This window comes from Desmodus rotundus, chromosome 3, assembly GCF_022682495.2.
Source record: "Desmodus rotundus isolate HL8 chromosome 3, HLdesRot8A.1, whole genome shotgun sequence".
Lineage (NCBI taxonomy): Eukaryota > Metazoa > Chordata > Mammalia > Chiroptera > Phyllostomidae > Desmodus > Desmodus rotundus.
In genome coordinates this window covers 179,073,437-179,131,326 of record NC_071389.1, presented here as the reverse complement: position 1 = coordinate 179,131,326, position 57,890 = coordinate 179,073,437, and the positions used below count along the sequence as shown (strand labels likewise).

The following is a 57,890-nucleotide window of genomic DNA, read 5'->3' as shown; positions in this document are numbered from 1 at the left end:
CCCTCCAGCAACCCCTCTCCTCCACCCCCAGTTCATGCCCATGGGTCATACCTATAAGTTCTTTGGCTTTTCTATTTCCTATACTATTCTTAACCTCCCCCTGTCTATTTTGTGCCTACCGATTATGCTTCTTATTCCATGTACATTTCCCCCCCATTCTCCCCTTCCCCACTGATAACCCTCCATGTGATCTCCATTTCTGTGATTCCATTCCTGTTCTAGTTGCTTGCTTAGTTTTAGTTTTTGTTTTTTAGGTTCAGTTGTTGATAGTTGTGAGTTTGTTGTCATTTTACTGTTCATAGTTTTTGATCTTCTATTTCTTAAGTTAATTTTTAATTTTAACTTTATGTGACTTGAATAAAGATAAAACCTGTCTAAATAGGGGTGGCTAAAATACTGTAAAATGTTTACATTCACAATCATTATAAATTCATTCATATTCAATGCTGTACTAAACAATACCCAGTATGACTATGGGGATAATTAATTTGATAAATGGATTTCAGTGTTTTACCTGGAATAGATAATGGGCTTGGTAGTGCAAAGAAAACATGAAAACAGAGAAACAAGGTGTCTGTGAAAGAATAGATTAGCTAATCAGTGTAATAGGATAAATCACTAGAAACAAGCTTTCATGTATATAATTTATAATTCAAACGTATAATTTAATGTGTGATAAAGAAGGCACTTTTTATTAGCTGGGAAATATATAATCGGTCAATAAATGATAATGGGACTATTAGAAAGCTACGTGAGAAAGAAGTCTATTTAGATACTGACCACACAATAGACAACAAACTCAGTTGAGAAGGAATTAAATGTGAAAACTTGAACTGAGACTTCTGTTCCATCCATGCAGGATTTCATCACCACAGAGGCCTCTCTAATGCTATCCCTTTGTAGGCGTGCCCTTCATGCTCACTCTGTCATTCAGAACCCCTGGAAATCACTAATTTGTTTTCCATTTCTGTAGTAGTATTATTTCAAGGATGTTATATAAAAGGAAATACAGTATAACTTTTTGAAATTGGCTTTAACTTCACTTAGCGTATTGTTTTTGAGATCCAACCAAGAGTGTATAGCAAGTTTGCTCCTTTTTATTGATGAGTAGTATTTCGTGGTATAAATGTACCGCAGGTAGTTTAACCATTCACCTATTTATTGATGGGCATTTTAGTTGTTTCAATACTTGGAAACATTGTTTTCTACCTTCCTGTGGGTTACTTGAACATTTCTTGCAACCCCATTTTATCACTAGTGTTTTGGAATACACTACTTTGCATAATATTTTAGTGTTTTTAAAAACATTATGAGGAATAGAAACATATTTCAGAAGGGAAATAAAACATTGATAAAGAACAAAAGAAACATGAGAGTTGTAAATGTTATAAATTTATTCAACGTACAAATACTATCTATTTCCAATTTCTGCTCTCTCTCCATTGTCTTCTCTCCTGATAAGTCTTTGTTCTTCATTTTTGGAGAATTTCATTTGATGAGGTCCATAAGTTTCCATTTTCACGCATTTCCAAGCTCAGATTCTAAACAGTAAAAGGAAAGGTGGAAATACTTCGGAAATTCTGCGATCTGCTAAGGTAATAATTTCTCATATTTTAATTATAAATATTTGAACTTAATATATTTTAATAATTTGTAATGATGGAGCTATTCTAAGTTTTTTTAAAAAAAAACTATTTTAAAGTGGAGAACTGAAGGATCCTAGAAGTGCTATCTTGTCAAAGATAAACCCTGTCAGCCAGTCCAGAGGAGGTCTTGTACATAACATCTTTCATGCTATGCTATATGCATAATTACAGTGAAAAGTTTCCTGATCTTAACTAGTATAGGTTTAGAAATATTCAAGAAATGCCACAGGTGATAAATGTACTACCACTAGGTATGGGATATAACAAAATGTTAGATTATTTGGTTTTTATATGTGGCAAATGACTGAACTCATCTTCAAACAAGTTATCCCAGACAACAGTAATTACATTTGGCTTGCATTTTTTCCTACTGGGAAATTCTATAACACATTTGAAATTGCTTAATTCATAAATAGTAACCCAAGAGTTTTATAATATGATAAGGATATGTTCAAGAAGCTGCCTCATGCAGACAACAGATAGTTATTTATTTGCTCTGTGTCGGCATTAGATTTTCCCTTTATACTGTACCAGCACTGCAGGGAGCCCTGTACTCTTCAATGGCGAGTTCATCTGAAACACAAAAGTGATGGAACAGACAGAGGGAGGATGTTCAGTAACAGGCACATGAGCAGTGAATTGTAAATAAACTGTACAATGGGCTAAGAAAGAAAGTATACAAACAGTCGTGGAGCCAATAAAAGTGACAGCCCTCTGTACGAAGGCATTTGGGATTGGGGCGGAGGGGTGAATTAGGGAAAATTGGGCTTGGATCAGAATGGAGAGGCAGGTTTCACAGATGGAAAACTGTTTCTATTTATAGAACACTGTACCGCCCTTTATCGCAGCTGTGTTTTTGTCATTTAAATTGTAGTACCTTCCTCTCTGAACCTTCCCTTAATCTAAGGAGTAAAGTTTTAACACTACTAGCATGCTGAAATGTTGGTAAGTTGCTAGTTCAAAGGTATGAGTAAATGAAAGAATTTCCAGATATGTTTCAAAATTTACCAGATTTTGTGAGACTATCCAAGGCCCAAGTCAAAAATAAATCCAATTTTAGATCTTATGTCACATAATCAGTACTGAGATGTGGCCTTTCAGTAATTGTTATTCTTCTTTTCTGCCTGGAATAATTCAGTCCAGAGCAAACAACTTTATAAGGGAATTTAGAAAGAGCTCACCCCCTTATTGCTCCAAGATCAATTTATATAGCTCTAAGATTTGTTTAGGGAACAAATGTAAGGTTAATAGATAAGAATATGATTATCTGATGACCATAAACTCACTTTTTCTTCCTGTGACAAATTGTGGAGTTTCGTTTTCATTAAGATAACCCTTTACTAGTTTAGTCTGTTTTTTAAAAAATCAGAGTGCAGCATGTGTGAATCCCACTCACCTGTCTCATAATAATCATAGGCTTTTACTGTGGCTGGTTTTAAATTCTCTACTTGGATGTCTTGTTCCACAGAGAAGGAGAAACTCAGGGCTTGTTTGGTTAGCTGGAGAAATGGAAAAACTTAATTACAGTTGAAGATTAACTTAGTTACCAATTATCATCCTCTTTTCTTTTTTTAAAAAAAGATTTTATTTATTTATTTTTAGAGAGAGGGGAAGGGAGGGAGAGAGAGGGAGAGAAACATCAATGTATCGTTGTATCTTGAACACACTCTACTGGGGACCTGATCTGCAACCCAGGCATGTGCCCTGACTGGGAGTTGAACCAGTGACCCTTTGGTTCACAGCTGGCACTCAATCCACTGAACCACACCAGCCAGAGTATCATCCTCTCTTCTTAAGAGATTGTCAAACCCTATGGTTATGCTATCTATTTGTAACAAAAACTGTGGAAAGAATGGGACATTTGGGGACTTGCAAAACACAGTCAGTGACAGATGAAAGAAGGGCAAAAGAGGCAATTCTATGGACAGTCAAATGTAGTAAATTGAGCCTTGTTGACGAGTCCTGTCTTCATTTCCCTAAGTTGTTATGTTCTTCTTTACCTGTGTATTTGAAAAACACTATTTGGAATCTGTACCAGTTTGTTGGAACCTCTGGTAGTTCTCCCAGATCTAGCAGAGTTACGGAGAGATCTTACCTCTTCAAAGTAGATCAGGACATGGTTGGTGCTCACTTCAGTCCTTTGAATCCGAGGCTTTTCTTGGAGCTGTTGACCAGGAGGATAAGACAGAGATACAGGATGAAGGCGTTTTTGGCTGACAGCAGTTTTCAGGTATTTAAAGTCCAAATGGTTGCTCAGAAACATCCAAACTGCTCATTTTGATTTATTCAGAATATATTATGATATTTCACATATATCACACACACAGGGTGTGGCAAAAGTAGGTTTACCATTATTTGTATGGAAAATAATAATTAATAAATAATAATACAAGAATAAACTCTGTTTCCTGTACTCATAACTGCAAACCTACTTTTGCCCCACTGTGCATGTATATACATATATTATATATGGAAGATAATTTGATACCTCTCCACATACCCCTAGCGTCCCAGGGCCTGCTGGAACACTATTTACCATATTTATGAAATATGTCTTATCTTGAGACCATGATACCCACTATTAAAACGATGGAAACATTTTCTAGAGAAGCAAGTTAAAGGGAGTAAGCCTCTTGAAAACTGAATCAATAAAAGAAACCTGATGAGCATAAATGGCAACATTTATCATGACTCTTCTATCCACAAGGGACTTAGGGCTTACCTTTTTCACTGATGGTTTCACAGGTATGAAGCCGGATACCATCTTCACATCAACAATGACCATGTTGGAGCTGGGTCGTTCCCCAGTGTAACTGTGAAGTCAAGGCACAGGGACAAGGCATTCCAACAAAATTCTTTGGAATTCATTCAAGATAGAAATCTTTCCTTCTCCTTTATTTCTAGTGTTCCCTATACCTACCAGCCACTCAGCTTCTCCATCTACTCTATTTGCCTCTGCTATGGTTGCTTGGAAATCCCATCTTTATGAAATTGCACTTTGCAGCTATGGCAATATTTATTTCTCAATGTTAATCAGTAAGAATGAAGAATATTTTCTCATTAATATGTACTGCAAGAATTCTATCTACATTATGTATGCCATTGGATAATAACATTCTCCCACACAAGAAAATCAATTTATCATATTCTACAAAAGTTCTGGTAGTGATTTAGAATTTACCTAATGTTAATGTGAATCTGGAATTTCCTGTGAGCGTCTACTCCATCACAATCCTTGGGGAGAGTATCAACATTCAGGGTGAAGGGAACTTTCCCTTCTTTCTTGGGTAGGACATTGTATCTCAGGGATGTCTACAACAAGTTGAAAACAATGATTTATTTTTGCACTCAAATAGTCTATCTCCTCTAGGCGATTCATACTTCCCCTTAGAACACATTTCCTTTTCTACTTTGAAATTCAAATCTAATTCTTGAGAATTTTTCCCCCATTTGTAACATCCCCTAAACCCTGGCAATCTCACCTGGAGGTAAACACACCCTGACCCTGACACGGTTGTGCTGTACTCCCCTGGAATCTCTGGCAATGCAACCTCCTGCAGCAATAGGCGATTGGCATTGTCCACTTTAAGTTCTTCTGAGAAGGTCTTTGAAGACCTGACGGTAACTATAGCTGCTTTCTCCCTTTTAGTGAAAGTTGCTGTTCCGTATTTGGAGAGGGCTTGAAGAGCTACCACTGTATCCTGAAAAGGATGGGTGTAGAAATCACTGGAGAGGAAGGTTACAACATTATACTAGATGTAATTCATACCAATATTATTCTCTCTCATAGTTATTCATTTACAAACACAGTTCATTAACTGAATTTCAATTCAGCTCAGTCATGGTGTTAATCATGAGTTATTCTAGGTAATTTGGGGAAAAATGAAGAGTCTTCCTCATTCAATATCTTATAATGTACATGCAGAAACAAGACTGAAATATTTGACACATAACAGAGGTTATTTCAAAAATTTATAAACTTATATAACAATATTTGTTGTAAAAAGAGAAGGCTGAAGAAATTGGGGCTAAAATAGTACTAAGACTATGAAGAAGGTAAGACATATGATTATTTAAGAATAATAATAAGAGAGGCATCAAGTGTGGGAAATGTTCTAAGTGAAGACACAGAAAAGGGAGTGAGCCAATTCCAGAAAAAGTAAAGGGATCAGCCTAAGGAGATGGAAACACTCATGCTTACTGAGGAAAATAAATATTTTGGGTAAGGTATTACATAATTTTAGTCTTTGGATAAAAACATTTATGTTATCAGGAAAGTAACCTTATAAAAACATTGCTTTAGGAAGATTGGTCTACTTTACAGTTGAGGGTCCAACTAGAGAGAAAAGATAGGGAACTATATAGAGGACAGAGCAGTAATCTATATATAAAATAATGAGGCTTGAACCTTTGTGGTGATGGAGAAATGAAGAAAATATGAATCAGAAACACTATACAATTTTTCAACTCTTAGAATATGGTTGTATCTACATAGGTATCTACTTTTCTTCCCAGAGTTTCTCCACAGACCTGAGTGGAGGAGAAGCCTCCATTGGGGTTTTGTTGCTTGGTTATCCATTTCACAATACGTGAGGCTACAGACAGGTCTTCTGAGGATGGGGCAGGCTGGGAGGTAAGATAGGCAAGGAGCAAGTAAGATGTCATCTCCACTTCAGCAGAAGGAGCCCGGGGTTGGTAATAGAATGTCTTAGCTTCTTGAAGTTTCCCAGGACGTTGCAAGTGGATTGAGTCTTCTTTGAAATGGAAAAAGACATAATCTTAAGCTTAGAGAATGGTTTTAAAATCTAATTCGTGACATAATTATAGAACTCACCTAGTGAATTGATGTAAATGAAGTAAAAATTTTAAGTAACCACCAATCCATCAAATCTAGTAAATTAAGTTCCCAGCAAATCCCGTTGTGTCTTTCTGTTTATTACATACTTGTATGATATTAGAAGTTGGGCTGTATGGAGTCAGTAAGGTGTGAATTGGTAAAATGATTCATGTTACCTAGAGAATTTACTTTTGATCAATGATAATTATTTTATTATCATAATGTAATGTAATAATTAATATGATATAACATCAGATATCATATCATATGTCATATCATATCATATTGTATAATTTGGAATAATAAGTATGAGTTCAATGGGTCCTCTCCCTTCTTCTGATCACTGGTGATTTTTGGAAGTAAATTTTTCAAGAGTGGCTCTTACCTTCTTTTATAGCCTCTTTGTGCAGTGATTGAAGCAGCTCACTTCGCTTGGCCTGGTTTCCTGCTAGGGCAAAGGCATAGGCCAATAATGCCTTGGTATAGACAAGACTTCCTTGGGCTTCTGAAGTGGATGCCCATGCACTTTCCAGGCAGAATAGAGCACTGCGGACGATTGGGTGCTATGAACGAGATGAAGGGAGATCTTGAGGTAGCAGAACTAGGCTAGTGAACTGTTTCCAGGCTAATCGCTGATTAAAAGCCCAGATATGCCTGTGCCACCTCACAGTTTGGGCCAGAGAATAATTTCCTCTGCAGCTTCCAAATGGATGTAGTCCTTTATGTTCCAGTATGATATACCAAAATTAAATAACACAAAACCACAACTCATTTTCCTCAGAGATTTATGTTTTTTTCCCCCTTAACATTTGCGAGAGGCAGGTACAGGGTATGTGCTAGTACATACAGTGACAGGCAGTGGCATCTCCAGCAGAGCAATGGTGATGTAGGCAGAGAGTGTCACCTCGTCATCTACTCCACCCTGTAAGGTCAGAGGCAGAGACACTAAAGCACTCCAATATCCATTTGCCAGAGTCAGCTAATTCTATATTTCGTCTTGGGCATCTTCACTAGAAAGCATCTTTTTTGAGTAATATTATTGATTTTCCACCTTCTTCCTCCCTAAAGTTCTCAAATCTGCCCTGAATCCCTTTCCCTAATTTTTAGTAATATATTGGGGTTTTTGCACACTATTCTTATTCAACAAAAAAACTGCTAATTAATTGCTAGATTTCAGGAGCTTTAGAGCTTCCCATCCTTCCACAAAGCTATGTCTCCAAGACTTGAGGAATGAATAGGAGCATCATTGCTCTGACATATCACTGTCGTTAGGACTGAAACACTGTTAAAGGCATCACCTTGATAGCATTATTTAGCAGTGATCCAGAGTGTTGGAAACAGCCATTTTCCCTTTGCTTCCGTGAGAGCCAGATGAGGGGTTCCATGATGTGTGAGTCCTCCACAAAGATGTATGACCGAGCTTGAGAAAAGGACTTAAGCACAAATGCAGTGAGCCTGTCCAGCAAGGAAGATGAGACATCAGGACAGCCTGCTCTGTGCACTGCCTCCAGACACTGATTTTCACAGTTCAGTGAAGGAAATTAATGGGGCAATTTGGGGCAAAATGATACTAGAACACTGAGTAGTCTCCTGTTTGTCCCCCAAACTCCAAGCTTTTTTTGTAAATCTCTCAATTTTATTGGTTTCTCCCGAGTTGATGCTTTTCACTTATTTTTTTCTCGTGAAGTATTTTTTGGAGCCTCCAAGCCTTCTGCCACCAAAACTTCAATTTTCTGAATGATTTTTCTGAATGATTATAATCTTCTTTTGTCTTCTCCAGTCTCTCCTTTCTTACTATATAATGTAAAAGCTTCTTCCTTGATCATTTTCATTATGACACCTTCTACCCTGCATTGCCATCATGGAGGATCCTTATTTCGCTGCCACGTACTGTGCTATCAGATCAGGTAAGCTTTCCCAGATGAATGGTGAGATCACCCAATGCAATGACACACATACGGGTTTTTAAAGGACAACAACTTTCCATAAAAGAACTCCAGGTATCAGAGAATAGCTATTTCCATAATTCTGAAATATGGGTCTACAAAGAGCATATGGGAATAATTCTCTTACCAAGTATTTCCCTGACTTGTACCATCACGATCCCCAAAGGTACTGTATGAACCATCGATGTGTTTATAATTCAACTGTCTTTGATACCCTGAAGAAGAAGTTTTCATAGATTTGTGAAACAGCAGAGACATTGGAGAATTACTGTTTTTTCCTGCATACTTGTTGAGGAGTCATAGAGGGACACTGTTAATTTTATCAAGATATCTCCAAGACTTGATGAAGCTATTGAATTTTCTGATTGTGTGGTGGGACTTTTTAGTAGATATTACAGCAATGATAATGATTAAATCTTAATCAAAGTTCCCTAAAGGAGATATTTTGGGACCCAATTAACATTTCTTCTTTTGGGGTAATCTCTTACCACTAATGAGGTGGCTAAGGGCTTTGGACTTGATCTTCTCTGTCAGCTGTTGTGTCCCAGTCAGATAGTTCAAAACATAGATGTTAGGGACAAAAAGGACCATATTCTGCTCCCCACAACCATAAGGCATTTGGAGAAGATTCTGAAGATTTTGCATTGCAGAGCCTAGTATATCACCTGGGGAATGAAAGGTATAGAAAAATCAGAACTCAGAGTTTGTTTTTGTTGGTATGGGAAGAGAGATACTAGCTAAGTGAGAGGTCAACTCACTTATGGAGGGGGGGGCACAAAAACATAGGAGGTGAAGAAACCCAAGAAATAGAAAGAAAAGAGAAGAGTAGGAAAAGTAAAGTAGATGGTTGAAGGATGGAATAAAATAAGGAAAACCGAATGACAGGGTACATCTTTCCTGACGACAGACATGTCTGGTGTAAACCAACTGTATTCAAATGTATTAAGAAGCACCACCACATACTCAGTCCTTTGAATATAAGGACACAGAGAGGTGACCCTTCATACTTTTAAAGATATATCAAGATATATATATCACAACATCTATTGAACCCCCTTGCTGATGAATACACAATGTAATACTTCGTTTAGAGCTCTTTTTCTCACTCCGGTGGCTAGAGTCAGAGATCTCATTAACCATGGATGGTGAGGCCCTGTGCAGTAGAATTATGGAGATAGACAGCTGCTGCCTTTGGGCTGGGAGACTCACCCAAAACTGAATACGTGGCCCTGGCAGATCCTTCAACCACATTTGAAGGAACTTTTATTGACAACTTTTCAGGAGCTCCAGTTCCTAATAAAAAAAGACACATATAAGGGAGTTAAAAATGAAAGATATGTTCTATTTTTGTTTGAATAGTTTCCCTCTATATGATCAAGATCCAAACTCTCATTTCTCTTGTTTCTTACATAATTTATGTGATGCAACCCAAGTTTCTCCTAAAGCCATGGTTCTTCTCATGTTTTAGTTCATATTAAGCAAATATATTTGTGCTAAATTTCTATAGATTTCTGATGCATATATCATATGGTATACTTATTCCCTTTTCTTCATTGTTTATCTTAGTTTCTAATGTTGTTAGTTTTTAGAAAAATTACATTTATTCCATAAATATGTATGAAATGTGTGCCAAGTATAGGTTTTGTTTTAAGTGCAATGATATAGCAGTTTTCAAAACAAATCTCCTGACTTTCTGGAATTTTTATTTTAGTGGGAGTAATAATATAACAAATCAATATTTAATATGATAGTTGTTAAGTTTTATAGAGAAAATTAAAGCAGAGTGTTTATATGAGTAAGCTAATAAGAAAAGTCAAATCAGGAAGTGCAGGGTATAGGGAGGGGACTGCCTACGAAAATCTCATTGATTAAAAAAATCATAGGTGACTGGAGACTTAAAGTAAGTCTGGAGTAAGATTTATAGGTATCTGGGGAAGAAACTTCTGGGAGAAAGAAACAAAAAGTGAAAAGACTCCAGAGAATAGACTATGCTGGATATGCTCCAAAAGCAGATTAGACCTAAAGTTTTTCTTATAATTATTGTTTAAATTAAAAAAAAAACCTGAGTACATTTAAACAATTAATTGAATAATAGTGTTAATGCCACACGGATATTTTAGTATTTTGAAAATTGTTTAGAGAGAAGTATGGGAGATACAGTTTTGTATTAGCAGAAATCCTGTCCCCCACACGCCAGCTTTTGTCCTTAATATTAGCCAAGATCTTTGGGGCCTTTTAACTTCTCTGTGCCTTCATCAGGAAAAAGTTGTTTTTCATCAAATGTCCTTAGATTTATACATGGGAAAGTATACAGTTTCACTCCCTAAAGGACAACATTCCCCCAAAGGCATTCTATAACCATATACTTTGGCAATGGTGGAACATGAGAATTTTGTCTCTTTTTGACACTTACCTGTTGCACAGATGAGTGAGTTGAAAGTTTCCTCCTTTTCTATTCCCTCAGGCTTTATATGAAAAGGAAAAATAAAAAAGATTAAGTGACACTGGATGTATAAGAGAAAAATCAGTCACTCTTTAGGAGAGGAGAAAATGTTAGTATAAAATTGAGTTGTGGGTACACCCGTATGGGGATTCAATGTCACTGTCACATACGTATTAGATAGTACGCTATTATACAGTAAACTCTGAGAAAGTATACCTGCATACCTCAACTAATAAGGGCTTGACGACAGTGTCCTTGTGTCCCTGTGCTGGCACTCGAGGCAACTCATTGCCGCACAATTCCGCAGACTGCAGGGCTTCCGCAGTTGCTGTGAAATTCACCTTTCCTGAGAAGTTACACAGCGATTCCATATTGAGTGTTGTTTTCTTTTTCAATTTCCTCAATATACATAATGTTTTTGTTTCAATTGATCATTGTTAAGGAAAAAAAGACATATATTTGGGTCAGAGAGGAAAGCGAATCATTACCACTCACCCAGCGATTTGAGGGTCACAGCCCAGGACATAGTTTTCCGCCCGTCACCACAGACACAGTGAGATTCTTCATTCTTCTTTATTGGGACAGCCAAGAAGGCAGGAGAGTCCTCCAGCTCTATGCTGACCTGTCCCCCATACCCGCCCACAGGGTTGAGCACAAGCAGAGGGTCAGTAATAGGGGACTGCCGCTTAAAGGGACAATGCATACTAATTCAGAGGCTTCGAGAAATTATTCAAATGGAAAATCCTGTCAAATACTTTGTTGTTTAGATGTTTACAATAAAGGAATTAAAAACTGACAGGAATTGGGACAAATGTCCAGAATTTAAGCTTGTACCAACACAAGGAAAAGATTTTTTATTAGAGTGAAAAATGAAGTAATCAGGTGGAGATACCATCTGAAATTAGGAATACGCAGATAACATAGAGCCCCAAATGGATATAACCTGCCACCCTGCACATGTGAGGTAGTTTGCTCTTAGTTCCTGTTCCACTCCAAAATTAATTTCCATCACATTCAATTATGATTTACAAAGACATGGCCTAGGAGACCTAGGTAATGAATGGTGATTGTGTTCCTTCCTTGCACTTTTGCTCATCTCTAGAGAAGTGTTCTTACCCGGATGCAGTAGGACAAGTAGTTGAACACAGTGGCTTTAAGTGTAAAGGCTTCTCCTCGCACCACAGAGTAGGGGAGAGTGAGTTCTAGGAAGAAGGGCTGGAAGACTTGAAGAGAGATGATGGGGGAGAGGCCAAGCCCTGTTTTTCCAGACAAGCACAGTGCACTGGCCTTCCACTTTGTGATGGTGTCAGGGACCTTTACTGTCCACTCACCGTTACCTGATGAACTAAGTGAAAATAAAAAGAGGAGGACAGTGAATGAATCACCACCCCCCACCTTTTTTGGGGCATGTATCATAGCTGATCCTAAAGCATGATAACTTAGGAACCTAGTGGGGTAAATATTAAACTTGATATAAATTTTGTCACTATTATTGAAATCTCTGAAAGTTTTTCTTTTCTTTTTAGGGGCGAGACTAGCTTCCTGCTTTCTATTATTTTAGGTACTTCAAGACCAAATTAGAAAAAAAGTTGCATTGTTTCACTATGAGATCAATGAACTATTAACCTAAATATTTACCAGAAAGGAACGGGGTAGAACCAAACGGATCGGGAACAAAAGATAACACTGGAATCACAGAGGAGGATGCAGATCTTCTTTTAAACTAAATTCCAGGCAATGCACAACTTACTCAAGTGGCACCAAGTCCCAGATCCAGGTCTCTGGGAAATACTTCCGGACTGTCTCTTGTACTGCCTCAGCTGGAAGGGCCGCTGTCATCATCATAGGATGAACTGGAGCACCATATCCTAGAGCTATGCCTGGTAAGGATGCTATGAAAAGACAACATTCAGGGCCCAATGTAAACCTCATTTTTTCATTGGTTTCTTTAAAAAAAAATTTTATTGTTATTCAATTACAGTTGTCTGTAATTGAAAAATAAAGTACCTAGGAAAAATCTTAACCAAGAATGTGAAAGACCTGTACTCAGAAAATTACAGAACACTGAAGAAAAAAACTAAAGAAGACACAAGTAAATGGAAGCATACACCATGTTCATGGATTGGAAGAATTAATATCATCAAAATGTCCATACTACCCAAAGCAATCTATAGATTCAACATACTCTCTATTAAAGTACCAATTACATATTTCATGGATATAAAACAAATATTTCAAAAGTTTATATGGAACCATAAATGACCCTGAATAGCCACAGCAATTTTGAGAAAGAAGAACAAAGTTGGAGGGATCACAATACCTGATAACAAACTATATTAAAAGTCCACTGTAATCAAAACAGTGTGGTACTGGCATAAGAACAGACACATAGATCAATGGAACAGAACAGAAAACCCAGAAATAAACCCATGTCAATACAGTCAATTAATATTTGACAAAGAGGGAAGAAACATAAAATGGAGTAAAAATAGCCTCTTCAATAAATGGTGTTGGGAGATTGGGACAGGTACATGCAAAAAAAAAAAAAAAAAAAAAAAAAAAGAAAGAAAGAAACCAGATCACCAACTTACACTATACACCAAAATAAACTCAAGATGGATCAAAGACTTAAATAAGTCATGACACAATAAAAGTCCTAGAGGAGAACATAGGCAGGAAAATCTCAGATATCCCACACAGTAATGTTTTCACCAATATGTCTGCTAGAGCAAGGGATATAAGGAAAGAATAAACAAATGGGACTACACCAAATTAAAAAGCTTCCCTGTGGCTAAAGAAACAGTAAAATGAAAGGTGAACCAACTGTATGGGAAAACAGATTTGCCAATGATACCTCAGACAAGGGTTTGATCTCCAAAAATATACAAAGGATTACAGACTCCGCCCCGAGGACAAACAATCCAATTAAAAAATGGGCAAAGGACCTGAACAGGCACTTCTCCAAGGAGGACATACAGAGGGCCCAGAGACATATGAAAGGATGCTCAGCATCACTAGGCATCATGGAGATGCAAATTAAAACCACAATGAGATACTACTTCACACCAGTCAGAATGGTCATCCTTCACAAATCAACAAGCAACAGTTACTGGTCAGGTTGTGGAGAAAAGCCAACCTTAGTACACCTTTGGTGGGAATGCAGATTGGTGCATCCACTGTGGAAAACAGTATGGAATTTCCTAAAAAAACTAAAAATGCAACTGCCTTTAGATCCAGTGATCTCACTGCTGAAATTCTACCCTAAGACTCTTGAAATACCAATTCAAAAGAACCTACACACCCTGATGTTCATAGCAACGTTATTTACAATAGCCAAGCACTGGAAGCAGCCTAGGTGCCCATCAGTAAATGAGTGAATCAAAAAACAGTGGTACATTTACACATAGAATGAGAGAAGGAATTTCTACTTTTCATGACAGCATGGAGGGATACGGAGAGCATTATGCTAAGTGAAATAAGCCCGGTGGTGAAAGACAAATACCATATGATCTGACCTATAAGTGGAACCTAATTAACAAAACAAACAACAGCAAAACAGAACCAGAGACATGGAAATAAAGAACAAACTGACAGTGACCAGAGGGGAGTGGGAAGGGCATAATGGGGGGAAGATGGGGAAGGTCCAAGTGAAGGAACATGTATAATGGATGCATGGACAGAGATAACACGGTGGGTGTTGACTGTAGGAGGGGGTGCGTGGGCAGGGCAAAGGAGAGCAATGGGGGAAGAATTGGGACAACTGTAACTGAATGATAAAAAATTAATGTGGTTGGGGAGAATGAAATAGAATATTTAAAGTTTATATGCTATATAACTGATCATCTACTTTAAGGATTATTTTTGCATGATTTATGGAATTTTACATGTATAAAGGAAAAATGAATAATAAAATTTTTCTAATGATAAAAAAAGAAAAATAGTTATACTTTTTTATGCCAACTCAACCTAGCAAAGAATCATTTTCTTTTTTGTTATTTTGTTTTCTATTACTTTATAAGAGCAATATAACATAATAAAATGTTCTATTATTCTAGCAGACAAATAAATCTCACCTAGATGATACATGTCGGACCTAAGCAAGCTTGAAAGTCCTTGAGGGTGCTGACACAAATATGGCTTGTGGATTTTTGAGTTGGTAAAAATATTTAATCCTGCAGACTAAAAGAAAATTATTAGAGCATATTGGTAATCCAATCCTAAGACTGGAATATTTTCTTAAATTTGCATTATACTTTCACTAATATTATACATATAGCTCATAGGATCATGAAAATTCTACATAATAGAGAAGAGAGCTATTTTATAAGTGAAAATGAAGACACAGGAAGTCCAGGGTATCCAGTTCATGACTGGAAATTAGGTTTAGAAACCACTTCTTCTAATTCTTATTTCTGAATTTTTGTGTGCTCTATGCTGATGCCTCTTTAATTCTTTTGTATACAGGAAACTGAGTATTTTAGCCTTGGATGTTTTCTTCCCTCCCTCCCCAAACAAATATACTATGTACACACATATAACATACACATATGCACACACACGTATGCATATATATCATGCACATCTATGTACATGTGCACATACACGTGTGCATGTGTTATATATGTGTATGTGTGTGCATATGTACAAACACACATGCCTCATAGCTTTATTGAAGAGAGTAATTTTTAATTTTTAAAATTTGTAGGACTGGAGATTTTTTTCACAGTCTTATAAACTTTGCTTTGTTTGTGTTTTATTGGAAAATATAGCTTCCCCTGAATGGTTCTGCTCACCTCATCCCTTCTGTAATTTATTTTTTCCTGTTTTCTTTTTCAGTTTTTTAAACTATCTTGAATCTCTGCACCCAAAACACACATGCCTACAGTAGCCTTATTTGTGGAGTACACCTGTCCCCAACTTCCTCTTTCTTCAACAGTAGCCACAGTTAAATATTACTAGCTGCCCTGTCTTGTCTCAGAATATATCGGAAACCATGGGACTCTGAGGCACAGTGGTGGTAGCAATATGAACAAGGAGAAAGAAGAAATAAATGTTAACAATGAAACAATGAGCTAATCAATCTAGAGTCCTCTTGTATTCTTCCACCACCTTATGATTTTGAAGATTTCAGAAGGAGGAGACTTAAATTGTTCACAGTTAGGTTGCACCTGTATTGGATGAATGACATGTTTTCCTCAAGGTATAATGAGACTTTTTATTCCTTTTTGGAAATGATCAGATTTAGTCTCACAACGTGGATAAACTCCCTGTTATAACTCTACCTACTTATAGTTAATCCCAAAGACATGCCTTTTATCTAATATCCCTAAAACATGCTAACATCTCTACCCCAAGTATTGCAGATCTTTTCTTCATGAAAGGTTACTTTTAGTTTCCTGAAATTTTACTGCACCAAGGGGGATGGCTAAGTATTGCACTTTGTGTATTCAGTCATTCGACATGCCTTTATGCAAATGACTGGTGCAAATGACTACTATAATGGCTTCCATTGAATACTCGCCTTTCCAGAGGTGTCAGAGGCACCATGGGAAATGTCTTCCTCACATATTAGAATGTCTGAGAATCACTGAGAGGGGCATATGGCAGTGGTAACTAGCTTTGGGATCAACTCAATTAAAGCCGTGGACCCTAAAAGTATACCACACACTACTTAAAGTGCCCCAAAATTCATGATTAAATATCTGCATGCATACAAAGTTGGCTATGTATTTGGGGTTTTAATGTTTTTCAGCTAATCATTGTTTTGTTTGGGAACAGGGGCTGATTCAGGATCAGATTCTAGAGCTTAGAAGTCTATTTGTTCTCCAGCTTACAAGGACTTAGAAAGCAATTTTGGTTATGTTTTTAGGACAAAGAATTACCTGAAAGATACTGTAAGCATCATCACCATCCAAGACCTGCTTTAGAGTGTAAAGGATTCCATGGTGAGTTATATCTTCTGCACTTATGCATCCTTCAGTGTATTCATTCATGTTATGTCCATATTGAATATTAAAGTGGTTCTTTACTGGTAACAAATTATAGACCTGAAAAATTGAGAAAAGGAAAGAAAACTCATGTGTTTTTTTTTCTCATTTTAAGTGTGATAATATTCAGTCTGGGATTTAAAAGATCATAGTGTTTACCACTCCCATGAAAACATCATGAAAAACAATACAGGGAATCATGGAGAGATATTAAAGGTTATGGAGCCTAAGCCTCTTGTGAAAGACAAATAGCATATGGTCTCACTTATATGTGGAATCTAATGAACAAAATAAACAAATGAACAAAATAGAATCAGAGGCATAGAAATATGGAACAGACTGACAGCTGTCAGAGGGGAGGGGGAGGGGGGACTGGATGAAAGAAGGTGAAGGATTAGCCAAAGAACATATAGGCATGACCATGGGCATGGACAAAGGTGTGGTGATTGACTGTGGGAGTGGGGGGGGAGGCAAAGATAGAAAAATTGGGACAACTGTAATAGCATAAACAACAAAATGTAATAGAGAAACAAATATATGAGTATAAAAAGAAAAAAGAAATTAACATAAAAAGAAATCAAATTAATTGATCAAAGTCTCAGAGCCCATTTTGGATACGTCACAATATAACCAAGTCACGTATCTCACAGTCCAGGTGCTTCCTTTTAAAAGGAAGCAGAAAATGTGGCGAGTACAAAGAAGTGTGACAAGAGAACAAAAGCCACTTATAATTCTATCATCCAGGAATAACCTCTGTAAATACTTGATTTATTTCTTTTTCCCATTTTATATGATTAAGTTCTTACTAAGTTTCTCAAAAAAATTTTTTTAAAGTCTACTATTTTAGGACCATATTTAAATTGACAAAAAAAAAATCAGTGCATCTTATTTTCTCTGAATAAATCAATTCCACTTCAGCTTTTGCCCCAAATAAGGCCACCTGCACAGGTGTATAGTGTTCAGGCCATTAAACACATGCTGGACCCCATGCAGACCTTCTACTCGGGTCACTGTCATTTCTTATCTGAGCTACAGCAACAGCTTCTTCACTTTCCTCATCTTGCATTCTCGTTCTCATACTTTCGGCAGCAAACAGGATCTTCTTAACAGATAAATCTAAATTGTCACTCTCCTGCTTAAAGCTGTTCGGTAATTTACTACTGCATTCATTGTTGACACCAACCTCCACTCCAAGGACAGAGCTCGTCATGTTCTTCCTTACCTTCCATTCCACCTATGGTCTCTACCATCCCCGTCTGTCACAACTACGTAACAGGTGACTGCCGTATCCTTTTTGGAACACTCTAGACTTACTCTGACCACACACCTTCAGGCATACTACTTTCATTCATTGTAATGCTTTCCCCAGTCCTTTCATTATCGGACAATCTAAGAAGACACCCTTAGTCACTCTGTCAAAAATTGTTCAACTTTTTCCTTTATCTCAACATCCTGTTTATTCCTTTTATTATTCTTATCAAAACTAGGAACCTCTATACATTCATGTTTTTGCTGTTTCTTTGTTTGTTTAATACCTCACAAGACTGGAAGTCTAAATGGTAAAAGACAACATCAGATTGTTTACCATTAGAACTATTTCTAGCACATTATCCATCCTATAGTCAACATGTCATGAATACTTGTTAAATAAACAAATTGAGGTGGGGGAGGGAGGGGGGTTTGGCTGGGGTGGGGTGGAGGGATGGGGAGAAAAGGCAGACAACTGTAATTAAATAACAATAAAAGTAAAAAAAAAATTGGACCATGAGACCTGTAAACTGTAGGGCCCTTTTGAAAATGTTTTATTATAAGAGACATCTTTAAAAGACAAGTTTGAGTGAAAACTCTCTTTTGTCCATAATTAAAACCAGTGACTAAGTGCCTGGATTTTAGAGGAGGCTTAAAAAGCTGGTATTTCACATACAAACTTAAAATGTGGGACAGTAAAAGTGGCATTGAGTGAAATTTGGTTCGAATTCCACCTTTAAAATATATTTGCAGCATACTCTTTCTACAGTTGCTTAGTCTACCCTAGCTTTGTTTTTCATTTATAAAATTGAGGTAATAAAACCCATCTTAAAGAATTATTATATATTTATCCATTCATTAAGATATGTTGAGCATCTTTCATATATAAGGTCCTGTGCTGGGCACAGGGAATGCAGTGCTGAGCAAGATTGTTCCTTCACTGAGAATATATTATAATAGAGAATGAAATGCGATGATACATGAGTACCTTGTGCAATGTCTTTTGTGGAACTGCACGAATTTCAACTCATTCTTCACAATATATTATGCCTGACATGTTGAAGGACTTGTCCTTTGCAATGATAACTTCCAGCTTCCAAAAATGGTCTTATCCTATGTGCATTTTCTAATATTCAAGACAGAAATAGGACTCACTGATTGAGGTGAGAGCTCAGCTTCAGGCTTCATGAGCAGCATACTCTGGTCTATTGCGCGAAGGGCACAGAGAGACCAAGGAGTGGCTGTGACCTTCAGGTTGGTGCCTGAGGCTGGCAGGCTCTGGGCTGAGGAGAAGCCCATATTTACCTGTTAAGAGAATATGATTATAGCAGCAAATTTTCTATTACAATCTCAACACTCTCTTCTACCTCAGGCTAGGCTGAGTCCTCTCTACGCTTCCTTTCTCTTCATCCTTTTTAGAGCAGGATTAAGAGGTGAATCCACCTAGGGATGACCAGTTAACTATTTCTGGAATAAACTGAAAATGTGTCTCTAGTTAACTCCGGTTTCCTACTCCTTATATAACTGGTGAAATATAAATTGGTTTTGATCACAATGAACTAGAATCCTGAATAGGAACAAGAATACATATGCTAACAAAGATGCGTATCTTACAGCTGACTTTCTCTGTGCAGTTTTTGTGATGAATGTGTGTATCTTGCAGGATGCTGGGAAAAATCGCACTTTATCTTTGAGATCAGCCAACCCAAGTCTCCCCTGGTTGAAAGTCTTAGTCATCTGACATTCTAAAGAAGTGCAATAATGTTTATCAGGATCAGAGGTTTATTGGGTCTTAAAAATGAAACATCTAATATTTGTCCTTAGAGTTAATTAGTCAAGAAATTCAAAGAACAGTGAATAAAGAATAAGAACTATAAAATAATGGGAAGTTATGCACAATTATTTCAGAGATTTGATTCTGCTTTGGCCAGCAGTGATTCATTGGTAAATGAATCTATTGGTTCCCTATGTTTGTGTGCAATCCAATTTTTATAGTCAAAACATAAAATAAAATAATTTAAAATTTAGTTACTATAGTGGCCTTGGGTAACCTAGGTTCTTGAACTGAAAGCTGATTTGGATTGGAATAAAAAGTCAGTGTGTTTAATGAAATAATATTTGACTTGGGCTGCTGAATTGAACTGTGATAATCCTGTTATGCCATCTACTGAATTAATGTAATGGTTTGGACTTATGCATTATGAGATATATATGAAAAAAATAAATAATTGATTTTTCCTCAAGATGCCACAGTAGTCATCTCTACAGTTCAATGCATTATGAAAATGCTGCTTATGGGTAATTCTATTTTAAACACATGTGTGTTTTTATTTTTATAAAATTTAAGTTCATTAAAATATGTTTGTATGTCCATATCAAGTCAGTTATTTGGAATTATAATAAACTGAAAATACTTTTAGCTAAGAAGTGGATATGTTAGAAAACATAAAGTGTTTTATGGCTATGAGAACCAAAAAAGACTTTATATTTTGAGAGTCTGTACCTATCAGTATGAAGTAATGTTATCCTCAATGAATAATTATATTTGGCTAAAAATGACAGGCAATTTAAACTGTTATATATTACATAATGTTTATACTAAATCTGTTATTTTTAAAGTAAAAAGGGGGTATATGAATAGAGGTAAAAGGGGTAAATATTTTGAAAACAGTTTTCCTTTACCCCAAAAAGATTGAAAAAATATTTGAAGTACACTGGTTTGATGGAACACATGTCTCAGGCTGAGCTGGGTCTTTCTTTCGTCACGTCCTCAGCCCGCTCTTTAGTGTTTGCTCCGCATCCTGTCAGAATGTCTGACTCGTAGGGGCCTCAGTGGTCAACTTTAATAGTCCTCTTTTTATAATTTTTTGTGGTAAATAAAAATAGTGTACTTTCTTCTAAGTACTGTATAAATCTTCATCTATAATTACTTATTTTTCATAATTGATCTCCATGTCTAATCAATGATAGGTTAAAAGATAGTTGACTTACGTGATTGACTACAACGTGTATGGAGTTTTGCTTCTGCGTGGAAGTTTGTGGTTTGACACAAGAGTTTCCATGTGACTTGCACCACAGAGAGACCATTGCTAGGATGAGTGTGGGGGGTTGCAGCGTAACACAGGCATCCTAAGGTTTAGCAACTAATCGTCTGTGATCAGCAATGAGGGCACTGAAGTTCAAAGCAGAAATTTCTTCTGGCTCATATAAAACACACAGGACATTTAAACAGGACAGAAACTGTGCTCTTGGACACCTATTCTGGTTTAATAGCATTCTTTGTTGGGTGGAATTGAACATTTATATCAGAATCCCTTCTGTATTTTTTGGGATCATAGTATATTAAGGTATGGATGACCTAAATACAGTTCTGATTACAGAAATGTTCACTTGTTATAAATGCATATTGTTTTAATCTCCAAAAAACCCACATTAAAAAGTCTTTCTAGATATATTTTTAAAAAGGTACCTGAAGTTGGTGGGCCCTATGTGATTGTTAATGTGAAGCTTATAGCACCAGATTCTGTTGGGGTAATGCTTATGTATACCTCAGTAGGCTTCTCATTACAGCTATGTGTTTTTTGAAATATATGAAGATCTCACTTGCAGCCGTTAAATTTTTATGCTGGAGTCATTATTAGAGTGCTCAGGCTATGTTTCTCAAAATCATTATCAAACTAAGTTTAAACTCACAAGTTACTGGTTTCTGTAGTAATACATGGAGGTGTGTCAAGCAGGCATGATGGAAGAAAATTGACACATCCTTGTGAAACATCAATTTTAATTGAAAAAATGTGGAACAAAACATTTCAAAATTAAAGGTATTAAAAGTTTATAATAAAATAGATTCTTAATTTCATGTAAGTTTTAAAATAAAACAAGAGACTTTAAAAATTGTGCTAATGGCAATCTGATTTGGATTACCCCACTAGGCCTCTCAAGCAATAGCATCATTCTCTGCCTCTAGAGGACCTTTGGAGGCAAGTTTTAGGAGCACTATATGACAGTCTTTTAATGTATGTATGTTCTTAATTTTCACACTTCAAAAAGAGAGTTGGATAAAAGGACTGGGATTAAGCAAAACACCCACCTTGTTGGCAAAACATTTTTCAATCTCAAGTTCCTGTGTATCTGCAACAATTTCTCCATTGGGTAAAATAGTATAAACAAGCAACTGGGCAGTAGGAGCAATGTCTGACTCCACTCGAAAGGAGAAGGAAAATACCCCATTCACTGGAGAATAAAGGAAGTTCAAGAAAATGGATTAGGAAGAAGAAAGAGTTCTCAATTTTATAAAGAAGAGTTTCTCAAATAGTTTAGCTTATTTATATTTGGAGAATACTAAAGTAAGAAAAGACTTGCATTTATACCAGTGTGCATGTAGTAGTGTTCAGTAAATATGTGCTGAACTAATGACATTTTTCCATGAAGATTTAGGTTAATTTGTTCATTTCTTCTGCTTAGGTAGAAAAAAACATTTAGTGCCTGTCTCAGTTTTTTAAATTAAAAAATATTTATTAAGAAAGAAGTTAAGAGAGGACTTCTAGACATCTTTAATTATCTCTATCTATGGTCCAAATCAGCACAATTCTTGACATATGCACGAGGACAATTCAAAGAATGAAACACAGTCACTACCCTTAGATCATTTACAAAGGAACAGAGATATAGGTACAAATAATCACATATAAAATAAGTGTGCCTCTCATCTTTATAAAAGAATTCTCTGCATTTATCTTAGTAGTTGTTTTCTGTGTGAATTGCATATTACTTACATAATGTACCTGCTTAATTTTCTCATAAATGTTTTAAGTTTGATCTTTGTAGCATAACATTCATTAAAAAATATAGCCTTCCAAAAGATTTGAAGGCAGCTTGTAGTAAAAATATAAAAAAACAGAAGGATCAATATAAATTTGAAACAATAATATTAAAACTGTATGAAGGTAGATTTCTGGAGCCAGATTAAATATAGGCAGAAATTAACTTTATTAATAATTTTATTAATTTTACTAACAAATGGTTATACACTAAAGTACTTAAATTTAGCATTAAGTTTTTTTACACATAAAAGACAAGTGGAAAAAAATACCATTTATATGATCAAATAAAATGAAGTACTTTTTTCTTAAAAAAATACTTTTTCTTATCATTCCACCCCTGTAGGTACTTACTCCATACACAATTTAAATTCTATTACAAGAACTAATTTGGAAGAAATTGCTTTATGAGGCACTCTGGGTTTTGATATGCTCTTAGCAATAATCTTAAATTCACACGTAAACATTTGTAGAATGTATTTAAATCAGTGTTTTGAGGAAAATGCATAGCACCAATAATTATATTAGAAAAGAAGAAAGGTCTCAATCAGTTACCTCAGCTTACACATGAAGAAACTGAGAAGAGTATATTATATGCTAAGTAAGCAAAAGGAATAAATAATAAAAATCAGTGGATATCATGACATAAATGTAGAAAAACAGAGAGAAATCAATTCAACCAAAAGCCACTTGTTTAAGAAAATCAACATAATTGATACACCTATAACATGACTGATCAAGAAATAGAGAAGATAGAAACGATCAATATCTTGACTTAAAGAGGTATTATTACTATAGGTATTACAGCCATTAAAAGTATAAGAAAATATTGTGGACTGTTTTATGTCAATGAAGTAGACAATTTAGACAACTAGACAAAGTCATTGAATGATATACACCATCAAATCTCACTCAAGAAGTAATAGCTAACCTATACTGCACTGTATCTATTAAAGAAAATGAATTTCTTTTGTGACAGCACAGATGGAACCGGAGAGCATTATGCTAAGTGAAATAAGCCAGACAGTGAAAGACAAATACCATGTGATCTCACCTATAAGTGGAACTTAATCAACAAATAAATGAGTGAGCAAAATAGAAGCAGAGACATGGAAATAAAGAACAAACTGACAGTAACCAGAGGGGAGGAGGGAGAGGGATAACAGTGGGAAGAAGGAGAAGGGTCATCAAAGAACATGTATAAAATACCCATAGATGAAGCCAAAGGGGCATAGGGGTGAGGGTGGGAGGAGGGGATCGGTGGGATGGGGGAGAGTGGTGGGGGGAAAATAGAGAGAACTGTACTTGAACAACAATAAAATTTTATATATATAAAATGTACACTCCCAAGTGCTTACCCCTAGCTTCAAGTGAGTGAGTCTTCCTTTATTTTGCTCTATATTAGTATTTGGGCACTTACCAATTCAGATTCCTTTTAGTCAAGAGATACCATGCATGGAGACCTTAAAAAAATCGATCATAGACTTCTGGCCAAGATGGAGGCATAGGTAGACACACTGTGCCTAGCAGGACACAACAATTTAAAGAAGGACAACACCAATTTAAAAACAAAAAACAACCAGAACTGACAGAAAATTGAACTGTATGGAAGTCTGACAACCAAGTAGATAAAGAAGACACTTTCATCCAGACCAGTAGGAGGGGCAGAGACTTGCAGCTGGGCGGAGAGGACTCGAGGCAAGGCATTGGCTGGTGGACCCAGCGATGGGGCAGATTGTGGAGCAGGGCCAGGCTGTAGATGGCCTGCAAGGAGCAGCTGGTGGATCCCGAGAGGCAGTGGCTGGCGGACCAGTGGTCCCACATTGGAGTGCAGATAAACCAGGAGGAACAAAGGGGGAGCGAAACAAACCACGCAACCACAGGGCTCCAGTCAGGGAAATAAAGCCTCAAACCACTGATTGAAAACACCCGTGGGGTTTGAGGCAGCAGTGGGAGAAACTCCCAGCCTCACAGGAGAGTTTGTTGGAGAGACCCACAGGGACCTAGAGCGTGCACAAGCCCACCCACTTGGGAATCAGCACCATCAGGCCCACTTTGCTTGTGGGTAGCAGGGGAAGTGACAAAGACAGCACAGAGTGGAGCAAGTGCCATTGTTCCCTCTTGGACCCCTCCCCTACACAGTACAGCGATGTTGGTTGCCCTGCCTGGGTGAACACCTAAGGCTCTGCCCCTTTACATAACAGGTGCACCAAGACCAAAAAAAAAAAAAAAAAAAAAAAAAGGCCCAAATGAAAGAATAGATCAAAGCTCCAGAAAAAATACAACTAAGGGACGAAGAGATAGCCAACCTATCATTTCAAAATACTGGTAATCAGGATGCTCACAAAATTGGTTGAATTTGGTTGCAAATTAGATGAAAAAATGAAGGCTATGCTAAAATGTACAGGAAACCAATAGTGATGCGAAGGAAAGTGGAACTCAAATCAACAGTGTGGACCAGAAGGAAGAAAGAAACATCCAACCAGAAAAGAATTAAGAAACAAGAATTCAAAAAATTGAGGAGAGGCTTAGGAACCTCCAGGACATCTGTAAACATTCCAACATCCAAATTATAGGAGCACCAGAAGGAGAAGAGGAAGAACAAGAAATTGAAATTTTATTTGAAAAAATAATGGAGTACTTCCCCAATTTGGCAAAGGAAATAGACTTCTAGGAAGTCCAGGAAGCTCAGAGAGTCCCAAAGAAAGTTGGACCCAAGGAAGCACACACCAAGGTACATCATAATTACATTACCCAAGATTAAAGATAAGGAGAGAATCTTAGAAGCAGCAAGATAAAAGGAGACAGTTACTTACAAAAGAGTTCCCATAAGACTTCAGCTGATTTCTCAAAAGAGACCTTATGGGCAAGAAGGGGCTGGAAAGAAGTATTCCAAGTCATGAAAGGCAAGGACCTACATCCAAGATTGCTCTGTCCAGCAAAGCTTTCATTTAGAATGGAATGGCAGGTAAATTGCTTCTCAGATAAGGTCAAGTTAAAGGAGTTCATCCTCACCAAACCCTTGTTATGAAATGTTAAAAGGATTTATCTAAGAAAAAGAAGATAAAAAATATGAACAGTAAAATGATAGCAAACTCACAGTTATTAACAACCACACCTAAAACAAAAACCAAAGAACTAAGCAAACAACTAGAAAAGGAACAGAACCACAGAAATGGAGATTGCATGGAGGGTTATCAACAGGGGAGTGGGAGGGGGAGGAAGGGGGAAAAGGTACAGAGAGTAAGTAGCATAAATGGTAGGTAGAAAATAGACAGGGGGAGGGTAAGAATAGTGTAGGAAATGTAGAAGCCAAAGAACTTATAAGTATGACCCATGGACATGAACTATAGGGGGGGAATGTGGATGGGAGGGGGTATGCAGGGTGGAGGGGAGTGAAGGGGGGGAAATGGGACAACTGTAATAGCATAATCAATAAAAAATATTAAAAAAATAAAAATCAATCACATACATTTTTCCAATATTAAAAATAGCAAAATAAAACATTTGAAAAGTGTTAAAGGACAAAGTTGAGATGAAAATCTCCAATTCCACAGTAGAGTCTTCTGGGGGAAAAATCTGAAATGAGAACAGATTTTTGCTTTCACTTAATTAGCCATTATTTTAAATAAAGAAACACCAACTCACTTAAAAATGAATTTTTAGCTAAAACATTCTCACTGAAAAAATTCCATGCCCAGAGGGATGCACTAATAAATTCTATCAAATATTTAAGGGAAACCAAAACCAAGTCTGAATAAGTTCTTACAGAAAATTGAAGAGAAAGATCAGAGATCCCTTAAGCTATCCCAGCAAGAGCTGAAAAGAGACATAAAATTATTCAAGAGAAATCTGTGGAGAATATTCTTCTTCAATGGAGTGGGTCCACGTGACACATGGGAGATCCTCAGAATTTTTGAGAAACAGTATCAGCAGAAACACCACCAGCTTGGCCCAAAAAGGACAGAGAGAGTATAAAACGAAAGGAGGATGTTGGACTCATCAAATTCTACAGACAAGGAACAAGCTGATTAAACTATTAAGTTGCAAACATATACTATACTTTATGAATAAGAAAGAACGATTCTGCGAGGGAAGCCTTGAGCTCAGAGGGCAGAACCCAAGAAGATTTTTACTAGATCTTGAAATCTAGTGTTTGTGCAGCTGGACTTCAAACTTTCTTGAGAGTGATGACACGTTTTGTCCTAGAATTGATTATACTTAGAGCCCCACTGACACTTAATTTAGATAATGCAGATGATGACATTTGGGATTTTTGAGTTCATGAGATTCACATGAGATTTTGGACTTGAGTTTATAATATAATGTATTGAGACATTTGGCTATGTTGGAATGAGTATAATGCATTTTACATGCATTAAAGAGAGATGGATGCAAACCTTTTGGACCAGAAGGTGGACCAGAGGCAGAATAATGTATCCCCCAAGATATTCATGTCATAATCTCAAAAACACGTGTATATGTTACTTTATATAGAAAAAGGGACTTTGAAAATGTGATTAAGGAAGTCAAGAACCTTGAGATGGGAAGATTATATTGGGTTATCGAAGTGGGCCCAATGTAATCACAATAATGTTTAAAAGAGAAAGGCAGGGATGAGGAACTAGAAATGTTTTCTTTTTTTCTATACAATATTTTTATATAATTTTTAAACTTTTAAATTATAGTTGACATACAATATTAGTTTCAGTTGTACAACCTAGTGATCAGACATTATATAATGAGCTAAGTGATCATCCCAATAAAGTTAGTACACATAACTTTATGGCACTGGTAATTTTAATAAATTTTTAATAAATATTTACCTTTAAACCTAAAGAGAGAGAGAGAGAGAGAGAGAGAGAGAGAGAGAGAAGTCAGGAATGTAAGAAAGATGTAAAGATGGTGTGTCACTAGCATTGAAGACAGAAGGGGCCATGAATTAAGGAATGCAGTAGTTCTTTAGAAGCTGAAAAAGGCAAGGAAACAGATAATCACCTAAAGCTCTAGAGTGAAAGTTGTCTTGCTGACACCTTGACATTAGCCCAGTGAGACTTGTGACCTACAGAACTATAAAATAATAAATTGGCACGGTTTTAAGTCAGAAAGTGTATGGTAGCCTATTACAGAAGCAATAGGAAACTAATACAAAAACATAGAGTAAAACTTCTGTTTGGTGATTTTCTGCATTTTTAATTATCTTCTGCATTTTAAGAACCATTATACAGTGAGTATATTTTATTTTAGGAATAAAATATAAAAAAGAAGAAAAAATACTAAAAAAGAAGGAAAATACTAAGTAGACTAAGATAAAACTTTTGTGTGAGTTTTCTCATGTTTGGTTTATAGAAGAGAATTGTTGACAATTTTCTCTAATGTAAAAATAACTTATTCCTGGTAAAATCTTCTTGCTTTGACAACATGAGAGGAAGACTAGGAAATCCTGAAAGTACTCACTGTCCCCTTGTTCAATGGACAACACGTGGATTCCGGACCGGGAAATGCTTCCTCTTGCTTTAATCTAAGACGGAGAGAAATACATTTAATATTATTTTGAAGGGCACATATTAAACATAATCAAAATTGTAACATATAAATAAACAAAATTTCACTACTTTAACCCAGAAGTTATTTTTGATCTCCAAATTTCTCTTCTAATACATTCCTATACATATAATTAATGTACTTTATGTGACAAATACTTTTACAAAGTTTTTGTATTTTACTTAATATTTACTTTGTATTGTAAATATTATTTCAAATTTACATATTCTTTAAAAATAGTTTAACATCTATTATATGCAAAGCAACCTATAATGAAGGCAGATATAAAATACATGTAAACATTCTCCATAGTCTTCATTTAGAAAACCACAAAACTAAATGTATTCACACTCTCTGTGTTCCAAGCACTGAAATAAATAGTTTTAGGATTGTATTTAATTTACATAGTAACCTTATGAAGTCTTACAAATGCCAACTCTGGTATTAGGGTGAGATGACTGACATTTCTCTTTACATGTGAGAGTAGGTAAATTGTCCAAGGTACAGAAGCAGGAAGCAATAAAGCTAAGATTCTAACTTACTGTCAATTTTTAACTTTTTAATAAAATTTTAGAGAATGTTATAGTTAATGTTCCTATACAGAATTTCCTACACATACATTTTTCTTGTAATAATGACTTACTTGGGTAATTACTAGCTTTGAATATGTTTAATTTGGGCACATAAATAGGTATATTGGCTTCAAAAATATCACACCAATTTATAATATGACTGTGAAGGTACTTTTCCCTGGGCTTACACCAGTCATAAACTTCATAAATTATTCAAACCTTTATAAGTATACAATGCTACTGCTTTATTGTTTTAATTATTACTTCTCTCATTAATGTCAAAATTAAGTATTTTTTCCCGATTATTGTTTAACATTTTTATTTCTTGTTGAACACATTCATGATTCTTATCTTTTGTTTACTTATATGCTAGAAAACTTCTCTTCAAGCATAAAAACAAAAATATACATATTTATATTGATATCTTATAAAGGGCATTACTTAGGAACTCAATCTTTTGGGATCTACACAACTGAGAAGAGCTATGGTGGCTTTCATTCTCACCAAATAATAGAAGGTTAACTCCTTTTCATCTTTGACTGTCTGTCCATTCAGAATGTAGTGCACCCGGATGTCTTGAGTTTTCCCACAGGCTATGGTACCAGGAACAAGTTCAAGGTGAACATAACTCTTGCTCGGAGAAAAAACATGCTTTACAGTATGATGTGCTTGTAAATGAATTTCTTCAAGCCACAGGTTATCAAAACAGTTGGAATTCTGTTTGTAAATGACCTAATGGAAGGAATAAAGGTCTTACATAGGCTATTTTAATATGTATTATATACTGTATTTGTTAGTCACTTTCTATAATTTACTGAAGATTTTATGTAAACCTTGCTTGCTTGGTTCTATTATAGGCTGCTTTCCCAAATAAAACATAATCTATGAATGACTTTCCCTTAAGTTTATTTTAGGTTATACTGTACTGATTTAGTAGATATTATTCACTCACAGTCAAGACCAATTAGTTTTTTCTTAATACCCTTATGGCTGTCAATCACACAAGATCATTTGAATATTCAATACAAGACAAAAAATAGTATACCGAAGAAACCAAGAAAAATATAATTTTATTATAAAATTGTAAAAATATAAATTTTAAAAAAATTGTATAAAATATAAAAGGTACTATCAAGTAATCTAATAAACGTCTCCTGAAACTAGATTGATGTTGGAAACAGAGTCAATCTGACAAAGTCAACCTAACAGAGACAATCTAAAAATTCTGACAAAAATCTTTTTGTTTCTGTGGGAGTCAGGGGTGGGTGGGGGGAGAGCAATGGGGGAAAAATTGGGACGACTTTAATTGGACAACAATAAAACAAAGAATATTTTGTTTCTTACAATTTAAGTCTCTACACTGTTTAATTTCTATTTTACTCTTTATCCCTCCTTTTGTTTTATCCCTTGAGTCATGTGCTTCCCATATGTCCTCAAATTATGTGGCCCTAGTGATCTCTATCTTTTTGGTTCCCAATGTTCTTTCCACTTACTGTAACTATAATGGAAGAAGATGTGAGGTTGGTGGTATCAATGGAAATGGTCGCCAAGCCATGCTCATTCGTAGTAAAGTGAGAATGGTATGCAATCTGACCCAAAAAGACAGCTAGAGTTTTATTGGGGAGTGGCTGATCCTTCTCATCAACTAGAAGAACCTGCAAATATGAAAGTGATAGTTGGTTTCGAGTGTAATGCAGCCATAGCATCGTCATCCATTCTTTGTCGTGTTCATCACTGACCTCTTGGTCACTGTCATTTACTGAAGATCTTAGAATCTAAAAATAAGATTTGCTTTCTGGGCTCTAAATTATTTTTAATTTAGATAACTCATGAGCATTCAATTGAAAATATCCCAAAGTGGACTCATGGTGTTACTTTTCTCAATTTTCTTCATGTCTGGTGTTCTCTATCTTAGTACATGGGGCTTCTATCCATCCCATAGCTTATACAGAAATATTGAGGTCTTTTTTTCTGTCATTTTCTCTTTCACTGCCTATACCTAACCCATTACTAAATGCTATCTCTTCCCCTGTAAAACATATTTTATTGCTATTTACTTCTCTCTAAATCTACTGCTACTGTTCCAATTAAAACCACATTTTTCCCCATGTGGTTTCCATTAGTTTTCTATTAAATTTTATGCAGTCCATCTTCTTGCTGCTTCATCCTTGCTTTAAACCATTCTCTGTACTGCCTCAGCTAAACTAATCATGTTATTCTTAAAGTCTTCAGTAATTTCTCAATTCAAAGTTCTAAACATATACTAAAAAGCCCCTTAAGGTCTGTTTTAGCTTACCTACAGCTAGTCAGTCAATACAGTTACACCTTCTAACTCAGCCAGTCGCACTGGCTACTTCTTAGATCTCTGCTCTTGAAAAGCTGTTTCATAGTTAGAGCCTTGGACTTTCTCCTGTCTTTCTTATATTTCTGGCCAAGTTACACTAATCTTTCAGGTCTTCAGTTTCCTCATGCTTTTCTACCAACCTGAAATGATCTTGTCCAATCATATCTATATATATTTTTGTCAATTTAGTATGAAATGCTGGAGTAAATGAAGATAGTATAAAATTCATACTATGCCACTAAAATTAGGAAATTGTCTATATACCATCAATTCCAAGATTAGTTACTACAAAACAAATATGCCCAGAAATCTTGCATTTCTTATATGAAAGAAAATTGACAGTTTACTAAATTGCATCTAGGTCCTAAAATTTACCAATATTATTAGCAATATTGAGCCTTGAAATGGAATAAAAACCTTTTTTTGAGAAAAATTAAAAACTATCAATAATTAAAAAAATTAATAATCTAGTTGAAAGACTTTTTATTTTTTATTTAGAAAATTATATTATAAAATCATTGTTTAAAATAATATGCAGCCTAACTACTCAGAAGAAATGAATGTAGAGATGTGTTAGAAAGTCAATTGATAAAACTATGTTTCAATTTTCTGGATTTTGTGATGACATTGCCTTTTAAGTTTATAATTTGCTATAATTAATTTTCTTACTGTAAATAAATATTAATTTTAATAATACATTTTGATTTTGTGATATGAAAACTCATTTTATTAAAAGCCACCCCCCCAAGTTATGATTATATTGAAAATGTATTTTACCTGCCCAAAGAAAGGGAGCCCACGTCTATAATATGAATCCACCTTTTTAAATACCAGTTTGCTTAAGTTATTTGTGATTTTACATGATCCGTGCCCAGTTAATTCCAACCCTGAAAAAAATAAGTGCAGTTGAACAGTTCTATGTATTCAATTTACCTCTTACCTTTGTCCCAGCTTTACTCCATCACAACGAAATACCATCCATATCCTTTTTTCTTGATCTTTCCAAGGTTTTTTGCACTTACAAAATACATGCAATTGGATATTAACCCAAAGGGTCACTGGTTTGATTACCAGTCAGGGCACATGCCTGGTTTTGGGCCAGGTCTCCAGTATGGGGCATGTGAGAGGCAACCACACATTGATGTTTCTCTCCCTCTCTTTTTCCCTCCCTTCCCCTCTCTAAAAATAAATAAAATCTTTAAAACAGAAGAAAAAGTATTTTAGAAGAAAAATATTTTAAAATAAAAAATTATTGACATCCATAATTCTCCAATTCCTGTGGTTTCACAAGTATTGTACTTATTCAAATTATGTGCTTAAGTTTTTCCCATCTCCTCTGTGATTTTGCTCCATCTTTGTTTTTGTCTCTCTCACATCTCTGCCCCCTTCCCACAGCTTTTTGCATATAACATAATTATTCACCTTGGCCTAAAAATATGCTTAAATTTCTTACACAAACAACTTCTCCAGGAAGACCCTTCCTTTCACCGAAAGGCTTGTCTGAAGTATAACCAACACCTGATGCTTTTCCATTCAATGGAGTATAATCTGCATTTTGTCTTCAACATCTAACGTACCACTCTGTCAAAGTCTAAAAGATCCCCTATGTGCTTCCAATATAGGAGTCTCATTTCATACTTAACAAAACAAACTCTCCGAAGTAATTCATACATAATAAGTATAACTGAAACTCTTTTGGTGGCTTCTATAAAATTGCATTTATAATTTGCCCTCTATTCTCCTGACCTTTAATTTTATTATGCTGACTTATTTGACACTATCTTCTAATTGCACAGTAGTAGCCCTTATTCAGGGGGATATGTTCCAAGACATCCATTGGATGTCTGCAGCCACCAATAGTACCCAACCCTATACATACTATTTTCCCCTATGCATAGACACTTAAGATAACATTTAATTTATAAATTACACATGCAATTTAAAACTCATGACTTGTTTATTTCTGGAATTTTTCAGTTAATATTTTTGTACCACAGTTGACCGTGGAAAACTTACACTGTGGAAATCGGAGTCACAGATAAGGGGACTACTGTAGTTTGTCTTTGGATGGCTTCTCGTCCACATCTAGCCTCAATTTAGCAATTCTAAGTGAGCTCACTTTCAGAACAATTGCACCTATACTTAGGAGGATATGACACAATGGGGATGGTTCCAGATTTACATTTCTGGTCTTGATTTTGCTCTGGCTTTGTTTTTAAATATCTGCTGAATGACTCAACTTCCATTTTGACATTCCAAATTATAATTAATTATCTTGGACACATTCTCATCAGCATAGTTGTTTCTCATCTACTCTTTATCTTGGTTAATGGCATTTCCATTTTCCAGTGCCCAGATTTGTAATCACTGGAGTCATCTTTGAATAATGTTCTGATGTATCACATTGTAACACCATTTTCATCTAGCCTGTCCTCTTCATGTCAGTTAGAATTATCTTGTAAAAATGTCAATTTATTTTGGTCATTCTCCTGATATCCAATACATTTCATAATAAAGTCTAACTTCTTTAGTATATGATTTATTTTTTCTATATACCTCAGCACCAAGCTACATTTTTAAGATTCTTCTGAGGCCAAATACATTTGTGTTATGCTTATCATGCTTTCCCAGCCCAGAACTATCTTTCAGAATTTTATTCATTCTATACAAATAAGCTCAAATAAACTTTCTTTTGCTTTATGTTAGAATTAATTATTTCTATTCATACTCATTTATCCCATATATTTTGTATTTCTTGTGGTAATTTTATTGTGGTTATACATCTACATCTACATATATGTATAAATTCTTTTTAGATTTCTAATTTCTTGAGGACAGGGATCTTGCTATTTTCACAGTCCCTAGAAACAATAAAGTATTTTACATGGAATGAAATTTTGATAAAAGTTAAAAAATTAATAAAGGAAGAATTCACACTTAAAAATAATACAGACCTGTTCCTTCCTCTCTGATCCGGGCTTCCACTTTTAACTCCATGCCATACCCTTTCAGTTTCAGCTGAAATAATTTCGTCTTTACGAGCTGTGTAAAACAGCCTTTACTGTCTGCCTGAAGAGAGAGAAAGAGAATTCCTAGGTGTTCTGATTTGCTAGCAAAAGAGTTAGTTATTAGCCTATAGAAATTTTTTGTTGGCTATGGAAGAAAATTTCACAAATATTCCCATCATCTTTTAGTCATTTACCCTTTCTTAAGCCCCCAAATGTCATAAAATGTCTTCATTAATCATCAAGTTACTCTTGTCAATCTTCGTCTCCTTTCTTCTCTTGAGAGCCTACCCCATTTTTATCATATTAAACTTCCTGGATTGTCCAAACTTGCCACAGTATTTTGCAGTTATATTTTTGTGTGTCATTCCTCAAATAATAACATTCTTTCTCCCATTCTTATCTTGGCCAACAGTTATTGCTCTCCCAAACTCAACCCTAACCCTAGATACAACCCTAGATACAACAACTAACAAGCCTCTGTAACCACCTCCACCTAAATATTGTCTAAGGATTGTATTTTCTCAGTCTTAAAAATTAATAAAAGCAAATATATTCACTGAATAGAGAATTATTACAACATAGTCATACATCACGTAATGATGGGGATACATTCAGAGAAATGCATCTTGAGGTATTTGTGCAAACATCATAGAGTGGAGTGTATTTAAACAAACCTAGATGGCATAGCCTAGTACACACCCAGGTTGTATGGGATAGACCATTGTTCCGAGCCTACAAGCCTGTATAACATGTTACTGTGCAAAACTACATGAGGGTAAATCAACATAAGACAGACACAGTAAACATGAACTGTATGAGGCTGCTGCTGGCATGACGTGGCATATTGTTTAAAAAAACAATTTTTTTACAAGTAGAAAGAGTACACTCTAAAATAATGATAAAAAGTATAGCATAGTAAATACCTATCCCAGCAACATAGTCATTTATTATCAGACATTATGTACTGTACCTAACTGGATGTGCTATACTTTTATAGGACTGGTAGAGCTTTAGGATAGTTTACACCAGAATCACCACAAACAGGTAAGGAATGTGTTGCATTGTGATACGGCAGAGTGGAGTGGACCACGCCTATTGTCGACTAATGCATCGTTATGCAGCACATGACTGTAACCAGATTTCCAAACTAAATATTGAGAGCCATGTTTTAATAAAGATTTGTTTTTATTTTTATAGTTACGTGAAAGTAATTACTGCATAATAAAATTTAATTATATATTAAGGTCATGACTCACTTGGAAATAAAAATTAATCTTAGTTTCTCTGATATATTAAAGATTTTGGCTGCTAGATTGTTCTCGTATTCATGTAGCAAGTTTTAGATACTTCCACATCCTTTTATGCTCTTATACCTGGCATGTTGATCGAAGTTGGAAGAAAATTATAAAACTAGTCAAATAAATAGCACTATAAGCCCAGGAGTCCAGCCCTCAAGTGGGCTCTGAATGTTACCACACAATTTTATGATGTTTCCCTTACTTCACAATTTTTCAAAATGACTATTTCAAATGCCACTCTCTATTGTATCGGATTCAGAGCACAGTATTCTATTGTATTCCTCACAGTATTATAATCCAGGAGAAAACAAAGATCTGGTTTTAATATCCTGGGGAGGATGGTTTCCATATACCTGTTGACTGAATTCTTCACAGATACTCTCCGAATGTCTTCCGGAACAGGGGGAAAAGAGTTGTGGATATTTTCTGCATACATTAATCGTCACGAGACCAGGGACAGGCTTTCCATATGTGTATCTATAACAATAAAGCAGTCATACAAAAATATATTTAATATAAATAACTGTTGTTTTTTTCATGACTTGATCCATTCATATATCCATCTTGCTCATTTAGAACAATTGTATTTCCTTCTACAGCATTTGTACTTTAAAAGCACTTCTTCTGAAACTGTCATAATTATCTGAGGAAGCATACGTCTATAAGATATGTGGAGAAAATACTGAATCTTTTGAAACACCTCTACATGGAAAATTGACAATGTGGTTTTGCTCAGATCTTTCCTCCTCCAAGGTGAGGGTTTATTATAAGCCAATTTTATTCCCGTTTTTCTCTGATGTCAGACTATCTAGGTTATGATTCCAGCTTTGAAAATACCTCTTAACTTTTATGTATTTTGAGAGGATAAAAGAGACGTTAAATGGGAAAGCACTAGCTATAAAACAAAAATATTATAAATAAATATTATCATAATGACTAATTCTGGTTCTGTCAAATCAGACGGAAGGATATAATGTGGTATGGTCTGCAGGTGTGTATGTGTCCAAATTCATATCTTGAAATTCTAATCTCCAAGGAGGATAGCATTAGGGTGGGAGGCCTTTGGGAGGTGCTTAAATCATGAGGGTGGAGCCTTCCTGAATGGGATTAGTGCTTCTAAACAAGAGGTGCCAGAGAGACAGACCCCTTGCCTCTTCCACCATGTGAGGACAAGGTGGGAAAGCACCAGGTCTGAACCAAAAAGAGGACCTTCATCAGAACTTGACTATGCTCTCACCTCAATCCCGGATTTCCCAGTCTCTAGAACTGTGAACAATAAATTCTGTTGTTTATAAGCTACCCAGTGTGTGGTATTTTAATACAGCAGCATGAATGGACTAAGACATGATGTGAAGTCAAATTTAGTTTATTGTTTCTCAAAGTATGCTGTAAACACCACCTACATCGAAACTACTTGAGATACATCTATTGAGATTCAGAGTCCCGAATCTCTCCTGAGGTTCATGATGAGACCCTCTCTATAGGTGAGGCTCAGGAGTCTACATTTTAACTAAACACCTCCGCAAACTCTAATGCACATTTAAGTTTGAAACCTATTGGTTTAGCCCAAACTGTGAGGAAGAGGAGATTTGGGCTCAGTGTCCCCAAACATCTCCCCTTTTAAAACAAGTTTCCCCCAAATTTCTACAAGTACTAATAAAATAGTAAGTTATTTAGTACATTTTGATCACTTTGTTGAATCTTATGTTTAAGTCTGAATCAAAAGGTATTTCCTATGCTGGAAAAATTTAAAGCATCAAAACTGGTAAGAAGATTGAAGGCATGTTTCTCATTCTGTTTTCAAAAGCAAGGGGTAATGTCTCTCCTTGGTGCGTGTGGATGATGCTCTACTGCACGAAAAGGCAATCTGGGAAGAAGTAACTATGACATATATTTTGAATTCTACATTACGTATCCAGCATTTAAAATAAAGGGCCAGATTAGCTTCTTCTAAATTTCCATAGTTTAAGGAATTCGGAGCAATAAAAACAATAGGTTGGATAGAACACAGAATAACACAGAAGTCATGAGCTGAGCTCCAGAGTTGGACAGTCTAGGCTCAAGTCAGCACATTGCCTGGGAAATAGAAATGCTTATGAAGCTAGATATTTTTTAAATCGCAGAGGAGAGAATATGGGTGATGAGTTCAGTGTCTAGCCAGACTATTGGATTTAAATTCCAGCCTGTCATTTATTACTTGTTGGAGCTTGAGCAAGTTTTGTTTTTGTTTTTGTTTTAATCCTCTATGTGTTAGAGTTTCCTCATCTGTAAATTGAGGATAACTATCCCCATCTCACAGGGTTAATGTAAGACTAAAAATGTTAATGAGTGTAAGGCACTTCAATCATTGTTTAGCACATTTTAAGTGTTCAGTAAATGATTTTAATATTACTAGTAAAAGTATCATATGCTACCATTCCTGCTCTCTAATCAGGGCTCAGCCTAGTGGGAAAGAGAGTCATTCCTTCTGTAGTTCAAATACTCCCAAGTCCAGTAACAGTTATTTGCAATACAAATAAGGTAGGAAAATAGAAAGGAGATGAGAAACGTAACTTACAGGCCACACGCGGTTACCTCAAATGTTTCATCTAGAAAACCAATAGTCTTGGGCATGTTCAACTGGACCTCAAATTTGGGCAAAACTGTTGTCAGTAGAAGAAAAAAAATGAGGTGAGAATGGGCAGGAGATCTTGCAAGTTTAGTAATAATTCTATTACAGAACCTTTATCATAAGATCACATGAAATGATTTCAATGACAATTTGGAACAGCAGGGACACTACTGAGAAAGGAGCTGTCATTCACAATCCTGGGCAGTTGGTGTCACATTAATTTGGTTAAGCTGGTACTACATTTCCTAGAATCTCCTTGTCTTGAATGTGTTCAATATTTCAAAGGTGGAAGGAAAGCAACACCCTAAGTCTCTGAAGATCACTGTAGTTAGATGTGGTAACAGGTACAGTGAGGTCAGGTTCCATTTGTTCTTATTCCTTCCCTCTGTGTCCAGTTCTTGTGAACTGCTAGCCCCGCTGACTGACACAGGCCCTGGACCCACCCCAGACACTTGGCTACAGAAACACTGAAGTGACAGCTCTGAAGGGGAACAGCCTTCCATAAATTGCTCTATCAGTTTTTCTTCGTGGTTCGCTCTGGCAGCTGAAGGTGCCCTTGCCAGGTCTGATTTATTTGTCCCCATCATTGCATTAGGAGAACTATTAGCAGTTTCCTCTGATCCACCAATTCCTGCTGGACACTTACTTTTCTGGCCCTTTCCACAGCTGTATAAGGTTAGTTATTCAGATAATAAATTCCTAGCCAATCTTAAGTAGTCTAATGTTATAAATGTCTTGGGCACATGCAGAATTCTTACCATATTCGTCCACTTCAAAGGAATGCTCTATTTTTTTCCCTGACACCTTCTGCACAATGACCTTGTAGAGACCCAGAGCGGGCTCCACCGAGAGTGGGAAAGAGAGCTGGTTGAGTCCCACTTGCAACCTGACGTTTTGCCATAGGAAGATTCGGTTCCTCTTAGGATTCTATAGATAAAAATATGATGAGTTCATAGAAACAATTGATATATAGACTTTTGATAAATAGACTTTGGGGAGCATGAGGTTGAGAGTTGGATAGTAGATGGTGGGTAAACTGGCACCAAAGGTATTAGACAAGTTTTATAAGAATTCTAGATTGAGAAAAAGGCAATAAGTTTACCAGCTATAAGATATTACAGATTATAGTACCTCATTTTGAGATTAGCCATATTTATTGTGGTCAGAAATAATGGAATAGTCACTAAATTGCATCATCCCAGGGGATTTTGTTCCTTCATTTACACTTTATCCACTCTTCAAAAGATTTAAGAAAAACCAGAAAAACAGTGCTTATTTAGTTTTGGTGAAATGCTAGTGGGTACAGGAGAGATGGACAGAATCAATTTAACATAACTTGTAGTAAGTCCTCATCCCAATTAAGATACAATGATGTATTACCTACCTCGATATAAACCACTGGGAACTGAAAAGGAAGAAATAATATGTGTGTGAGATAGAGTTTACAGAGAGAAAACCGTGATATCAGCATTAATAGAGTATCTGGGTCAGAGGAAGTGAATCTGTATATTTCTTGTCCAGGCAAGGAATTATGCCCCAGTTTGTCTCACAGGACTCTACACATTTAATTTGGGACACACATCTCTTAGGAAGTCATGCCTTTCCCTTTATGAAATAATGTAAAGTTGAGAAAACTTACACTTAGGTAAAAAAAAAAAGGTCTATAGTAAGTTTATTTTGCAGACGATATTTATCTCTATGAAATTCTCCATTTCTTTAAGAGAGAATTCACATACAGTCATTTTTCCTTTGTTCAATAAAAGTAACTGGTATCTTTAAGAATATCATTTAAACAGTATATAATTTATTTTAAGAATGTAATTGATGAACTGATTTCTCTTATTCTCCAGAAGTTGTACTTCCGTGAAATCTTTCTGTGAGAGGTTTAAGCATCTCATATTGGTTTTAGGCTCTCCAAAAGAGTGGGCTTTTAACTTTTTGCACGTTTCTCCAAACCTCACCCATCATTATGAGACTCACCATTTCATTCAAAGGGAGAAAATTGACATCCACAGAGACAATGCGGAATCTCACTGAAACAGAGATTTTTCCCATGAAACCCTCCAGGGGAATCCAAAGTCATAACACAGTGAACAACATGCCAGGACTTCCATGACTGCAGAATAGAGTAACAAAGAATCTTGCCTCCCAACTCCCTGTTGCTTAAGGTGCCCTTGTTCATTTAGTTCCCGATACCTGTTTGTCCTGGTTTGTAGATAGGTTTGTCTGTCTGGACAAAGACTAGGCTCTCTACTTTCATTATTTGCATTGCTTTCCTCTTTTTGAACTCCTGGGTCAGTCCTTTCACCTGCACAGTAATGAATGCTGAGGAAGTTGGCAAGTCTGGAATCTGTAAAACAGGAATATGAGCTGAAGAATCTGCTCGACCAACCTGCTTCTGAATGTTTCAGCCTTTATGATATTCTCATTTTTCTGGTTAGTTCCAAGAGAATTAGTAGGAGATATGGTCAAGGATTATTTCCCCTGTTTTATAGATTATTATGACTGTGTAGCAGTACAGTAACAATTCATTGATTTAATTAAAGGGAAATGGTACTGCAACAAAGCAGTCTTCAACCAGCAATGACATTCAACCAGTAATGACAGTGAAGGAAATAACATGCTTGTATTTTCACAGCAATTATATGTTATTTGGTAGTAAGCCAGAATGATTAACTAAATATTTAATGCCTTAAGTAATAGAAGGTTACTAGGGCAATATATTAACCATCAACCATCTGTGAGATCTTAGATAAGTCACTTAACTTGATCAATCTTAGTGTTTATATCTCTGATGGCATAAACATTGTCTTAGAAGCTTAAGAGCAAACAAAATCTTCCCTATGTCTACAGTTAGCTTTTGTATATTCCACTAGATCTGTTTGTAAATATTATCTAAGCACATCCAATAGAATTTCATTATGCTTTTTTATTGTTGGGGGTCAGAATACAAGGCTTCAACTAATCTGTGCTTTCATTAACAATCTCCCTTATCCTGAGGAGTGATGCTGACAATGAATGGGCTGCAGTAGAAGGCGTCTTTCACTGTCACCAGGTCTGACAGGAGGGCCTGGGTGTATATTCCATACTCCAGAATCATGTTCAATGTCAGGGTCTCATTCAGGTGATTAAGCATGACGCAGGCCTTCTCAGGAACTCCACTGTACAGCTGTGATGGGACCACCACCAGGTACTGCCTGTGGAGAAGGAGAGTCTGACTCAGCCATGCAAAGGTTGAAAAGACATCATTATTGTGGCTGTTTCCAAGATAATCTTTGTTATTGTCACCAATAAGGACAAAGTCAGATTTCATCAGGAGTACAGAGGAGCGTATTCTTCAAAAGCCTATCTGAAAGATCTTAGAAACTTAGAAGACTTGAATTGCTTTTTACTACTTTCATTTGTTTGTTTGTTTGTTTATTTATTTATTTAATTTTTATTGTTTACACTATTACAGATGTCCCCATTCCCCACTCCTCCCAACTCTTATTTTTATTACTACTTTAGAAGCAACTTTAGCTCTTTTCTATCTTTCACTCTCTGGTGATTTAAGAAAAACCACTCCAAGCTAGCCTAATACCAAACACATTACCACATACACCCAGAATAAAAGATCACTCTCCTGTGGCTCTTTGCTCATTATTTATAATAACCCGAATATGCTGCACTTTGAGAAGCTCTGCTTGCCCATGCCTTTTGTCTTTCTGAAGGATCCTTGTGTGAAGAACAGACCAATAAAATGGCATTGGTCTGGTGAAAATAGCATAAAGTATATAAAGCAAAATGGAGTCACTTATGTCAACCAAGATGGCTGTCAGTCAGCCATGACACTTAGGTTCAAGAAGAAAACTACCTAAGTCATATTAGACACATCTGACAAGGAGACACACATAAGGTATCTGTAGATGTGGTGAGAGCAGCTGTGTCTGCAGAGCAGAGCCATAGGTTCTTGGGGAAATTCCCCACTTGGCTCAAGGGTGCCAAGACACTTATCAAGAGACCCAGAAGGGTGGCACACCACCCTCAAGGGAATAACTGAGGCAAGTACCAGACCACTGCTGAGACAGCTGAGCTCCACACACCAGAGCACTCTTCCATATCATGCTGATCTCCCTTGGCATCGGCTGCTGGAGGTTCTGCCCTCATGGACTAAAGACTTTATCTGCCCTGCTGCCCACCTGGCTCCAGAGATCCTTCCTTGCAAGATGCTGATGGCTCCCTTGCCCACTGTACTGTCTCCTGGACCTGCTGTCTGAGACTCTTGGGTTCTGTGTGTATATATTACACATTGATTGCTGTGTGTGTATGTTATATTTCTCTTAGATTGTTAGGGTATGAGTAGGATATTAATGTATGTTGATGTTCTACTTTGAGTGAACCTACATTCAATAAAAGCTGAGTGAATAGCATAGTCACCTTGTGTGACTCTTGTCTCTTCCTTGGTGTTGGGTTGCTCAGCAGGCAGCTAGCCCAGCAGTTGCCCGGTTGACTTATAGGAAAGACTATATCACGAACATACACTGGGAGCCCCTTGTCTATCTGTAAAACTTCTATTTGCTGAATTCATAAGACTTATCTTGAAAACAATTGTCTCTATGCAGGCTTCAGTGATGCCTCTTCCCTTATACCCGGTCCCATAAAGAGTTAAGTTTCTTTCGTAAATATTCTCACAGAATCCTGCAATACCTGTTTCTGGTTTTGCTCTACATTTCATTCTGTGCGCCAACTCTCTTATCTCTACTGTGACGTATAGAGGACAGGGTCCACATTTTGTTAATGTTTGTTAGTACCAAGATCTAATGCTAGCCACTGAAGTTTTGCTGGAGGATTGAGTGGACGGATGCGCAAATCCTGGCTTGTCTGTAGGTGTGCATCCGTTTTTTCAAGCCCTGACCTGAGGAAAGGCAAGTGATCGAGTCACTTCACAATGACTGTGACACTGCAGCCCTTTTCATGAGCCAATGTTAATTTACTTCTTTCTTGGGGGGGGGGGTGGATAGTTCAGAATTCTATGTTTTCTATATTTTATGAGTGCTGTGGAATTCTATAGTTTTTAATTTTTACTTTTTAAAAGAGTTTTATATTTTTATTTGGTGAATATTTCATAAATGTTACTGCCCTATGTCTGAGTTTTCTAGAATTAGAGTATACTTTTTCCATGTGTGCAATAAGAACTTTGGAAAAAACCTTTTATTGAATTTATTGGGGTGACATTGGTTAATAAAATTCTATAGGCTTCAAGTGTACAATTCTATAATACACCATCTGCATATTGTATTGTGTGTTCACTACCCCAGGCCAAGTCTCCTTTCATCACCATTTGGTCCTCGATTATTCCTTCTATCTACCCCCTCCTTTTTCCTCTGGTAATCACCTTACTGTTGTCTGTGAGATTTAAAAAAAATTTCTTCACCTTTTTCACACAGCCCCACAATCTTCCTCTCTTCTGACAGCTGTCAGTCTGCTCTCTGTATCTATGAGTCTGTTTCTAGCTTGTTTGTCTATCTTGTTCATTAGATTCCACATATAAGTGGAACGTCATAACAGCTTAATGACTCTTCCAAGCCCTTCTGACAACAAATCATTTCACAGGGAATCAGAAAATAAATAAAAAGACAGACATTAAGAAGCAGATAACAAAATGGGAAAAAGGAAGACAATAGACTGTTCTGGAAATGTTGCTTACGGTTTTGCAGTAGCTGAGGCATCTCTGGGAAGGAACAGGAGAAACAGAATTAAGACTGGATTGGGCAAATCACTTCCCCTCATGGTGTGGAGAGGAAAAGGAAATAAAGGGAGTCTGAGCCCTTGATTCCGTGAACTCTGCTGCTGTTCCAGAATCACTGGCTTTTATTTTACCTGATGCACAAGGAAAGTAAACTGCTAACCATTTATTTTTTGTAACATATTAACTACTTCAGTATAAAAAAAATCAATTTCCACAACTATCAATATTCTTTCATCTACTTCCTCAGAATTCTCTAGAAATTTGCATAACAGTGTTTTGAGGCTACACTGGCTCTGGTTATTAATCTTTACTTTAAATATCTTTAAGGCAAAATGAAATACATTACATAATTGGATGAAATGAATAATTTTGATTTCTCTTTCTGTTTTTAAAGAGAAGTATTAAATTAAGTACATGCCTGGGCACTGGAGGAGCAGCAGTCCAAGCAGGTTTCAGTTGTGGAGATAGCCCCAGAAATCAGTTACTGGAAGCTGTTTGTCGGGCAGAGGGAAACTGGCTTCTCAGAATTTGGGTTAAGTAGGAGATGAGGAATGAAAGCATCGGTGATATGCCATTTTATTTTTTGAATGAGGAAATAGTCCTAATAAGAGTAACATTTCTGAGCTTTCACAGTACCTCAAAGTTCTAAGTCCTGTCACACGAGGTCATTCATCAAACTCGCACAGCAGTGCGAGGAGGCACATGCTGTTTTATCACCACTTAGCAGAGACGTGGCCACAGAAGTGAAGAGGAAGAGGAAGTCTCATGAGGATGCATGGGGGCGAACATGAGTGGCAGGGAAGGAGTTCACTTGGAGGCAGTGAGGTAGGATCTAGAGACATGGGGGAACTAGACTCGGTGGGTATGTGGGTGCTTCTTGGGGGTTGGGGTGGCACAGGGACACGGTGTGATAACCAAGAAGGACCGCGATGCTGCAGACATGACTAGAGCACATTTCTGAAAAGAGATGAGTGCAGAATAAATACCTGTCGGTTGTGTCAGTATTTGCTTTGAGTCATCGAGAGATGCTGGGCAGCAGCAGCCTGTGCACTGACTGGCCATTTGGGCAAAGTGGCTCACAGGGATCACACCTGTCTCTCTTCATCAGCCTGTGCTTTCCTCCTCCATCTAGTATTCTGTTCTCCTTCAACACCTCTCAGAGGCCGTTTTCTCGTGGCCTCAGCCTGGGTTCTGCAAGGTTGTGATGAGGCTCCTCCTCCTGCCTGCAGCATACCCATGGGGCACAAATATCACTGCCAGCCTCCCAGTCTCAGCACCATATCTTTCCTAGCTGATGGCTGTAATACCATTTCTTTTCCCATAACTGGAGATGCCACCCTCCTAACCCCATTATTACTTTCTTACGTCTCTGACGAATCCCGACCAGACTTTGATTCCTCCCAAGCCTTCAGAACTCCTTTCCTTCCCCACTCCCATCTTCACTCACCCCCAGCCCTGTCCCAGCTCCCCCTTTATTTGGGTGACAGAGACAAGTGCATATATGAACCTGTAAGCTTACTGGGTTTCTGTGTGAATCTGAATGTGATTGTGAATGGAAGTGATGGTGTAAGGGATGTACAGAAGTAAGGGCGTATTTGAGCCCATTTATATATGCGTATATATATGTTTCCTGTGCGGAAATAGGCAGTTAGGAGTAAATTGATTAAAAGTCAAAATGATGGTCTGGTCAACCTTAGTTAAAATAAAGAAAAGTTTAACTGCACAAAGATATGCATAGGAGAGTGATTATCCAGTTTTTGTGAATTGAAAACATCCTAAATTTCCATTATGAAGAAATTGATTTTTGGTTAATCATTCAGTGAAATAGTATGAATTGCAAAAATATATTACCTATTTATCATGTGTGTGTAGATAAAGAGGTGAAAATATTAAGTGAAAATAAGAGCAGTTGTATATGATGTGGTATATTTTTTATTGCATTCACATATTTTTGCTTGCTAAAAATCTGAGAAAATTTGCTTGAATGATAATGTGGTTACCTCTGGAGAGTGAAATTATTTTTTTAATGCATTTTCTGATTTGCCACAGTGAACACTGAGTACATGAATAATAAAAAATATAAAGTTATAAGACAACAACACTATCTTATCAATAGCACAAATACAAAGAGTAGGCACACAGGAAGAGATCCACTATTATGTATCATTTAGTTATTTAGGCATCTAAGTTATAAGGCAAAGGTCATATTATAATCATCATCCGAAAATTATTTTAATTATCTATCAGCTGATAAATCAAATACATCTTAGTGAATTTCATTGAAAGTAAAGCACTGAAGCACCCCTATGTTTATTGCAGCATCGTTTGCAATAGCCAAGGTGTGGGAGCAAACTAAGTGCCCACCAATAGATAAGTGGGTAAAAAACTGTGGTACAACAAATAAAAAAAACGGTGGTACATATACGCAATGGAATATTACTTGGCCATGAAAATAATGCAGTCTTACCATTTGCAACAGCATGGATGGACCTAGAGGGTATTATGTTAAGTGAAATAAGTCAAAGAGACATTCATATGATTTCACTTATATGTAGAATATAAAGAGCAAAATAAACAAACAAACAAAATAGAAACAGACTCACTCATAGATACAGAGAACAAGCTGGTAGTTGCCAGAGGGGAGGGAGATTGGGAGAGTGGGTGGAAAAAAATGAAGGGATTAAGAAGTACAAATTGGAAGTTACAAAATAGTCACAGGTGTGTAAAGTACAGCATAGGAAATATAGTAAATAATATTCTAATAACTATCAATGTTTCCAGGTGGGTGCTGGCCATATCGGGGGGACAACTTTATGCTGTACACCTGAAAGTAGTACAAAGTCATAGTGAATATAAACAGTAATTGAAAAATAAAAGAAGTAAAAAGCCATTTAATATGCTTAAGAAACTTGGGAAAATCAGAATATTATTAATTTAATTATACGTTTATCAATATAAAATATCATGAAATTCTCTTATCATATTATCTAAACTATGACATGTATATAGCTGAATTAATTTCTAGAAAATATCCACCAGTAAGCTAATTTGCAAAGCCTGTTCTAATTGTCAAAATAATCAGTCGTTTAAACTTATTTTTGATAGGAAAAATATCATTTCATTTTTAACTTTAATAAACTCACAAATACATACCCCCTATGACAATTATCCCACTTTTTTGAAAACTTTTTTTAATTGTTATTCAATTACAGTTATATGCCTTTCCTCCCCATCCCTCCACCCCACCCCAGCTGAACCCCCCTCCCTCCCCCACCTCCACCCTCCCCCTTGATTTTGTCCATGTGTCCTTTATAGTAGTTCCTGTAATCCCCTCTCCTCACTGTCCCCTCCCCACTCCCCCCTGACCATTGTTAGATTGTTCTTAACTTCAATGTCTCCGGTTATATTTTGTTTCCTTTTTTCTTCTATTTATTATGTTCCAGTTAAAGGTGAGATCATGTGATATTTGTCCCTCACCGTCTGGCTTATTTCACTTAGCATAATGCTCTCCAGCTCCATCCTTTAAGGTAGAGAGTCTTGCTGGGTATTTATTTTCTAGATGAAATAATACTTCTACTTCAATATTTCTTTCCATGTTCTGCTTTAATCTTTTTAAAAAAATTACTAAGTGTAATTCAATGATTGTACACAATTCTGCCTCATGAAAATAAAAAATGTTACTATCAAAATGACATTGTGATGTGAGTACAGGTTTGTTGTTTTTGTACAGCTCTAGAAACATGCACCAAATGTACATAAAAAGTTTTAAGGTTTAATAAAAATATAGAAATTTCTCAATGCAGCTTAAAGTTTGAGAGTAGGATGCTAAGATTAATGAATCTTCTGAATACCAGCATTCCCCAGTGTAGAGAGTACACTTGAAAGCTACTCCCACAGCCTCAGTGAGGGGAGAGAGGATGGGGCGAAAGATGAATGGAAAGCTAAGGCAGGGAGTTTTGCCATTGCTGCCCAGAGCTCATGGTTTCCTCATTCCTCCTGGCCTCTCTCCCCACCTCTGTTCTCCCATTCTACACTCCAGAAATCCCTGCCAGTGGATGGAACCAGGGAGCTCTTCCTCTAATTGGCTGACAGTGACCGGTGGTGATGAAACCACAAGGGCTAGCGCTGCAGTGTCAGAGTTCTTGACAATCCAATTTGGAATTTATAAGTTATTTATCTTGTATATTGCAAGACAAAAAAAAAAAAAGAACAAACCAAAACAAAAACATAGTTATAAGTAGTAGCTCACTTCTATCATTAGAAAATTTCAGTTAAGCCGTGTGTTTGGGTTTAAAAGCTCATCCCCATTTATGACATTTTTTTAAAGAGAAAAAGTGCTCTGAATTCCATACAACTTTCTTATAAACAACCACTTGAAGAATGGAGACAGAAATTACTTGGTAGAGTTGCAAGGAATGAGTGTTTCTTGGCTCCAAAGTCAGCAGGGCGATTGAAAGGGGAAAACTGTCACGTAGACGAAACTGTGGGCAGATGCCCTCAATGTGACAAGGGGGAAATTTTTCCTGGCAGATTAAAGCAACACGACTCTTATCAGCCCATTATCTTTGCTGGCAAATACCATGGAATTGGCCCCAGTTGAGACTTTGCTGCCAAACCACTTAATCTCCTGGCCTAAGGTCTCAAACTCTGGAAACTGTGAATATGGTCCAGAGGTTCTGTAAAGCTTTATAAAAGGTGGCCTAAGCAAACTTTTCTTTCTCTTAGGTGTACTTGAGCAACTGACTTTTTTCCTACAAAGGTGTCAGAAGCCAACCAGAGTCAATAGTAGCTTATATAAAGCTGGTATTTTAGAATGGCTCTCTAGATATTAAATAATTCAAACCTAAGAATCCAAGGTTCTCAAACATCTTTTCTTCCCACCAAAACAAATACAGTAAGACATCTGAAGGATTTAAATAACCCCAACAAGTGGGCCTGGCAGAAATTTTGTTGATAGAAAGAGTGTAGCTTGTGAAGGGACTGTCTACATCCTTGTTGAAGAGCAAAGGCCTGGACTTACGGATAATGTGAAAAGAAAGGAAACGATTCACAAGAAAAGCCAACTTGTGAAGACCAAACCCAGTCCTTTGTGAATGAAAGGCAGAGATCTCTGCGTAAGATCTGGCCAAGGTTTTGGATGGCAGAAATGAGGCAGCTCAGAGGAGCAGGGTACAAAATCCTCCCATAAAACATAAGACTTTTTGGTTTTTGTTGACAGCTCCCAAGGGAAAGCAATTAAGATGTTTCAAGAAAAGACTGCAGAACAATACGCTAAGGCTGAAGTGAAAAGGAGGCACTGGGCATTAGCAGTGGGAGCCCCAGGAAGGGAAACCATATCCATGGAAGGCTAATGGCATTAGGACATGAGGGGGTGGTTTATCCAGAGATCCCCCCACACCACTTAGTGTTTGAGTCTATACCTTGCTCCACTATCTCAAAGCAATAGGTAGGTGGTTTTGGATTTTCTTTCAAAGGCTTAAAACTCTTCTATTATTGTGTTAATGGTTCCTAGATAGCTAGTTAGAGGGGAGATGGCTGATCCAGCAAGGACATGGAACATCCCATGTCATCGAACCTCCCTGTGGCCTTGCACCAGCTCCCTGTCCACTCTCATCTTAGAGTTCCTCTCACATCTGGAACTACAAATGAGGGCACACCAGGGAGCCATATATTATCCCCACAGAGACGTGTCTGTAGCCGTCTGGAAGGTGATTTAAATGATAATTGTCATTATTTCTGCTATCCACCCCTACAACATACATAAGTGCAGAATATTCCAAAATGGGCCAAAAGTACCCATTTCTAATGCCATGCTTTAAAAAAAATACATACATACATATATATAATCGTTGTTACATTTTTTCCACTACCATTCAGTTCCCTTATTCTCCCCTCCCCTCTGCTATCAATACCCTCTTGTCCATGTCCATGAGTACTTGTTCTTTTTTGCTCAATTCCTCTATCACCTAGTCTCCTCCCCCACTAGCTGTCATCTGTTCTCCATCTGTGACTCTGTCTCTGTTTTTTGCTTGTTAGTCCCATTTGTTCTCTAGATTCCACATATGAGTGAAGTCATATGGTATTTGCCTTTCTCTCACTGTCTTATCTCACTTAGCATAATGTTCTCCAGGCCCATCCATACTGTCACAAAGGGTAACATTTTCTTCTTTTTCATGGCCGAGTAGAATTCCAATGGGTAAGTGTCCCATAGTTGTTTTATCCACTCATCTATTGATGGACACCTGGGCTGCTTCTATATCTTGGCAATTGTAAATAATGCTGCAATGAACATAGGGGTGCTTATGTTATTTCAAATTAGTGTTTTGAGTTCCTTTGGATATATTTCCAGAAGTGGGATCCCTGGATCAAAACGCAGGTCCATTTTTAATTTTTTGAGATGTTCCCATACTGCTTTCCACAGTGTTGTCCCAGTCTGCATTCCTACCAGCAGTGCAAAAGGATTCCCTTTTCTTCACATCCTCACCAGCACTTGTTGTTTGTTGATTTATTGATGATAGCCATTCTGACAGGTGTGAGGTGATAGCTCACTGTGGGTTTAATTTGCATTCCTCTGATGATTAGTGACGTTGAACATCTTTTCATATGTCTATTTGCCATCTGTATGTCCTCTTTGGAGTAGTGTCTACTCAGGTCCTTTGCCCATTTTTTAATTGGGTTGTTTGTTCTTTTGGTGTTGAGTTTTGTAAGTTCTTTATAAATTTTGGATAGTAACCCCTTATCAGATGCATTAGCGAATATGTTCTTCCATTCCATGGGTTGTCTTTTATTTTATTGATGGTTTCCTTTGCTGTGCAAACACTTTTTAGTTTGATGTAGCCCATTCGTTTATTTTTTTTCCTTTTGTTTCCCTTGCCTGGGGAGATATATCAGATAAAATATTGCTATGAGCAATGTCCTAGAGTTTGCTGCCTGTGTTTTCGTCTAGGAATTTTATGGTTTTGGGTCTAACATTGAAGTCTTTGATCCACTTTGGATTTATTCTTGTGTGTGGTGTAAAAAGGTGGTCTATTTTCATTTTTCTGCAAGTATCTGTCTAATTTCCCCGACACCATTTATTGAATAAACTATCTTTAGCCCACCTAATGTCATACTTTTTTAAATACCAGAGGTATATTTAGGACAGATGGTTATGTGAGGCCTACAATGAACTTACAATGTCATAAGAGAACTTGTGCAAATATCTGTAACAATACATGAATATTCACACATTAAAATTAATGTACATCACACCTTGATTATATTACCAACATTATTATAGTGATTTCAGATAATCATTACCTACAAAGATCATAGAATTATTGATCATGCATAATTTCAGAGATACTAAAAATTATGTTGAAACAGGTTGTGACCAAAGACGAGCCTGAACGGCAGATTTTAGTTGAATGTTAAAGACAAAGATCAATGTCACAGCATTCCAACTTTTAATAGTAGATAACAACTTAACTCACATGAATGAAAATGTAGTAACAAAGTGTCAGTCATCTGTTTAATAAGCACCGAATAAGTATTTGTTGAATGAAAAAATAAATAAAATAATTGTTATCTTTTCTGGGCTAAAGTAATGTTTATAGGAGAAAGGAAAGCACCTGGAAAAAGAAGCAATCTGAAATCCAATAGGGGAATATTTTAACTGCCCAGAGCAGCACGATGTGGTGGTGAAGAGAATACTCAAATGTCACACTGCCTGGGGCGGAATTCCAGGTCCCTCACTTACTGGGTCATTTTGGGCAAATTACATAAACTCTTGGTGCTTCAGCTTCCTCACCTGTAAGTTGGCTTAATAATAATTCTGTGATTGGATTACATTCATTAACATAAATAGAACCCTTAGAAAGTACCTGGCCTTGAGTGAGTGTTGTATGTGTCAATTATTATTGACTTTTAACTTAGAAACTCTTCTTTGTGTAGGAGATATTTGCTATACATAACTGATGTGTGAGATCCATGGTTTTGAGCACCAAGTATAAAGGACTCAGTAAAGAAATTCCTACACAATAAATAAAAATGAACATACCAAATCATCACTAAAGCAAAATTTAATACTAGTAAAATGTTAGATGAGTGGAAATGTTTAATAACAGTTAAGATACATGTCATATATTACCTTGGTAAAATATTACACATCTATCGAAAGTGATAAACAAGAAGATTTTTCACAACATCAAAAGCTTTACTTACTGCTATATGAAAAGAACAGACCAAAATCTAAATTCCACTTTAATAATAGTGTTTACAAAGACTAGGGAATAATGAAGTATGGAAAGACTTGACTTTGTAATTGCTGATAATTCTTATACAATGTTAATTGTATGAAAAATTAAAAAAATTCAAAATAAAGCTATTTAAAAAAACTATGAAAGACTTTATTACCTTTGAACATATTTCTAAGCCAATGTTATTTCCAAAGAAAAATATGTTTACAGAGGATTGAGCAACTGCCACCTCTGTGTACATTGGGGGAGGTAGGGTTAGAATCATTAACATACGTAGAAAGAAATTAAAGTTCATATTAAAGTGCACATGAGGTATTTATGGTAATGTTTTTAATAAATAAAAGAAGAAGAAATTCTGGTTTTTATAATTCGTCTTTTATGATAACCTGCTGATTTTCTGTATATGTTTTCTCCTTTTCAATACTTGGCCTGGTAGGGAGCAGGCTGGAAAATTCTGGGACTTGAGGAACACATTTTCACTTTCTAAAAATTTCCTGGAACAAACACTGAGAGTCAGGACAATGATAGAAAAGAATGCAAAGAATGTTCAATTTCTTGTTTTATTAGAAAGACTCATGTTTAATATTACCATGCTGATTCAGAGATCAGGCCAGGGGGGTTTCCACTGAGTTGTTCAGACTGCAGTAATATTTTCTTCAGATACATCATTAAGACCTGCCTTAGTGGCAAAATAATGTTCTATCCAGCTTAATGTTCTTCCTCTGAGTCATCAATGGAAAGTTTGTCCACCCTCCCCACAATGATCTCCACTCCCCATACCACCAACCTGCTGACTCCTTTACTTCGTCCGTTTTAGCCATACTGAACTCCTTGCTTCCTCCAGCTCTTGAGAACCTTCCTGCCTTAAAGACTTTGTGTTTGCTGTTCCCTTCTCCAGCATTTCTCTTCCCTCAGATGTTCACATAGATAGCTAACATCCTCACCTTAAACCTTCGTCCTCCATCAACTTCTCAATGAGAAGTGGTGTCATGTGTCATGGGCACATGATTCTTCATTCATTTATTTAACAAATAATTACTGCGTGCTTGCTATTACTGGATAGAACTATTAACAACCATTATACCAAATTGTGCCTTGTGAAAATTTTAAGACGTTCCTATCAAAATCACATTGTGAGGTGAGTACAGGTTTGTTGTTTTTGCATAGCTCTGGGAAAATGCACCAAATGCACATAAAAAAGTTTTAAGGCTTAATAAAAATACATACTAGTAATTTCTCATTGCAGCTTAAAGGTTGAGAATAGGATGCTAAGATTAATGAATCTTCCAAATACCAGCAGTTTCCAATGTATAGAGTGAGGAAAGAAAGGGGGTAAAGTTTATATTCTATTTTTCAAATGCAAATTCTAAAGTGAAAAACAGTCTGAATAGAAGACCTCTTTTTTGTCTAGCCTCTTAACCTTTTTTAGCACCACTAGAGATCTTTCTCAATTTTTGGTGCAGGATGAACATGACTGGGTTTAGACACTAGGGTCTCTGGGGGAAATTCAATTACCCAGGGATTTTATTTTGTTCCATAATTTAGCTTCAGGGATCATATAAGCCCCTAGAAAATTTATGCACTCACATGAAATTTTTAAGAGTCTGAAACTTTCATTGGATTATCAGGGCTGTGTGAGCGGAATATGCCTGATTTTAATTACTTGATTGTATCTGATTTAATCTCTCCATTGGCATTGATTTAATTTGCTGCCCTTAAAAAGCGCATTCTCCTGGTGGAAGTCTCTTTACTTCAATTTCAGAAATAGAATGCTTGCCATCCTAGGGAAGTTATCCTATACGCCAAGAACAAAAAAGGTAAATTGGATTAGCAGAAAGCTATGTCAAGGTCGTATAATTCTTTTAGGGGCAAACGAGCATCCATGAGATGCCAAGAGAAAATTCACACTGGATGATAAAAGTGCTGGTAACTATGTTCAGGGCATGCTTTAGATGGAAGAAATATTGCAGGAAGGAAGTATTAGTGGTGTGAATTTCTTCACTACCTAATATCTGTATGAGCGTAACTGTAAATGGACTTGTGAGGACTATGGTAGTATAAGGATGAAGCATGAATTTACTGCAGCTGTTTTGGATTTATTGTGAGCCCAATACTGGGCAGAGTATCATAGTGGCAATGAGGGAAAGACATGGACTATAGAACTCTCTCCTGCTGAACTGCTGCGACCTAGCTCCCTGTCTATATTCCAACTAAAAACTACTGGATAATATTTATTTATTTATTTATTTATATTTTTAATTTTAAATTGTTTTTTATTGTATTTTTCCATTACCATTTATACCCCCATACCCACTTCTACCTCCATCCCCTTCCTTGGTGCCCCCGCAATCACCGCCCTGTTAAATCTGTAGGGGTAACCATAGCCTTAGTTTCACTTTATCTTCTGAGCAACAATATTTAGCAAAAAAAAGAGTCTCACACAAATACCAGGTTTAGTTATCTATCATGCCAATAAATCTGAATGGCAACCTTATGCTCAAAAACTCATCAAAGTAAAAGTCTCCTGAATTTCATTTTCCAGAATCATTCATTGGGCATTTCTTTAAACCCACGCTAAGAAGCTATCTCCTGTGAAAGTTTGCTTTTCACAACACTGTCCCTCTCTTCAGAATTTGTGGTTACTATTGTTTTAGCTGTTGCCTTTAGCATTCTTAAAATTTAACTTTTGACTTTTTCAACATTTTTTTATTCTGGTTAAGGAAAAGGAAAAGATCAAAGTGAAGACAAGCATATACCTTTTTTTTTCTTTTTTTAAAAAATTTTTATTGTTATTCTATTACAGTTGTATGCCTTTTCTCCCCATCCCTCCACCCCACCCCATATACCTTTTAATGTTAGGAGTTTTCAGACAACTGTAATTGAACAACAATAAAATAAATAAATAAATAAATAAATAAATAAATAAATAAAAAGAGTTTTTAGTCTTGTGTGAATTTAAACCCTTGCTACTTTTGTTTCATTCTAAGACCTGAGTTCCTGTGTCAATTTCATTTCAGGTTGTGCCTGGGAATCTTTCTCTCTCTTTTTTAAAAAAATTTAATTGTTTGTGGTTCTTCTTCCTCTTTTTGTTTTACTCCTTTGTTCCCCACTCCACCCCACTGGTGCCATAACTCTAATTCATGAAGGGGAGGGGGAGTTATTGCGTACTGAGTAAGAGATATATTCTTTGGTGAAATAGACTTTCTTAGAAGTCTCTAGTTTTCAGCAATATTTTTCCTCTATTATCAGGAAAACTTGTCCTTGACTGTTAATTTTTGGAAAAGTTTTACCAAATCATGAGATTCAAGAAAATAGTCAAATGTTATTGGGGATGCCAGCAAATGGAGGCAAAGAAATGGCAGGAGAGATTGATGTCCCTGAAACTATTTCACCCAGTTCAGCCATCTCCACAAGAGGTTTTGAAGGACTTTTGGGTTGGGGTAAAAGGGTCTAGATGGAGTGTGAGAGACAACACATTTTGTTCTTGGTTCCTGGTATTTATTTGAACCTATTTCAGGTTTCTAGCCCCTATCAATTAAATCGTTCATGCATATATATATTCCTGTATGCGTGGGTCTTGATCTCAAATATCACTGAGTAAGGAAAACAATGACATTTGAGATTTTCCCCTTAGGGCTTGTTGTACATGAAGAGTAACAATTGACGCTGGATAACTACGAGGTGACAAAGAAACTTTTGCATTCTGAGAGTGACCAGGATGGAGTGAATGAGCCAAGAACTGAGAAGATAGTAAGGAAAACCCACCACTGTTCTAGAAAAGAGGCAAGGCCAACAGTAATTTGTGAGCCAGAGTCATCTCTTAAAATGTATATCTATCTTTATGTCAGAAGAGGTGTCCTTGAAAAAATTTTTCTCAACTTGGTAATGTTAAGAAGTAGAAAATACTTGTAATACTTGAAATTTCCCAAAGTTCTGCTAACCAGAGATTACACAAACATGACCATTTTTCAGTGATTTAAAAATGGACATTAAAATAATACAATTTTCTAACTTTTAAAATATAGGATTAATAATAAATAAAATTAAATGTATTTTAATGAAAATGTTCCTGCTCCATAAAAAGGGGAAAAGATTTCTGAAAGTGCTGCATGAAGTAATAAGAGAAATGGACAGCTACATGAATACTCTTTCTCTATCTGCCCCGTAGTCATGGAATCCTTCTCACTTTCCACTAACCTCTGTGTTTCTTTGCAATGTTTATTTGGCTTGATGAGCAGCTGTGGCCTTAGATTCAAACAAACATTGAAAACCATGAGCCACAAAGGATTCACTCTGCCCAAATTTATTTTTCTTCTTCTTTATTCAGGTTTAAGTTTATTATTTTTTGTGTTACAATTTTTTATTGTTTATTCTATTACAGTTGTCCTAATTTTTTCCCTTTTGCCCTGCTCCACCCAGCCTACCCTTCTCTCCCACAGTCAATCCCATTCATGGGCTATTCCATGGGTCATTCATACATGTTCTTTGACTAATCCCTTCTCTTTCCTTCCACCATTGCCCCCTCTCCCCTCCCTTCCTATAGCTGTTAGTCTCTTCTATGTTTCCATGTCTCTGGTTCTATTTTTCTCGTTAGTTTATTTTGTTTATTAGATTCTAGTTATAAGTGAGATCATATGGTATTTATTGTTTTCCGACTGGCTTCTTTCACTTAGCATAATAGTCTGCAGTTCCATCTATGCTGTCACGAAGGTTAGGAGCTCCTTCTTTCTTTCTGCTGTGTAGTATTCCACTGTGTAAATGTACCATAGTTTTTAATCCACTCACCTGATAGACACTTGGGCTGTTTCTAACACTTGGCTATTATAAATAGTACTGCTATATTTTCTTTATGAAAATATGCAAGACAAGCAAAACAACATTTTCAGGAACAATGTAGCAGAGGTCTCCCAGAATGTGTGGGAAAAAAATTGGAACCAAAAATATTAACAAGTTTATAGAAAGTGAGAAGAAAAATGTGTATATTATGGGAAAGAAAGAAAAGCCTTAAAGTGATGGTGGAAGAAAAAAATAAAGGCAAAGAAACTGAGATGAAAGAAAAGAGAAAGAAGGCAAAACTGATGAAATGAAATGAGGAGGTCAGAGAATGGGATTTGTAGAAGATGGTAAAAGGAATGCTAAGTATTTCAGATGTTATTTAAACATGTGTATAATTTATTTCAAAATGCAAAACAGTGTGATTACTGTGTGAGAACATGACAGATGGAATGAATTCCCACTGTCCAAAGTACTTTTGTGTGGAGAAGAAGAGGAACAAGCACCAGATGATGCTTTGATAACACAAGCCTCTTCCAAATCAGAACTATAAAGACTCCATGAAATATTACACGGTGGTCTAATTTGCTATAGACTTCTTCTTAAGTGCACACACACACGATCACATCAAAGCTTGGCATTTCCTACACAACACTTCTAAACTGGGATGTGCCTTATGCCCAATTTTCTGTTAAAATTTGAACCAGGGCAATGACTGTTTTTTTTTTTTTTTTTTTTTTTTTTTTTTGTCCAAAATACAGTGGAGAGGGATTCCAATGAAAAAGGTAAGTAACAGAGCTGTATTGTTCACCCACAGTCTTCAATTCTTTCAAAGATATTTTGATCTC

General features: G+C 36.4%; 1 protein-coding gene across 1 annotated transcript; it reads right to left on the bottom strand.

Moving 5' to 3' along the window:
• Positions 1 to 1,384: 1,384 nt before the first annotated feature.
• On the bottom strand, positions 1,385 to 44,136 carry LOC112321966 (pregnancy zone protein-like). The gene is made up of 36 exons (XM_045186946.2): positions 43,991 to 44,136; positions 41,318 to 41,501; positions 40,501 to 40,654; positions 40,285 to 40,337; positions 39,689 to 39,709; positions 39,063 to 39,231; positions 38,251 to 38,335; positions 36,047 to 36,170; positions 34,342 to 34,456; positions 32,165 to 32,274; positions 30,537 to 30,698; positions 29,548 to 29,775; positions 28,385 to 28,448; positions 22,198 to 22,340; positions 19,263 to 19,412; positions 16,755 to 16,919; positions 14,946 to 15,051; positions 12,623 to 12,764; positions 11,989 to 12,217; positions 11,368 to 11,494; positions 11,097 to 11,218; positions 10,843 to 10,894; positions 9,639 to 9,722; positions 8,918 to 9,094; positions 8,557 to 8,644; positions 7,782 to 7,938; positions 7,331 to 7,405; positions 6,869 to 7,046; positions 6,177 to 6,400; positions 5,129 to 5,347; positions 4,828 to 4,958; positions 4,369 to 4,459; positions 3,742 to 3,810; positions 3,043 to 3,145; positions 2,178 to 2,219; positions 1,385 to 1,541 (listed from the first exon to the last, which is right to left on the bottom strand). The coding sequence occupies exons 1-36, from the start codon at positions 44,071 to 44,073 to the stop codon at positions 1,519 to 1,521; spliced, it is 4,449 nt and encodes a 1,482-aa protein (XP_045042881.2). The 5' UTR covers positions 44,074 to 44,136; the 3' UTR covers positions 1,385 to 1,518.
• Positions 44,137 to 57,890: the final 13,754 nt, after the last annotated feature.

What these genes read in the sequence shown, in the direction of transcription:
- LOC112321966 (XM_045186946.2), bottom strand. Translation starts at nt 44,073, where the DNA reads ATGAGGGGAAGTGATTTGCCCAATCCAGTCTTAATTCTGTTTCTCCTG. An exon ending in GTGAAGAATTCAGTCAACAG is followed by an intron (nt 34,457 to 36,046) that starts GTATATGGAAAC and finishes CTCTCTCTTCAG; the next exon opens with GCAGACAGTAAAGGCTGTTT. An exon ending in CTCACTCATCTGTGCAACAG is followed by an intron (nt 9,723 to 10,842) that starts GTAAGTGTCAAA and finishes TTTTTTTATTAG; the next exon opens with GAACTGGAGCTCCTGAAAAG.